The sequence below is a fragment of the Thalassophryne amazonica genome, chromosome 17 (assembly GCF_902500255.1).
Source record: "Thalassophryne amazonica chromosome 17, fThaAma1.1, whole genome shotgun sequence".
NCBI lineage: Eukaryota > Metazoa > Chordata > Actinopteri > Batrachoidiformes > Batrachoididae > Thalassophryne > Thalassophryne amazonica.
Window position 1 is genome coordinate 538,634 of NC_047119.1, and position 60,948 is coordinate 599,581.

Consider the following 60,948-nt stretch of genomic DNA (forward strand, 5'->3'; position numbering starts at 1 on the left):
TATCTACCATTCATATGCAGATTTGTGTTGAAATATGAACATTTTGACAAAAAGTATGGAGTTTATCAACTTGTACTACTTAGACTCAGGAATGTGTGTAAATATACACACAGCATCTAGTGGTAGAACAAGGAAACTGCAACAAGAAAGTTCTGCTGCTTCACAGCATACAACCTCATCTACATACAAGATCTGTCCAAAAAGTATTGGACCTTTTTATTTTTTTCAAAAACCATATGGATTTGAATGACGTGTGATTGCATCAGCCAAGCTTGAACCTTCGTGCGCATGCGTGAGTTTTTTTCACGCCTGTCGGTTGCGTCATTCACCTGTGAGCACGCTTTGTGTGAGCACTGGTCCACCCCTCTCGTCGTTTTTTTATTGCGAATAAATGTCTGAACGATTTGGAGCTTTGCTGCATCGATTTTTTTGAGAAACTGTGAGAGACCTCCAGGTGGACACCGTTCGGAAAATTCAGATGGCTTTCAGCGATGATTTTATGGGGATTACACAGATTAAGGAGTGATCCAGACGGTTTAAAGACCGCCCACAGCGTCAGAGCGCACCGCGCTCCAAGCGCCAATCGACAGGCTGAAACAACCAGATTATTTCCAACGTGAAGGCTTTGTTGATCCGGGACGTCGTCTGACTTACACAAAAATGGCAGGAGACGTGGACATCAGCACTTTTTCGGCACATTCCACTGTTAAAGGAGTTTTTTTTTCCATGGAAAGAGAAGCGGAGGATTGCGCCACCGTGCCGCTCATGGTGCGGCACAAAACCACCTCTGTGTTGGTCTCACAGGATGGCTTTCAGGTGGCTTTCAGACGGCTTTCGGTGGCTTTTCAGTCGTGTGACTATCCGAGAAATTGTGGATTAGCTGGATATGCCCCAACATGTCCTGTGAGGCTTCATCACGGCGTTGCTTTGCGCCATGCTGCTCCGCTGCGACACGCGGAATTCCTCCGCTCCTCTTTCCATGACAAAAACTCCTGTAACAGTGGAATGTGCCGTTCATTTCTAAACTGGACGCTGTGTTTTATCCGGGACGTCCTCTGACTAGCACAGGAATTGCGGAACACTTGGACATCAGCACTTTTTCATCACATTGAGACAGACGTGCGGAGGAATTCCGCGCGTCGCAACGCCATGATGAAGCCTCACAGGACATGTTTTGGCATGTCCAGGCTCATCCACAATTTCTCGGTTAGTCACAAGACTGAAAAACCACCGACAGCTGTCTGAAATCCATCTGAAAGCCATCCTGTGAGACCAACACGGAGGTGGTTTTGTGCCGTGCCATGAACGGCTCTGTGGCGCATCCCTCCACTTCTCTGTCCATGAAAAAAATCTCCTGTAACAGTGGAATGTGCCGAAAAAGTGCTGATGTCCACGCCTTCTGCCATTTTTGTGTAAGTCAGACGACGTCCTGGATCAACAAAGCCTTCACGTTGGAAATGATCTGGTTGTTTCAGCCTGTCGATCGGCGCTCGGAGTAATCCTCATAAAATGGTCGCTGAAAGCCATCTGAATTTTCCGAGTGGTGTCCACCTGGAGGTCTCTCACAGTTTCTGGAAAAAATTGATGCAGCAAAGCTCCAAATCGTTCAGACATTTATTCGCAATAAAAATCCAATGAGAGAGGTGGCCCAGTGCTCACACAAAGCCTGCTCACAGGCGAATGACGCAACCGACAGGCGTGAAAAAACTCAGGCATGCGCACGAAGGTTCAAGCTTGTCTGACGCAATCACACGTGATTCAAATCCATATGGTTTTTGAAAAAAATAAAAAGGTCCGATACTTTTCTAACAGACCTCGTATGTTCACTGAATTAATAACTACACCATCAGTAATTATGTTGAGTTAGAAACAGACATGTAGCCTCATTGGTGTCAAAACCTACAAAAGACACTTGCATGAAATAAACAGCAGTTTTTGACCCCTTCATTTAAATAAAGAGCAAACAACAACCTTGACCTTCAACATGCCCCTCGATCTCCGCCTGTTGCTAAAAAGCATGAATCAAATCAATTCCCTCCTGATATTTTATATTAAAAATGGGCCCACGTTACTTTTGCTACTGAAATTTCATTTAGAGAGATTTTACAAGGTTTGGCAACTCTGAGGCTGACAAGAAGAGACATAAAATCACAGCTCTCTGAGTAATCGAAATTAATTAAAACCCTTTGTTTCGATAAACCAAAGAGAAAGAGAGGAAGGAAACTATAACTAAAATTACAAATGTGTTAAAGTTTGTTTTTTGTTTTCACACCCCCAAATGTAACTGCAACAGTACTCAATGCCAACACTTGATTCACTTCAAAATTCATCTGTATATCTCCAAAGAAAAAACATTGTGGACAACTGCTGACATTTACACAGACCCTGATTTGAGCCAGAAAAAGTAGGCCCAGATCAGCGCACATGGAACCAATGTGAGCGGATCTTGAGCTAAAGTCACATCCCAAATATCTTTGCTCTGAGTGCTTGGTGCTGAGTTACTGCGTGGTTATGAATATGGGTCCATGTGCACACAAACAGGTGCAGCGTGCAGCAGGGCAGCTATAGCACATGCCCAACGTGTCCCCTTTAAGTCAGTGATTCTGAATTTCACTTTAAATGAACATTATGAACAACTTGCCCGTCACTGTGCAGACGTTTGCTACACTTAGGCTTAAAATTACAGTGTATTTCACAAAATCTTACATTTCAAACCTGTGTGCAAACAGGCATCTTTCAGTGTTTTTGACTTTTACCCGGCTGAAACAATCCAATGAAAGGCAAAAGTCTTTGAACAGACTCAGGGTCGGATCAGGCATTTCTCTCCGTCGGTGTAATGTAGTCCAGACCGAGATAAGCAAATATCTCCTCCTCTGACGTCACTCTGAGATACTGATTCTGTGTGAGAGACAAACAGAAGAGAACACACTAAGAATGGAAGGAAAACACCATATTTCATCTTGGATCAAATATCGCTGGACAGCACACGGAAGTTTTCACACATTTCTGCTCTGAGAAAAAAACTGCAGACACGTGTCTGCGTGTACCTTTTTGTTATCATACAGCGCATGGCTGCTCAGAGACATGTTCTTCTCATGCCCTGCCCAACGACGAAGCTCCCTCTCAAACAGCTGCAGACACAGTGGATAATAACGGTTCAAGTTTGGCCAATGAAGGCAACAACTCAGATCAAAGGCTTTGTTCAGACTGACAGTTCAAATCAGATTTATTGTATATCTGATCTCACAAATGTCTGTCCCCATTATACAGCCGGTAAATTAAGTATTTAACACGTTGCCATTTTTCTCAGTAAATATATTTCTAAAGGTGCTACTGAGATGGAATTTTCACCAGATGTCAGAAACAACCAAAATTATCTGCACCTACAAAGAAATCAAATCATAGATGTCCATAAATTAAGTTATGTGTAATAAAATAGAATGACACATGGAAAAAGTATTGAGCACACTTACTGATATTTATTTAATACTTTGTACAAAAGTCTTTGTTGGTAATGAAGTTTCAAGATGCCTCCTGTGTGTAGAAACTAGTCACATGCACTGGTCAGGTGTGATTTTGGTCCATTCTTCCACACAAACAGTCTTCAAATCTTGAAGGATCTGTGAACCTCTTCTGTAAACTCTGATCTTTTAGTTCTTTCCATAGATTTTCTGTTGGATTCCAGATTGCACTATTCTAGCAGCTTTATTTTCATTCTCTGAAACTTATAGTTTCATTGTCTGTGTGTTTGGGATCATTGTCTTGATGAAATGTTCATCCTCGTTTCATCTTCATCATCCTGGAAGATTTTCATCAAGAATGTCTCGGTACATTTTTCCATTCATCCTTCCTTCAATTATATGATGTTTATCAGTGTTGCCTGCTGATAAACAGCCCCACACCGTGATGTTCCACCTCCAAACTTCACTGTTGGTCTGGTGTTTTTGGGCTGATGTGCAGTGATATTTATGGTGTGTATTATGGCATCCAAAGAGTTCAGGTCTGGTCTCATCTGTCCAGACTGTAGTCTTCCAGTATTTCACAGGCTTGTCTAAATGTTGTGCAGCAAACGTTATAACAAGCTTCAACATGCTTTTTCTTCAGTATTTTAGTCTTGTGTGGTGAGCGTGCACACAGGCCGTGGTGGTTGAATGCATTATTCTTTGCTTTTAAGCAATTATATCTGCTAATTCCAGATCTTTCTAAAGTTCTCCACAAGTGGTCCTTGGCTCTTGGACAACTCGTCTGATAACTCTTTTCACTCCTCTGTCAATAATCCTGTGAGGAGCACCTGGGCGTGGCCAGTTTATGGTCAAATGATGTTATTTCCATTTTCAGATTATGGCCCCACAGTGCTCACTGGAACACTCAGAAGTTTAGAAATCCTTCTGTAACTGATGCCATCAGCATGTTTTGCAACAATAAGGTTGCAAAGATATTGAGAGCTCTTTGCTTTTACCCGTCATGAGATATTTCTTGTGTGACACATTGGTAATGAGACACCTTTTAATAGGTCATCAGTTGGGACTAAACCAGACAAGGGGCAGGACTGCTTTCTAATTACTGATAAATTTCAGCGGGTGTCTTGGCTTTCCAAGCCTTTTTGCACCTCCCTTCCATCAGGTGTTCAACTTTTTTTCCCCTGTGTCATTTCACATTATTAACCATAACCAGAAGTGTCAAATCCGGCTTCAGAAAGTAAAAACCCTCCCATGTGTTGCTTCCACCTGTGCACCTAAAACAAGTGATCTGGGCATATTGACCAAAACCAATTTGCAAAAGTCATATGAATGAGGCTTGAAACTGACTGGGGGGATTTCATATGACTTTTGACTGTTCAGACTTGAAAAATAGAATCAGATTCAAAACAGACACGCACATAAACTGGATTTTTACTTGTCATCTGAACCAGGCCTAAGAGGTCACCTTGGATCCTGTCCAGCCCAGCAGAGCAAAAGCAAACTGGCTGATTGGAGACACCACCAGGTCCACTCTCACAGCTCTCCAAGCTTTGTATCCAGCAGCTTGTGTCTCCTCAGCCTCTGCTCCTTCATGTTGACAAGGAACACTTTGGTCACATTTTGTCTCACTGGATGGATGCGGATGTGAGGCTGCACCTGCATGTATGTACTGGTGAGACTCCTGAAGGCTTCCCTTCAGATGTGCATCACATTCAGCACAGCGCGCCTCCTGCACAGTTACAGCTTTGGATGCACACGCCTGCTCTGCTCCGTGATTCTGCTGCTTGGCCAGTTTGAAAATGGAGAGACACCTCTCAGAGCGGTCCATGTTGGAAGCAGGGCGACCAGGGCCGTTAGTTGACTGGAGGTACAAGTTTCTTGTAGTTTTCTGGTACAAAAGAAAGCCCTAGAGAGAGCGAGAGAGAGAAACTATTGAAAAGAGCACTAAGGGTCTAAGCAGATTTGTGACTAACAGTTGTCACTCAAAGACAGATACGCAATCGTGAGCCGTACCCACAAACATATTCAGGATACAAAGGCTTCTTTTCATTACAGTGGTGTGAAAAAGTGTTTGCTCCCTTGAGCTTTTACATGTTGGAAATTTTTTTTTTAGGAAAAGAGCGAGCTTATTATTTACAAGCATAGGGGGGCTGGACCTCCAGATCCTGTCACATTTCTAAATAATAATAATAATAATAAACTTTATTTATAAAGCACCTTACATTTGACAAGCAAATCTCAAGGTGCTACCATAAAAATACAACAAAATAAACTGCTGATTTATGCGACAAGATGTACAATTCAACAGAATACCGGCTGTGCGCTGTTAGCTATTAGCTGAGAGCAAGAGAAAGTCGCGTACTACCACTGCTGCCGAAATGGGTGAATTGAAGCTACCATACAAAAGTACTGATGTGGATTCTGATCCAGAATTACTGTTTCACATTTGATGGATTACTCCGCACCCTGACCGCTGCTGGAGCAATGCTGCCTCACGGTAAGCCTGGCCGACCGAATTACCTACAGAAAAATAAACCGTGCAAACGACAGAATTGGATTAGAATTGCAAATATCCGTTGTACCGGCTCCGCTAAAGCGTCACCAGTAAAGCTCAATTTGCAAACATATAACCAGCATGAACGTCCGCAAATCATCAGACTCAACAGGGTTATTCCCTGATTGATAAGATGTGAAATAGGGATAATGATGTTGTAAGTAAAGTCAGCAATATAGGCCTTTTAGGCTCCCATTCTGTAACTGGTGTTAACAGGAGATACCTTTTGAATAAATTTCAGTGTGATATTTGTAATATTTGTGGCTCTTGGCAGCATCATTTTGACAAAGAGGTTTTCAGAGTTGCACAATAAATTATAGAAACCTGCAATGGGAGGTAACTGTGTGGTAAATCTGCTCAGCGAGCAAGAATGCATGGTTATAATTATACACCTGTGTACTGGGTAAAGGTCTGGTGCTTTTAATATATATAACATTATTTTTTTCTGTGTTTTATTCTATTTGTTGTACAACTTTGTTTTTAAACGTTTGTCAATAAACAAAATACATACATGTAGTTCTGGACTGGATGATTTAGGAAGCACCCCTAAAAATGTGATTGCAGACACGGTTTTTGATGCGGGCGAAGTGGGCAGCCGCCCGGGGCGCATTTTTTTCATGACCCACAGGGGGCGGCACAAACACTTAAGAAAAAATAAATAATCATAATCTACATCGCAAAGCAGTAATTATATCACTGTGTGGGGATTGCAATTAGCAAATTGGCGCCCCCTCCCTGCAGCTGTGGGCGCCCTGCTTGCTAAGCTGCACAGAACAGAACCAGTGTAAAAGGTTCAGCGGTTCTTTTCTGCAGTTGTCCCCTGGGACAGACACTCTGCTCCGCTTTGACTCTGGACGGATCATCCTGCGGTGCTCCCGTTTCTCCGCTGTTCCGCTCAGCAGGATCCTGCTGTCCGGTGGCAAAGTCCACTTAGGACGCAGCACAGAACCAGAACTAACAGGCGTTTGAAAGCGAACAGGCAGAGTGTAAGAACGGGTTCGAATTTCTCCAGATAGGACAAACTGCACACTCGTGGAAAAAAGTTTGCAGAAGGAGAGTCTGCTTGAGGGTTTAGAAATTGAGCTGCGTTCACATTGCGAGCTGAAGTGATTTGAATAATTAATTGTTTTGTATTTTAAAGTATATTCTGCTTAATATTTAAAAAAAACTGAGGCATGTTGGGCCGGTTTACAGAACTAGATTAGGTGAATGAGTGTGAATGTGCCAAATCAAATTATTTGATGTGAGATTTGGGCTCCTTACCGTTTTATGAGCCGTCTGAACACGTCAAGTTTAATTTATGTTTGTCCTGTTACTTTGTGTTTGTGTTCAGAGATCAGATTCAGGTCTGATTTCATTCTGCTTTCTATGTCATCACTGGTCATGTGACGGCTATGAGATCAGATAACGGTCACTTACAAACAGGAAAAAACAAAACAAAAGACTCAGGAACCAAAAACAACAAGGACTCAGAAATGGACGGACTGTCATCAGAAACCGTAACCATGAAACCAGGACCAGAAGGAAAGTCAAAGTCAGCACTGCAGAATCACTGACATCTACAACAGGCGTCTGTCTGCATACGTCACAAATGTCCAACAAAAGACATAAATCTAAGATTGATCCACATAGTCAAACAAGATGATCCTTCTGGTGCTACACCAGAGTCAATATGACTGACGGTTGACAACAGATATAAATAAGTAAGAAAATGGTGAGACCACTTTAAACCTTTAAAAATGCAAAACTGTTTTAGGTGGTTTTACAAATTAATAAAGATTAACAGTGCATCTAATGACAGACATTTAGCATGTGAGGGCGTTTATTCAAACTTGCAATTCGTGGATGTTTTGTATAAGAGTAATATTGTAGCCTGCAGTCTTTTGATGTCAATTGCAATTTCAGGGGCACTTCTAAAATATTAAAAATAATAATAAATAAGAAAAAATGACTGTGCAAAATTTTGACCTTTTTGGGGGGGGGGGGGGGGTCACCTGGGGAGTAATTCAGTGTAGAACTGCCACTGTGTGGTTGCGTCACTTTTTCCAGTCCCACAAGGCACCTCAAAACAAGAAGTAGCTCCTGAACACTCCTGAAAAGGGAGTTTTTCCTTCCCACTGTAGCCAAGTGCTTGCTCACAGGGGGTCGTTTTGACCGTTGGGGTTTTACATAATTATTGTATGGCCTTGCCTTACAATATAAGGCGCCTTGGGGCAACTGTTTGTTGTGATTTGGCACTATATAAAAAAAATGGATTGATTGATTGAACCTGTGAGGACACCTAAGAGCTGCTCATCGTCAGCCACATGTGGTGCCACAAGTTTTAAGGAAAACAAGGTGAGAAGCTTCTAAAATATATATGAACAGGCTTGTCTGAGAGCGTTTTGATGGTGTTGGTGTTACATACATACATACAATGCTCAATGCCTGCATGGAAACCAGCGACTTAGGTGCATTAGTTGGTGTAGACAGTTTACTGACCTTGGCTTTGGACAATGCTGTGATCCTTGTGGAATCAAGAGATATTATGAGTGAGGAATCAGAGTGTTTGGGTTTGTCATTGTCCTAGATCAGGGGTGGGCAACTTGTTCCAGAAAGGGCCAACAGGGTGCAGGTTTTCTTTGCAGCCACTGACTCCACCAGATGATTTCACTGATTAACTGATTCCATCTGCTCAAAGTGATATTAATCACTCTTGGCCCTTTCTGCAACAAGTTGCCCACCCCTGTCCTAGATCAAGACTAAGATTCAGGCTTTTAATGACTTCCTGGACTTGCCATCAGAAATGTATCTGTATGAGGTGAAAAGTGTTGAATCTGTAGAAACATTCACTTAGCGCCGCAATGACATGTCTGTGTCCTCAGTGTTTGAAAATGAGAGATGCCTGGGAAGAACTCATGAAGTCATGTGTTTACTGGACAGACGTGTGATGCTGATATCTTTTCAGGAGACCAAAGGTCCATGTCTTGAAGGTCCTGGTGCTGCCTGTCTTACTGTATGGTTGTGAGACTTTGATGCTCACCAATGACTTTAGGTGACAACTGGATATCTTTGGTACAAGGTGTCTTGGGAGGAATCTTGAGTACCGCTGGAATGACTTCTTGTCAAAGGAGTGGTTACTTACACCTCTATTCCACAGGGCATCATCCTATTACAATCCCCCATGATCTAGAAAAAGTGCTAAAATGGGAAGAAATGGCTAATCCAGCATGCCTCCTATCAGGCTGGCTTATAAGCTGCAGACCTGGCAACCTGCTTGAAAATTAAACTAAAGCTGGTCCGGCTGTGTTCTCAGTCAGAACGGCAACAAACCCTGCTTTTGCTTCAGATTTTTACCTCGATGGAACATAATCAAACACATTTCATGCTGTACTCACTAGGACTACCCCGTTTAAAGATGTCTGAACATGACTGAAGCTGTTAAGACTACAAACACCCAGAAGTGACCACATAATGATGCCAAACTGGCAAACAGAGATGACATTTTTGAACAGCTTGAAAATTTCACGGTTTTGATTTCAAAACTGGTGCAGATGATGGCCATAACTACTCCGTATACCAAGTTTATTTCCTCTATATCTTCCTCCAGTTTATCTGTCTTCCTAGGTGGTGCCATGTTAAGTAAGGTTCAGTACTGACCACTATTAATCATAAAACAGTTCTCTCTCATAGTCTCCCTCACCACAAGTCCGGTCGCCACACACCGACCTGCCCCGATGTTACTTGGATATAGCCGCCGCCAGCCTCGGATGTAGCCATCGCCAGCCCCGGATGTAACAGACGCCGCGGGCCTGGATGGTTCGCCTCCTCCGCCGACGCCACGGGCCTGGATGGTTCGCCTCCTCCGCCGACGCCACGGGCCTGGATGGTTCGCCTCCTCCGCCGACGCCACGGGCCTGGATGGTTCGCCTCCTCCGCCGACGCCACGGGCCTGGATGGTTCGCCTCCTCCGCCGACACCACGGGCCTGGATGGTTCGCCTCTGTTGATGCCGCAGGCCTGGATGGTTCGTCTCCGCCAACGCCGCGGACCTGGATGGTACGCCGCCGGCCTGGGTAGGTCGCCGTTAGCTTCGCGGCTAATCCGATCTTTACTTTCCTTACTTTCTTACTGATTTCTTACTTACTGTTACTGTTTTAAGCAGAAACTCAGCAAAATTCTGTGACACACTTCGGATTGGCCACTTTGCCGGAAATAACGTGACTCCGCCGTTCACTCAGCTCCCAACATTGCCATCTCAAGTTTGAAGTTTGTTCAAGACTGACAAAAGATGAATCAAGGCATGACTGTAATGCTTCAAAATGCACCTCGATTTGCTATTCGGGATGAAATGGAAGGGAACGGCACTCTGTGGAATAGGGACATTAGGGAGAATAAGATAAAGAGCATCACTTATGTCCTAAGGGAATGTCACTTATGACAATTTATCCATATGGCACATCTGTCTGTGCATGATCCAATACGTAGCTGCCTCGGTGTTGAGGACCCTTGTGGCTGAAGAAGGCCTGGGACACACCCACACATCACCTGGCTGTGGCAGATAGATGCTTATTTTGGGGAGGTGTGGCTGGACCAGGACACAAGACCGTTCTGTAGTGTGGTGGATGTGGCAACATGCGGAACCAGTGCATGCTCCTAGACCTGACCCTGACCCAATCTCCAAACACAGAGTAGGGTTTATTTCATTAAACCAGCTGTCTTAAGTGTTTTAATGCTGTTGTTTTGTTGTTGCAGATGTTAAAACGTTTCCTGCTGCACATCACAAGGGGGCATTTATGAAGTTACAGTTGATGCCTTCTTTTTCTGAAAGTGCTTCATAAAAAGGCATTTTGATATTCATTTACTGTTACTGCCCAACACCATGTGGCCCTTAAGGAGTTCTCTCTTTTCCTGCTCTCACCAGCTTTATGAGGAGGTTTTAGTGGAACCTCTTACTGAAGATCTTCTTTGTAAGTTGGGGAAACTCCTAACGGTAAGAAGAGATGTTTTGTGACTATACCCAGACTCATGAATTACAGTGACAACACAGGCAAGAAAAATGTTCTAAGAATCCTTGACAGTGACACAGACTTCACAGAAACCATCCATGAAAGACCAACCAACAGCACCTGAATGTGTCATTTATGTTACTTACCCGTGATTCCAACCAGGAGATCACTTTATGCATTAGCCCCTCCTCTCGGCCCTCCTCCGGGTGAGTTATCAGGAAGTCAACATCGTGGCCGGTCAGCTTCCCTCTGAAAAGTGCCAGAGTTCATCCATGTGATGTCAATCATTTTAGGCTTGCAGAGGACAATCAACTGAGTTTCACTGGTAATACAAAGTACATTTCTAAAAAGTGTTGGCAGCACATGCACCTCGTAAAAAACTGAATATTTAAGGTAAAACAGGACATTCTCCAGATTTTTTGTAAAGAAGCAGCTGAAAGCTGGAAGGCATACACAGTACTACAACCCCAATTCCAATGAAATTGGGACATTATGTGAAATGGAAATAAAAACAGAATACAATGATTTGCAAATCCTCTTCAACCTATATTCAACTAAATACACCACAAAGACAAGATATTTAATGTTCAAACTGATAAACTTTATTGTTTTTGTGAACATATTTTCTCATTTTAAATGGATGCCTGCAACACGTTTCAAAAAAATTGACAGAGTAACAAAAGACTGGGAAAGTTGATGAATGCTCAAAGAACACCTGTTTGTAAACAGGTGAGTGTCATGACTGTGTATAAAAGGAGCATCCCCAAAAGGTTCAGCCATTTACAAGCAAAGATGGGGTGACGATCACCACTTTGTGAACAACTGTGTGAAAATAGTCCAACAGTTTAAGAACAATGTTTCTCAACATTCAATTGCAAGGAATTTAGGGATTCCATCATCTACAGTCCATAATATAATCAGAAGAGTCAGAGAATCTGGAGAACTTTCTACACGTAAGCGACAAGGCCGAAAACCAACATTGAATGGCCGTGACCTTTGATCCCTCAGGCGGCACTGCATTAAAAACTGACACTGTGTAAGGGATCTTACCGTGTGGGCTCAGGAACACTTCAGAACACCATTGTCAGCTAACACAGTTCGCTGCTACATCTACAAGTGCAAGTTAAAACTCTACCATGCAAAGTGAAAGCCAAACATCAACAACATCCAGAAAAGCTGCCGCCTTCTCTGGGCCCGAGCTCATTTGAAATGGACAGACACAAAGTAGAAAAGTGTGCTGTGGTCTGATGAGTCCACATTTCAAATTGTTTTTGTAAATCGTGGATGTCGTGTCCTCCAGACGGCACCATCAATGTTGAAAGGTGCATCCAGGTTTTGGAGCAACACATGCTGCCATCCAAGCAACGTCTTTTTCAGGGACGTCCCTGCTTATTTCAGCAAGACAATGCCAAGCCACATTCTGCACGTGTTACAACAGCGTGGCTTCGTAGTAAAAGAGTGCGGGTACTAGACTGGCCTGCCTGCAGTGCAGACCTGTCGCCCATTGAAAATGTGTGGCGCATTATGAAGCGCAAAATGCGACAACGGAGACCCCGGACTGTTGAACAACTGAAGTCGTACATCAAGCAAGAATGGGAAAGAATTCCACCTACAAAGCTTCAACAATTAGTGTCCTCAGTTCCCAAACGCTTATTGAGTGTTGTCAGAAGGAAAAGTGATGTAACACAGTGGGAAACATACCACTGTCCCAGCTTTTTTGAAATGTGTTGCAGGCATCCATTTCAAAATGAGCAAATAATTGCACAAAAACAAAGTTTATCAGTTTGAACATTAAATATCTTGTCTTTGTGGTGTATTCAATTGAATATAGGTTGAAGAGGATTTGAAAATCATTGGATTCTGTTTTTATTTACATTTCAGACAACATCCCAACTTCACTGGAATTGGTGATGTAGAGCTTAAAGAAAATCAGATGTATTTTCAAAGTTAGGATTCAACCCTGAAGAACTGTTTTGTTATGCTGTAGAGAGCAGGTAGGTTAATGGGATAGGAGCTGTGCTACTGATATGTAGACCTGCGTTTGATTCCTGGTCACGCTACCCGTCTGTGACCTTGGACAACACACTTCATCTACACTGTCCGCCCAGCTGCAAAGGCATATGGTAAATGGCAGAGGTGGAACAAAGTCACCTTCAAGTCACTCTCAGGTCATGAATCAGCAAGTCTCAAGTCATAATGACCACCAAGTGTTTGCTAGCTGACTTGACACTTGACTTGGGGCTTGCTGATTCATGACTTGAGAATGACTTCATCCTACCTCTGGTAAATGGTGCACATTTACCTACCAAAGTCATCAAAGCAATTACTTGGCAGTGGTCCAAAATTTACAGCATCCATGTGATGTTTCTTAGCATGTTCATGATCTGATGTTGCTTATGAGCTGTATAGTATCTACATCTCAGGTGATTTTAGGATGTAAAGGTCTTAGAAATGATTTAGTGCCACTTGATTGCACTAAAGCACCAACAACTCACAACAAAATTGTGGCTTCCCTTTGGCTACTCCAACACCTCCTCCCTCCTCCCAGGCTGCCAGTCTATCACATGACTGACACATCTAGGCAAAGAAAGTCAATCCAGCTCTTACTCACACCTACAGTCAATTTGGGGTCACCGGTTCACCTAAGCTGCATGTCTTTGGAAGTGGGATGAAGCCAGAGCACCCAGAGGGAGCCCACACAAATGCAGGGCAAACACGAAAACTCCACACAGAAAGGTCCAAGTCAGAAGCGAACCTGGGACCATCTCACTGTGAGGCAACAGTTCTCAAATATGATGTATAAAAAAACAACAGCAGCAGCAACAACAACAGTCCAATTATCTCCCCTTAAAGATGACAGACTAGAATTATTTTGCTCCATTCACTTCTTTGTATAATGTGAGAACATTGTGTGATACTTCATTGAAATCTATCAACCCATTTAGGCAAAGTTGTGTTTACAAGTTATGGCCCTACAAGGTGATTCCAGTATTACACCCCCCGCCCCCAAGATTTTCTTTGCAGGGGGTAGAACGCCGGATTTTCCGGACAATACGTTATGTTTTGGGGGTTTTTTTTGTTGTTTGTTTGTTTTTTTATTGTTTTGATGGTCCTTCAAAATATATTTCATGTGACTTATGATTTATAAATAAATTATGCATAAATAATGTGCAAATTAAATTCTTTTTTGCTTCATGAAGCAGGTATAGATTTAAAACATAAATGCAATAAATAAATGCGATTTATAGACCTATAAGACTAGTACATGATGTTTTCCTCTTTATGATGCATTTTTGGAAAGATGCTATGAATGCTCCAGTGTGACATATACAGTGGTGTCCCTTGATCTTTTCTTCTTCTTTGTCTTCTTTCGGCTGCTCCCATTAGTGGGAGCCACAGCAGATCAATGGTTTCCATCTCACCCTGTCGTCTGTGTCTTCCTGCATGTCCTCCCTTAGCATGTCCATAAATCTCCTCTTTGTCCTCCTTCTTCTCCTCCTGCCTGGTGGCTCCATCCTCAGCATCCTTTTCCCTATATACCCTGGGTCCCTCCTCTGCACATGTCCAAACCATCTCAATCTCGCCTCTCTGACTATGTCTCCAAACCGTCCCACCTGAGCTGTCCCTCTGACATGTTCATTCCTAATCCTGTCCATCCTCGTCACTCCCGAAGACAATTACAACATCTTCAGCTCCGCCTCCTGTCTTTTTGTTAGTGTCACCGTCTCTAAGCCGTCCAACATAGCTGGTCTCACTACTGTTTTGTAAACTTTCTCCTTCACTCTTGCTGATATTCTTCAGTCACAAGTCCCTCCTGCCACCTTTCTCCACCCACTCCACCCTGCCTGCACTCTCTTCTTCACCTCTCTACCACACTCTCCATTACTTTGAACAGTTGACCCCAAATATTTAAACTCATCTACTTTCACCACTTCTACTCCTTGTAACTGCACTATTCCACTGGGCTCCCTCTCGTTCACACACATGTACTCAGTCTTGCTTCTACTGACTTTCATTCCCCTTCTCTCCAAAGCATATCTCCACCTCTCCAGACTAGACTCAACTTGCTCTCTACTCTCACTGCAGATCACAATGTCATCTGCAAACATCATAGTCCATGGAGACTCCTGTCTGATCTCATCCGTCAACCTGTCCATCACCACTGCAAACAAGAAAGGACTCAGAGCTGATCCTTGGTGTAATCCCACCTCCACCTTGAATGAGTGTCATTCCGACTGAGCATTTCACTGCTGTCACAATTTTCTTGTACATGTCCTGCACCACCATCATACTTCTCTGCCACTCCAGACTTCCTCATACAATACCACAACTCTTCTCTTGGCACCCTGTCATTAACTTTTTCTAAATCCACAAACACACAATGTAAGGCTGAATCTCAATTCTACCCCTTGGCCCCTCCCTTTACCCCTTCCCCTCCGTTTTGCGCGGGCATGAGAGACAGAGGGGTGTCTCAATTCTCTTTTTGGAGCGAGGCAGAGGGGTAGGCAGAGGGCTTCAAACCCCTTCAAATGGAGTGAATCTGGATGCACACTCCGTTTGGAGGGGTAGGAGGAGCTTACCGCTGTCTCCACAGCAACAAATATGGTGCCGAAAGAGCCGCACAAATGAGGCGGTTTTCATTACAAATTACACTGTTTAGAAAGTTATAACTTGCCAAAAAACTTTACAGGCAGTTGTCTCTGACAGTAACGTGTCTGCTGCTGGATGCATGTTGCGTATATTGTCGTTCTGAAGAATATCGTAACGTCGCTCATGCGCTGAGGCGTTATAATGCACATACCCACGAACGCTACGATAAGACACTTTTATATCTCACAACGGAGAAAATCATGATAAAGGATAAGCAGGTTAATTTGTATGTTCATAAATCTTTGGATAATAGCGCCCCCTGCTGTTGGATTTAAAGGTCTGTAACACGTGTGTGTATTTAGTAAACAAACAGGGAGCCCTGAACACACTCAACTCCTAATAAGAAAATGAGGCGGAAAATGAGAAGTTTCACCAATGGAAGTAAGTTGGAAAATATCTACACACACACGTACATGTGTAACACATAACCTGACGTCCTAACAGACTGTTATTATTTCTCAAGGAAATCTCTAAAGGAAATAGGGCTGGATGCAAAAAATAGGAGAATTTGAAAAAGAAATATCAGGTTAACAGAACTAGATGCAGCCCAGAACATGCATACGGGTGCTGGTCATATAATTAGAATATCAAGAAAAAGTGGATTTATTTCAGTCATTCCATTCAAAACATGAAACTTCATTATTCATTGCACAGACTGATATATTTCAAGTGTTTTATTTTAATTACTAATTAATTAATTACCAATCAATTAATTACTAATCAATCATTTAATTATTAATCAAACAATGTTATCAGTTATCAAGTTGTTCAAAGCCATATTCATTGGTAAAACAACTTGATAACGATTTTATCATATACCTATAAATGATAAATGCACGCAGGCGCGTGCTCTCCCTTCGCTCACTGCCTCCGGGGATACGGATGTGGGACCCAGGCGCTGCGCATCAAAACAGCGAGCGTAGTCTCTGGACCCGTTGCTGCATGCAGCTCGGCAAAGCAGACAGGGGGGCAGTGTGAGTGGCCTGCTGTGATGCTTACCGAGCCCGCAGACTCAGTAAGCGCATCGGAGGCAGTGAGAGCAATCGCCGTGATGCCAACCGGTGTCACGTACAAGTCTTTCCGCCTCGCTTAGGAAACAGCGCTTGGAACTTGAGGTGGATGGATGATGAAAGAAGCAAAACATCTTTGCAATTTATGTTGATATTTTGATGAATTTCTTCATTTACAGCAGCTTCATTAAACAAATGTACTCGAATGATTATCAGCACGACGGCGAGCTTACAGGCTAACCTCCGCTAACACAGAAGACAGTTGCCAGTTATGGCTTCTGAAACAAGGGAGAAAAAAAAAAAAGAAACAGCACAGTTCAGCTGAAGCATTAGTGCACGTACGTGACACCGGTGGGAAATACACACGTGGAAGAAGAGGTGAAGCTCTTAACAGACCGAATATTTTACATCCACTAATGCTTCAGCTGAACTGTGCTGTTTCTTTTTTTCTCCCTTGTTTCAACAAGTTGCACTTCGGTTGCCATGTTAACAAACAGTGAAGACAGCAGTTTGACACGGGCAGTTTTTTTTTCCTCCTAAGGTGGAGGGGTGTCTCAATTCATAGGGCTAGAGGCATACCCCTTCACCTTACCCCTTGTTTTAAAGGGGTAGCCGTAGGGGTAGGGCCAAGGGGAAGGGGGAGGGCTACAAAAGAGAATTGAGATTGAGGTAACTCTTTCTGACCTTCTCTGTACTTCTCCCGCTGTGTGTGGACACGTTCTCCTCCCCTTCTTCTTCGCCCAGCAGTAGCCCAATTTCCACCAGCACCCTGCTGGGCAACAGCACCGTGGCGGATGTTGTTAACCCGGGCCTCGACTGATCCAGTACGGAAATTTGATTCTTAGTCTGCATGGTTGGGGTGGCTTGTTTTATGCTGGATGCCCTTCCTGGCGCAACCCTTCTCATTTATCCAGGCTTGGGACTGGCACTCAGAATGTACTGGCTGCACACCCCATGTGGCCAAGTTGCCCCTCTTGAGCTTTTACATGTTAGAAATTTTTTAGGACATCAAAAACAAAACAAAAGGCTTTTATATTAAAATTTCTAAAATACTGCTTTTTAAACCCACAGTGAAAAGTAATCTTTACCTGAATTGAAAGAAATGAAAAAAATCTCAAAGCCAAAATGATGGTGTAAATAAGTGAGTGCCCCCTTTAGTATGACACATAAAAACAGTCACTTTTACATCCAGTTTTCTTTTCTTTGGACTTTATTTACATCAGTTACGAAGAAATACAAACAGTTTGGCACTCTATGGTAAATCTGTGTGGAGTAGACAGTTCTCAAAAACTGAAGGAGAAGAGTGAGGAAAGCCACCAAGACACCCAGACAACCCATAAGAAGTTATAGGCTTCTGTAGCTGTGATTGGAGAAATTGTGCACAGTGCATGTTTGCATTTTCCATCACCATTCATGCCTTCACAGTGGAGTTGCACAGAAAAGAATTGTCTTTCAATAAAACAGATCAAATCTATGCCTGAATCTTCGATGTGCCTTCTGGCAAATTGTAACTGAACTTTCAAGTGCTTTTTTTATGTTTTAAATAAAAACCTTCTCTATACCACTTCATCATGAATCTGTGTAACTAGTAAAACTCAAAACGTGCACAATCAATCAGCCGTATTACTTTGTCACTGTATGTAGGCCTCCTGGCCCATACTGTAAATTCTTAAATGAATTTGGTGTGTTCATCTCTAACTTGTCAACTAGTGCAGATAACATTCTGATCATTGGTGACTTTAACGTTCATATAAATAAGCCTTCTGATCCCCTCTGCGAATCATTTATGAAACTGTGGCTGCATTAGGATTTCGGCAATGCATTCAGGACTCGATGCACATTAGTGGATTTGGTTCTTGCACATGGTATTGCTGTCACAAATATTGACATCATGCTTCTTACATCAGTGGTCTCTGACCACTAACTTATTAAGTTTACAGTTTCACTGCCGTGTTTAGTGGAACAACAATCTTAAATATCAATATGGAGATGCATCAACTCCTCAACTAAGACTAAACTCGAAGCAAGACTGCCTGATGTCGTAGCGTCACATGTGGCAAATACCCAATCAGTAGACAGACTTGTAGACAGTTTAAACTCAGTGCTCAAAACTACACTTCACGTGATTGCATGATTGCGCCACCTTTGTTAAAACAGCGCCCCCCCAAAACACAGTCACCTTGGTTACCTGCGTGACCTCAAGCATGATGAGGAGGAGGAGGAGAAGAAGAAGAAGGAAGAAGAAAGAAGGAAGAAGAAGAAAAAAAAATCATCTTATTATACCTTCTGAATCCTCCAGTCAGAGTAATCTGTGCATCTGGCAACACAGCACCAACAGCTTTCCTCACAGTCTCACAGATAGCATCAGCCTCTAACTTAGTGACCGGCTGGTTGATATCATTATAGTGCTCTAGACCTGAAAGACAACGAGTTACTTATTCAGTGATAACTTAATCCAGGGAAGGGGAACAGTGTGTCACGAAGGGTCAAGTGCAGGTTTTTCTTGCAACCAATCACTTCAACAGGTGGCTTGACAGATTAATGTAAAGTCCTGATTATCTAGTGACAGGGAAAACCCAAGCAGCAACCTCCCGTGCTGAACAAAGGAAGCCGATGCAAAGTGCCAAAACCTGCAATTCCTTGAGTGGCCACTTGAGTTTTGCTGCAAAAGTAAGTCACTCATGTAAAAAAGTCCAACTTTACAGCAGAAACAAACATATTTACAGCCTACCACAAAAATATTTTCATCTGTGTAGCTAGTTTCCCCATTCATGACAACTGCACAAAGGGTAATTATTTTATATAACTCATCGGTTTATGCTATTTTAAGCCAAGTTCTGAATAGTTGGTCAGTATGAGTGCCAGGTAGTAAATGGTAAATTGACTGCATTTATATCGCGCTTTTCCATCTGCATCAGATGCTCAAAGCACTTTACAATAATACCTCACATTCATCCCATTGTGAGGCTGCTGCCATACAAGGTACTCCCTACACACCGGGAGCAACTGGGGGTTAAGGACCTTGCCCAAGGGCCCTTAGTCATTTTCCGGTCAGGCTGGGATTTGAACCGAGGATCCTCTGATCTCAAGCCCAATGCTTAGGACCCCTTCACACATAATACTTCCATGTCGATCCTGATATGAGGCAGATTCCCACAGCATTCAAAGACCAGCTGCGTAGCTCAGTGGTAAAGTCTCTGACTGGCAACCAGATCTTTTGGATGGCACGGGTCCACATCAAGTGGGTCGTATGATTTTTTTTTTTTTTTTATTATTCCGTATACACGGCGCAATGTGGTCCCACAAGTACAGATTTGTTTTTTGTTTTTTTTATACCACATGAGTGGTGCCATGTGCTGCACCTGACACTGTTCCTGCTCGAAAGACACCAGCGCGTACACGAACTCTCGCACTGGGTTCATGCATGCCTGCCCATCAGCGCGATGTTTCATGCACCAATTCCGAAGTATATCTTGCTGTTTTGCCGTTTTCATCCAATCGCTGTCCAAACTTCACACTATGTGTGAAGGGGACATTAACCACTAGAGCATCATCTCCCCAGGTAGTCGCAGAAGCAGTGGACACAAGTGTGCTTGTCTTTTATGAGCATTTTATTTCAAATATCTGAGATAATATGGCTTCCTGACCAGTTAAATGTACTAATGGACCATCAAAGAAGTCAGTGCTCCAGTAATTCCATTGAGTTAAAGTTTCATATTATAAAGTGTCACCATTGGCATCTATTAGCAAATATCGATAACTTGATGACATGAGTTATAGTGATACTACTGCAGTTATAGACGAGACATGCTAGACATAGATTTTACAAGCCCTACACACACACAGAGAGAGAGAGAGAGAGAGAGAGAGAGAGAGAGAGAGAGAGAGAGAGGAGAGAGAGAGAGAGAGAGAGAGAGAGAGAGAGGAGAGAGAGAGAGAGAGAGGAGAGAGAGAGAGAGAGAGAGAGAGAGAGAGAGAGAGAGAGAGGGTAAAACAAATATTGAACAAGGTAAAACAAATATTGAACAGGTCACCATTAATCTTAGTAAATATATTTCTAAAATTTTCTAAAATCAAGACATTTTTTAACAGATGTTTTTAACAGAATGACACAGATTGCGGTTAGGTGCTAAAGGTGCTACTGACATGGAATTTTCACCAGATGTCAGTAACAACCAAAATAATCTGTACATACAAAGAAATCAAATCATACATGTCCATAAATTAAAGTTAAATTACGTGTAATAAAATGGAATGACACAGGGGAAAAGTATTGAACACACTTACTGAAACTTATTTAATAATTCATACAAACTTTGTTGGTAGTGAAGCTTCAAGATGCCCTCATGTGTGGAGAAACCAGTCACATGCATTGATCAGGTGTGATTTTGGTCCATACTTCCACACAGTCTTCAAATCTGTGACAACTGATTGGAGTTGGAGTTGATTGGAGCCCAAATGTATGCACCTGCATACATTTGGGCTCCCTTGTCATTTTATTGATTTGAATACATTTAGCACTAATTATTGGAACATAAAATTGGTTTGGTAAGCTCACTGACCCTTGACCTCCTTACACAGGTGAATCCAATCATGAGAAAGGATATTTAAGGTGGCCATTTACAAATGTTTCTCTTCTTTGCATCTCTTCTAATGAGTGGCAACATGGGAGCCTCTAAACAACTCTCAAATGACCTGAAAGCAAAGACTGTTCAACATCATGGTTTAGGTGAAGGATACAAAAAGCTATCTCAGAGATTTCAGCTGTCAGTTTCCACTGTGAGGAACAAAGTGAGGAAATGGAAGACCACAGGCACAGTACTAGTTAAGACCCAAAATGGCAGTCCAAGAAAACTCTCAGATAAGCTGAAGCGAAGGATGGTGAGAACAGTGGTCAACACACAGACCTGCTCCAAAGACCTACAACATGATCTTGCTGCAGACAGTGTCTCTGTGCATCATTCAACTATTTAGCGCACTTTGCACAAAGAGATGCTGTATGATGCTGTAATGCAGAGGAAGTCTTTTCTGTGTACATGCCACAGTTGCTTGAGGTATGCTAAAGAACATTTGGACAATCCAGCTAAACTTTGGAATAAGGTGCTGTGGACTGATGAAACTAAAATTGAGTTATTTGGACATAAGGGGTGGTATGCATGGCTGAAAAAGAACACAGCATTCCAAGAAAAACACTTGCTACCTACAGTAAAATTTGGAGGTGGTTCCATCATGCTGTGGGGCTGTGTGGCCAGTGCAGGTACTGGGAATCTTGTTAAAGTTGAGGGTCACATGGATTCCAGTCAATATCAGATTCTTGAGAACAATGTTCATGAATCCGTGACAAAGTTGAAGTTGCGCTGGGGCTGGATCTTTCAACAAGACAACGACCCTAAACACTGCTCAAAATCTACTAAGGCACTCATGCAGAGGAACAAGTACAACATTCTAAAATGGCCATCTCAGTCCCCAGACCTGAATATTATTGAAAATCTGTGGTGTGATTTTAAGCGGGCTGTTCATGCTCAGAAACCAACAAACCTGAGATGTTTAGTAAAGAAGAATGGTCCAAAATACCCGCAACCAGAATCCAGACTCTCACTGGACGCTATAGGAAGCATTTGGAGGCTGTTATTTCTGCAAAAGGAGGATCTACTAAATATTGATGTATTTTTTCTGTTGGGGTGCCCAAATTTATGCACCTGCCTAATTTTGTTTAAAGAATTATTGCACACTTTCTGTAAATCCTATAAACTTCATTTCACTTCTCAAATATCGGTGTGTTTGTCTGCTATGATATATTTAACTGAAATTGCTGATCCAAACAACCAATGATTTATAAAGGAAAATCATGGAAATCATTAGGGGGGCACAAACCTTTACATACAACTGTAACACTCACCTGCCTGTTGTGCTCTGTTGAGTGCATGTCCTGATTGCTGTAACTGTTGGAGGCTGTGTATCCCTTCTCTAAACCACCGGTCTGCTGTCTTCGGTCCAACTCCAAAAATACCTGTTAAAATCTGACATAGAGAAAAAAGATATCCCAGCAGACTATCTTTTGTTTAAGAACTGAACAAAAGATATCTTGGAACGGAGCTTTAGGCAACTTTATGACCTCAGATGACTGACCTTTACTGCTTTGTAGCGTGCAGACTGCTTTGCAGATTCTACTTCATCTGACGTTCCACTTGCCAAAATGTCCTCCAGGAAGAGAAGAATAATATTAGATCTTTCGTGGGTGCAAGGAAGGGGCTAAAAGAGAGACATCATAAATGAAAGGTGCACAAAGAAATAATTTACATGAATAACTCGCAATGAATGTTCTCCAAGACAGGGCAAGCCTCTGAGCTGTGCCATTCCTCTGACTGGTGCAGGGAGAGCCTTCAAAACAGCTGCAGCACGTCGAAATGCAATACTTCGACCCTCCTCGTTACTGAGCTCTGCATTTTCAGCCAGGACGGATAAAGCATTCTGAGACACACAGCGATAAAAAAACGCCAAAATAATAGTATTCGGTTTGATTTTTAACTTTCAAACAGCCTAGTTTTTAATCATCTTCTTTACCTAAAGGCCATGCTGTAGATCTAACATTATTGTCTAGCAAAGGTTCCAGTAAAATACTCTGATGGGCGCTTCACGGACATGACATTTAGACGTTTAAAGTTCACTGAAAAGCTAAACCTTCTGGAAAGAAATATCACAACACATAGATAGTGGCACAAATAAGGGGAGATTTTGTTTTAAACAGTTTTGATACAACTACTGGTCCATTTTAACAATAAATATTAAAATAAACACACCCTTACAAGTACAGAGCTCTTAAAAAAAAACACCTTAAAGTTATAGACAAAACATTTATGTGTCACATTCCTCCACCAGCATAAAAAAAAAAAAAAAAAAATCAAGTGATGATTTATTATTACAGTTCACCCAGAATCCTTTGTGCTGCTGTTAAGGGCACAAAGCAAACTGTTTCCATCCTGCAATTTTATATATTAAAAAAAGAGCCCACATTATTTTTTGTTAATAAAGTTTTTTTTTTTTGTAAATCAAAGACATAAACTATGCCTTTTCTTTTTCAGCTGCTCCCATTAGGGGGCACCACAGCAATTGTTTCCATCTCATCCTGTCCTCTGTATCTTCCTGTCTCACCAACCACCTGCATGTCCTCCCTCAGCACATCCATAAACCTCCTCTTTGTCCTCCCTCTTCTCCACCTGCCTGGTGGCTCCATCCTCAGCATCCTTCTCCCTATATAACTGACTGACCTTCTCCAAACCTGATATGTTCATTCCTAATCCTGTCCATCCTCGTCACTCTCAAAGAGAATCCCAACATCTTCAGCTCCGCCTCCTGTCTTTTTGTTAGCGCCACTGTCTCTAAGCCGTCCAACATAGCTGGTCTCACTACTGTCTTGTAAACTTTCTCCTTCACTCACAAATCACTTCTGCCACCTTTCTCCACCCACTCCACCCTGTCTGCACTCTCTTCTTCACCTCTCTACCACACTCTCCATTACTTTGAACAGCTGACCCCAAGTATTTAAACTCATCTACTTTCGCCACCTCAACTGCAGCTGGTCTGCTCTGTGTCAGTCTGATCCCATCAGATCTCAGAAGCTAAGCAGAGCAGGATCTGGTTAGTACTTGGATGGGAGGCCTCTTTGGAACACCAGCGGCTGTGTGTGTGTTTCTCCAGGTGAAACTGGAGTTGTGTCAGGAAGGGCATCCGGCATAAAACTTGTGCCAGTTACCAATGTAGACCTGGCTGTATCAGCTGTGGCGACCCAGAGCAAAACTGGGAGCAGCCGAATGAACAACATCTTTTGCCACCTCTACTCATTGTAGCCACACTATTCCACTGGGCTCCCTCTCATTCACACACACATGTACGCAGACTTGCTACTGACTTTTATTCCCCTGCTCTCCAGAGCATATCTCCACATCACCAGGCTAGACTCAGCCTGCTCTCTATTTTCACTACAGACCACAATGTCATCTTATGTCTAGTTATATGAAACCAGTAATTAGTGGGTACATACAGTATTGGAGATCCATGTCAGATCTGCTGTGGTGACTCTGAGCAAAAAGGGAGAAGTTGAATGTAAGGGGCGCCAGATACAAATTTTGCTGATGGCACCTAATTGGTGAGGATTTCATTATTTTCTCAGGTAGTATGTGAATCTCCGGGAATACTTTCAGAATATTTGTAGCGATAATAGGCCTCATTCAGGAACAGTGTGGATGTAGAATTCTAAACAATGCATACAAATGTTGGACGCACAAATCTGCAAAGCATGCGTACACACAAATGATGAAGGCCCACTTGGTGGAAAAAAAATATTAAAAACACACCCTTTTAAATACATAGCATATTACCATTCTATGGTTTTTTAAAAAGGCTTCATTAATTTAATATTAAATAATTCACAATGTAGTGACCAAATTATTACATAACCATGAACTTGATGTCTTCTCTTTCTCATCATTTATTGTAATCATTAAAATCTTCAACTGCACCAGATGAGTTAGTTTACCTAGTTTACAATAAGGTATATGGGAAGTTTCATCTTGCAATGTAGCAGCTGATCTTTCCTCATTTACTGGCATAGAACTGATTGATCACTCCCAACAATTTCTACTGCCATTACATAGCACATCTGTTGTTGATTTTAATGTCTTAATTGGCATATTAAAGGGAATGCAGGGTATGTAAGTATATTGTTTAGCCTAATTCATTTATTTTTGCAAGCAGCAAAGTAACCTCCCCGTGCCAAACCCACCCCCTTACTTACACCATGTCACTGCTGGGAAAGGCTCCAGCATTCCTCTGTGGAGAGAGGAGAACTTTCCAGAAGGACAACCATCTCTGCAGCAATCCATCAACCAGGACTGTATAGTGTCCAGACAGAAGCCACTCCTTAGTAAAAGGCACATGGCAGCCCACCTGGAGTTTGACAAAAGGCAGCTGAAGGACTCTCAGACCAGGAGAAACAAAATTCTCTGGCATGATGAGACAAAGATTGAACTCTTTGGCATCATGTTTGGAGGAAACCAGGCACCATCCCTACAGTGAAACATGGTGGTGGCAGCATCATGCTGTGGGGATGTTTTTCAGCAGCAGGAACTGGGAGACTAGTCAGGATTGAGGGAAAGATGAATGCAGCAATGTACATAGACATCCTGGATGAAAACCTGCTCCAGAGCGCTCTTGACCTCAGACTGGGGCGACGGTTCATCTTTCAGCAGTACAATGACCCTAAACACACAGCCAAGATATCAAAGGAGTGGCTTCAGGACAACTCTGTGAATGTCCTTGAGTGGCCCAGCCAGAGTCCAGACCTGAATCTGACTGAACATCTCTGGAGAGATCTGAAAATGTCTGTGCATCGACGCTCCCCATCCAACCTGATGGAGCTTGAGAGGTGCTGCAAAGAGGAATGAACCAAACTGCCCAAAGATAGGTGCACCAAGCTTGTGACATCATATTCAAGAAGACTTGAGGCTGGAATTGCTGCCAAAGGAGCGTCAACAAAGTATTGAGGAAAAGGCTGTGAATACTTATGTACATGTGATTTCTTAGTTTTTTTTTTTTTTATTTTGAATAATTTTGCAAAAATTAAAAAAAAAAAAAACAACAACCTTTTTTCATGTTGTTATTATGGGGTGTTGCGAGTAGAATTTTCAGGGGAAAAATTCATTTACTCCATTTTGGAATAAGGCTATAACATAATAAAATGTGCAAAACGTGAGGAGCTGTGAATACTTCCTGGATGCACTGGTGGTGAGAACACAATTGTCTAGTATGCACGTGCCATGAATCCAGCAGTGACTTTGCACAAAAACGTAGTTTATGCGGACAGCAAGAACATTTCTGCATAGATATTAATAGATGATCCAGAAAAAAGTTCAGATCCAGTGGAACCATATAGGTTTTGCACAGGAGTCACTTAATTCGATCACTGTACAGCAACAGTCATATAATACAAAAGACAGGACTAATGTCTTTGATCTGCACTCTCAAAGTGCTAATTCAGTTGCTGGTTCATTTGGAGCTTTTCTCGGTGTATAGAAGTGAATAAAGTAATTACTGTTACAGTGAAAATGGTGTTATGGTCCTGCAGCGTGGTCCTTCTCTGACAGGCGTAGCTGGGAACCGAGAACACCACATCCTCTGCTTGATTTGCCGGCTGATCCTGTAAGAGTCATAGCGTTACACTTCCTTGAACTAATCCTGACCATCAAACTTTGCAAAACCAGGAGCAACCCAGTCCAGTCGAAGATTCAAGCTTTTCTACCAAAACCAGGAGACATTTTCATACAACCCAAATTCCAAAGAAGTTGGGACGTTGTGTAAAATATAAATAAAAACAGAATACAATGATTTGCAAATCCTCTTGAACCTATATTCAATTGAATACACCACAAAGACAAGCTAATGTTCAAACTGATAAACTTTATTGTTTTTGTACAAATATTTGCTCATTTTGAAATGGATGCCTGCAACACGTTTCAAAAAAGCTGGGACAGGGGCAACAAAAGACTGGAAAAGCTGATAATACTCAAAGAACACCTGTTTAGAACATTCCACGGGTGAACAGGTTAACTGGAAACAGGTGAGTGTCATGATTGGGCAAAAAAGTGTCAGGTTTTGGCCCGGATCCAGGTTTCAATTACATTTTTCTTCCTTTCTTTTCATCACCATCTCCTCCTGCTTTGATTTCTTAGTTGTTTATTTTCATCATGTGTTTATTCTATGCTCTATTGTGCTTTGCCACTTTGTTTCTTTGTCACTTTTATACTTTGGTCATGGTTCAGTTCCGGTCTAGTTTTGTTCTGTCAGTTGTGTTTTCATTTATAGTTCATTCATTTCTCACTTGTTTATTTTGCTGTTCTCATTTGTGTTATTAGTTGTGCTTAAGTATTGGGTTTTGTTTTCTGTTAATTATTAGCCTTTGCTGGGTTTGTCATCTATTGGTATACTTCAGTCATTAGTCAGGTCCAGCCTTGTTTTGTCTTTTGTTCATTTTATTTTTATTCTCTGATTAATTCTCATGTTCATGCTCTGGTCTAGTTCCTGTTCATTGTAGTATTATATTCTGTTTTAGCTTTCTTCTCAGTTTGTCCTCATTCCCTTTTGATTAGGTTCACTCCACGCCTGCACCTGCCATTAGGCCTTTGTCCTTCACTTTTATCTGATTATGTTCCCACTTCACATCCCTGCACCTGCCAATATGTCTTCGTCCCTCTCGCATCTCTGTTTGTGTTGTCACGTCATGCCACTTCACCAGCTCTGTGCCCTCTTCTCACACTTTGATTCAGTCTGCTTTGTTTCCATTCACTCACATTCTTTGCACCTGCTCACACATCTTTGCGTATTACATCACTCCACTTTGTGCACTTCCCTCATCACCATCTTGCCCATGTATAATCTTTGTCCACTAGCCACAACCCTTTCTAGATTGTTCCTCACATGCACCAAATTTACACCTCTCTTATTTAAACACCTCCCAGCCACCACTCCCCTGCCAGTTTGTTGTCTTTGTACACATTCCAGCTCTCGTTTTTTAGTCCTGACTTTTGCCTTGCCGTGTACCGTATTTTTACTCTGTTCTCCTCTCGTCCGTGCCTCTTGCCTCATCCCAGATGTCTGTGTTTGCTCATGCCTCTGACCCCTGCTCAACCATGACTGCATTTTTGCCTGATCCTGATTGTACCTCTGCTCTGCTGATTGACCACATGTGTACCAAACCAGAGCCTGTAATAAAGACCATGTTTTCTCTTACACCTAAGCCTAGTCTGGGAGTTTGCATTTCGGGTCCAGCCACTCTGGGTGCCGGGCAGCCGCCCGACCTGACAAAAAGGAGCATCCCCAAAAGGCTCAGCCGTTCACAAGAAAAGATGGGGTGAGGATCACCACTTTGTGGTTTCTTTGTGAAGTTTCTTTGTGAACAACTCAGAAAACTGTTGTCAGTTAACACAGTTCGTCGCTACATCTACAAGTGCAAGTTAAAACTCTACCATGCAAAGTGAAAGCCAGACATCAACAACATCCAGAAACACCGCCACCTTCTCTGGGCCCGAGCTCATTTGAAATGGACAGACGCAAAGTGGAAAAGTGTGCTGTGGTCTGATGAGTCCATGTTTCATATTGTTTTTGGAAATCATGGACGTCGTGTCCTCCAGACGGCACCATCAATGCTGAAAGGTACATCAGGTTTTGGAGCAAAACATGCTGCCATCCAAGCAACGTCTTTTTCAGGGACGTCCCTGCTTATTTCAGCAAGACAATGCCAAGCCACATTCTGCACGTGTTACAACAGCATGGCTTCGTAGTAAAAGAGTGCGGGTACTAGACTGGCCTGCCTGCAGTCCAGACCTGTCGCCCATTGAAAATGTGTGGCGCATTATGAAGCGCAAAATATGACAACAGAGACCCCGGACTGCTGAACAACTGAAGTTGTACATCAAGAAAGAATGGGAAAGAATTCTACCTACAAAGCTTCAACAATTAGTGTCCTCAGTTCCCAAAGTGTTGTTAGAAGGAAAGGTGATGTAACACAGTGATAAACATACCACTGTCCCAGCTTTTTTGAAACGTGTTGCAGACATCCATTTCAAAATGAGCAAATATTTGCACAAAAACAAAGTTTATCAGTTTGAACATTAAATATCTTGTCTTTGTGATGTATTCAATTGAATATAGGTTGAAGAGGATTTGAAAATCATTGTATTCTATTTTTATTTATATTTTACACAACGTCCCAACTTCATTGGAACTGGGGTAGTACGATAAACTCTACCTGAAGTCTGTGCCGGTCCAGAATCTCCGTGGGACGGCCTGCACGCATGTTCTCTGTGTACCAGCTGATGTCCAGAAGCTGAACAGGTTTGCGGTGACGTTGGTACTGTGAGTCCAGCCATGTCCTCACCTCATGACCAGTGTTGTTTTCAGAAATGACATGCGTGACTTTTTCACTGTTAAAAACAAAGAAACAAAAAAGATCACAGCACTTCCTGATGAACAGAACAGGAAAATTGCAAAGTAAAAACCTCACCCTGATAGAGGGGCAACCGTTACCTTTGCCACGCACAAGACCTTCAGAGAACTCTGCAAGTGAGCTTCATACCCAGTAAGGCTGCCTTCTGAGTCCTCTACTGTACACCCTGTACGCCTATGACTGCTCTCCAACATACCCAACCAACCACATTATGAAATATGTGGATGATACCACAATGGTTGTACTCATCTGCAATGGGGACAAGACAGTGTACAGGGGAGAGGTGGAAGAACTCTCGCCCTGGTGGCCAGAGGACAACTGTTAGATAAAATGTACTGTACAAACATGATTATCAATTATTACATCTGCTCTATTTATCTTGTTTCTTTTTTGTATCTTAAATTCTGCAAACTGTTCCTCTCAGATATTCCCAGATAGATAGCACAGTTGCTCAAAGTACAAACAGGAGCCAGGTCAGCCTGTTTACAGTTTGACATTTAGCAAGCTTCAGCAAAACCACTCACTCTGTACCTAAGATCGGAATGATTCAGTTGATTACAAATGTATCTGCACATAGCACATGCTCCAAATGAATAGCACATGTTGTAACCGTAGACTCATGTAGCCCCCCACCCTTATCTTTGTTTTTTACACGCAATAAAAGAGCCTCGCGGAGGATGTCACAGTTGGAGAACTGCACAAGCTGCCAGCCTCTGCTGTGTCTCCCCTTTGCAAAGCTCACTAAAGACATCTCAACTCTTTGTCTGAGTTCTTTCTTGTATGTCTAGGCGAGGTCAAACCTGACATATTTCCTGGTGCCGTGACCCGGATGTCAACATACCCAGTCGCTGCGGAAGGAGGGAGACACACCGAAGCCCGTCAACGGCCGGCTCCACAGGGAGGCCGAAAGAAAGTCCCGGGGAGTGAATTCTCCGCCAGGCCGGTGATTTAGAAGTCAACCTCCGACTGCAACGCTGGACTGACGACATCCGAACAGGAAAAAATCAACGAACCGGACAGAGGAGTAAGTAAATTCTTTTATGGTCTGACAGGGTCAGGACTAAGGTCAAAATTTGACGGGGTCAAATTAGTAAATTCTTTTATGGTCTGACAGGGTTAGGACTAAGGTCAAATTTGACGGGGTCAAATTAGAAAACAGTTACAGGGTGACTGTTAAAGACGTGACGGGGTCACGTCAGAACAAAAACGTCCACTATATGATCAAAGTACTATCAAAGTGGTCTTTTTTTTATAATATATGTTTTATTGATTTTTTCCATAAACAATTGAATAAGAACGTGAACAACATACAAAAAAGATAACAGTGGGGGAAAATAAAATACAGACATTAAATGAAATCAGGTCTCACTTGACGTATAAAGTCCAGCCATTTTGTCCAGCACTCTTCAAAAATGTCCATCTGTGATCTAAGCCTAAAGGTTATTCTTTCCATTACAAAAATATTATATACCAGATCGGTCCATTCATTAACTGTAGGAGAGTCCTTTACAAGCCACTTACAAGTTATTGTCTTTTTAGAAGCCACCAACAACACTCTAAACAAATATTTATCAGGTTTTTGCAAATTAAGACACTTTATACTTCCCAGGTACATCAGTGCAAAATTAAACTGTATCCTCCTCTTAAGTATTGTTTCCAGGACCTTATGTATTTCTTTCCAAAAGTTGGTCATGTGAGGGCAGTCCCAAAAAATGTGGAAGTGATTTCCTGGTGAATGTCCACATCCTCTCCAACAGGCGGTCTGATGTGAATATTTGGACTTTTGTGCTGGGACACAAAAGAAACGGACCAGATTCTTCCAATTGAATTCCCTCCAGGAGGGAGCATTCGTTGCAGACCACTGTTCAATACAAATACCCTCCCACTCCTCCAATGTTAGAGTTAGGTTTCCCTCCATTTCCCATCTAGTTTTTATATGGAACGTGTCATTCCAAATTACCCAGTGCCCGATATAATTTAGAAATTATTTTTTGAAATGGTACGTCCCTGTATGCATTCTTAAAAATATCCATAATTTCTTCATTTGGGCTGAGTGACTGTTTTATTCGTTTTTTGTTTAAAAAGTCTCTAATTTGTAGGTACCTAAAAAAATCCCCATTTTGTATTCCAAATTTATCCTTAAGGTCCTGGAAACTCATCACTTTCCCCTCTTTTACTAGAGTAAAGTATGTTGTAAGACCTTTGTTAGGCCATGTCCTAAATGTGGAGTCGGTGGTACTTGGTAAAAACTGTGAGTCATAAGAAAACCACTTGAACAGTTCAGCCCTGTGTTTTAATTGGTATTTTTTAAGTATATCACTCCATATTTTCAGTGAGCTTCTTATCCAGGGGTTATCAGAGTCTCTCAAATCTTTCGCCACTAGGGGGTCTCCTATCAATGTTTCGACTGGGAAGTTTTCTGCGAGGGAACAATCAATTTCCTTCCATCTTGATTTAAAACTCGGTGTACACCAGCCTACCACAGGTCTTATCTGAGATGCTTTGTAATAATCATATAAACATGAGAGGCCTAGTCCTCCTTTTGCTTTAGGAAGCTGAAGTGACTTAAACCTAACCCTCAGCTTTTTACCTGCCCATATAAATCTTGAGATAATTTTCTCCCATTCTGCAAAATACTGATCTGGTTTCTCAATAGGAACAGATTGAAATAAGTGCAGCAACCTTGGCAGTATGTTGATTTTTATAGTCTCCACTCTAGAGGAAATATTTAAATAGGGGATTATATTCCATCTGTTAATATCTGATATAATTTCTTTTTTAAGTGGGGAATAATTCATTTCTTCTAGTCTAGATAAGTCCTTTGGTATATAAACGCCCAGATATTTTATAGATGTTTTGTCCCAGTCTATCCTGTATTCACTACGTAAGTGCTGTGGAGGACTGTAATGAATTCTAAGAACCTGTGTTTTCTGTTTATTCAATTTATATCCCGAGAACAACCCATACTCCCTTATAACTGATATAAGCTCCGGTAATGATTCTGTTGGTTCTGAGAGATATACTAAAACATCGTCCACGAACAAGGCTAGTTTCTGCTCCCCTGCTGCCATATTGATTCCTTTTATCTTTTTATTCTGTCTAATCCACTGGGCTAACGGTTCTATAAAAATAGCGAATAAAAGTGGACTTAACGAGCAACCTTGTCTTGTTGACCTTTCAAGCCCGAAAACATCCGATAATTCTCCATTGATCTTTAATCTGGCTGTGGGTCTTTCATATAACGCCTTTAGTATAGCAATAATTGGTTCTTTAAATCCAAATTTGAGCATAACTTTAAATAAAAATTCTTCCAATTGCGGAGTGGAACTCCTCTCTTGTAATTTGTGCCACTAATTTATCATTGTCAGTATCTGTGAGAGCTGGCAAGTTTAATCTATTAAGCAAATTTTCCATTCCTTCATCATTGTCAATATTTGGTTGTGAATACAGGTTTTCATAGTATCCTTTAAAACAACACCTTATTTCTTCAATTTCATGCATTACTAATTTAGTATTGGGATCTCTTATCTTATATACTGTGTTGTCCGCTTGTTGTTTTTTTAGTCTATAAGCCAATTGTTTCATGTGTTTAGTACCCCCTTCGTAGTAATTCTGTTTAGTAAACATTAACTTTTTCTGAATTTCTTGGTCATATATCTCATTAATCTGATTTCTCGTTAGCAATTTCTAGTTTTGTTTTGGTATCAATATAATTTATGTGTTTTGTCTCCAAGGTTAATAATTCTGATTGTAGGGTTTGGAGTCTCGCCTCTTTGGATTTTTTCAGGATTGAAGTGACAGCAATCACTCTACCTCTCATCACTGAAACAGCAATGGGGATTAAGTTTCATCACTTTTTACAGGCATCCCACAGTATGGGCGGGGCTATTTCATCTTTATCATTAAACTCTAAGTAGTCCTCAATGTCCCTATCAAAGTGGTCTTTGATAGTACCTGGTCTTGTTAGGAGAGACGGCATCCATCCCACTTTGGATGGAGCAGCTCTCATTTCTAGAAATCTGGCCAATTTTATTAAACCCTCCAAACCGTGACTAACCAGGGTTGGGACCAGGAAGCAGAGTTGTAGTCTTACACACCTCTCTACAGCTTCTCTCCCCCTGCCATCCCCTCATTACCCCATCCCCGTAGAGACGGTGCCTGCTCCCAGACCACCAATAACCAGCAAAAATCTATTTAAGCATAAAAATTCAAAAAGAAAAAATAATATAGCACCTTCAACTCCACCACAGACTAAAACAGTTAAATGTGGTCTATTAAACATTAGATCTCTCTCTTCTAAGTCCCTGTTAGTAAACGATATAATAATTGATCAACATATTGATTTATTCTGCCTTACAGAAACCTGGTTACAGCAGGATGAATATGTTAGTTTAAATGAGTCAACACCCCCGAGTCACACTAACTGTCAGAATGCTCGTAGCACGGGCCGAGGGGGAGGATTAGCAGCAATCTTCCACTCCAGATTATTAATTAATCAAAGACCCAGACAGAGCTTTAATTCATTTGAAAGCTTGACTCTTAGTCTTGTCCATCCAAATTGGAAGTCCCAAAAACCAGTTTTATTTGTTATTATCTATCATCCACCTGGTCGTTACTGTGAGTTTCTCCGTGAATTTTCAGACCTTTTGTCTGACTTGGTGCTTAGCTCAGATAAGATAATTATAGTGGGCGATTTTAACATCCACATAGATGCTGAGAATGACAGCCTCAACACTGCATTTAATCTATTGTTAGACTCAATTGGCTTTGCTCAAAATGTAAATGAGTCCACCCACCACTTTAATCATATCTTAGATCTTGTTCTGACTTATGGTATGGAAATTGAAGACTTAACAGTATTCCCTGAAAACCCCCTTCTGTCTGATCATTTCTTAATAACATTTACATTTACTTTAATGGACTACCCAACAGTGGGGAATAAGTTTCATTACAGTAGAAGTCTTTCAGAAAGCGCTGTAACTAGGTTTAAGGATATGATTCCTTCTTTGTTATGTTCTCCAATGCCATATACCAACACAGTGCAGAGTAGCTACCTAAACTCTGTGAGTGAGATAGATTATCTCGTCAATAGTTTTACATCCTCATTGAGGACAACTTTGGATGCTGTAGCTCCTCTGAAAAAGAGAGCCTTAAATCAGAAGTGCCTGACTCCGTGGTATAACTCACAAACTCACAGCTTAAAGCAGATAACCCGTAAGTTGGAGAGGAAATGGCGTCTCACTAATTTAGAAGATCTTCACTTAGCCTGGAAAAAGAGTCTGTTGCTCTATAAAAAAGCCCTCCGTAAAGCTAGGACATCTTACTACTCATCACTAATTGAAGAAAAGAAGAACAACCCCAGGTTTCTTTTCAGCACTGTAGCCAGGCTGACAAAGAGTCAGAGCTCTATTGAGCTGAGTATTCCTTTAACTTTAACTAGTAATGACTTCATGACTTTCTTTGCTAATAAAATTTTAACTATTAGAGAAAAAATTACTCATAACCATCCCAAAGACATATCATTATCTTTGGCTGCTTTCAGTAATGCCGGTATTTGGTTAGACGCTTTCTCTCCGATTGTTCTGTCTGAGTTATTTTCATTAGTTACTTCCTCCAAACCATCAACATGTCTATTAGACCCCATTCCTACCAGGCTGCTCAAGGAAGCCCTACCATTAATTAATGCTTCGATCTTAAATATGATCAATCTATCTTTATTAGTTGGCTATGTACCACAGGCTTTTAAGGTGGCAGTAATTAAACCATTACTTAAAAAGCCATCACTTGACCCAGCTATCTTAGCTAATTATAGGCCAATCTCCAACCTTCCTTTTCTCTCAAAAATTCTTGAAAGGGTAGTTGTAAAACAGCTAACTGATCATCTGCAGAGGAATGATCTATTTGAAGAGTTTCAGTCAGGTTTTAGAATTCATCATAGTACAGAAACAGCATTAGTGAAGGTTATAAATGATCTTATGGCCTCAGACAGTGGACTCATCTCTGTGCTTGTTCTGTTAGACCTCAGTGCTGCTTTTGATACTGTTGACCATAAAATTTTATTACACAGATTAGAGCATGCCATAGGTATTAAAGGCACTGCACTGCAGTGGTTTGAATCATATTTATCTAATAGATTACAATTTGTTCGTGTAAATGGGGAGTCTTCTTCACAGACTAAGGTTAATTATGGAGTTCCACAAGGTTCTGTGCTAGGACCAATTTTATTCACTTTATACATTCTTCCCTTAGGCAGTATTATTAGACAGCATTGCTTAAATTTTCATTGTTACGCGGATGATAGCCAGCTTTATCTATCCATGAAGCCAGAGGACACACACCAATTAGTTAAACTGCAGGATTGTCTTACAGACATAAAGACATGGATGACCTCTAATTTCCTGCTTTTAAATTCAGATAAAACTGAAGTTATTGTACTTGGCCCCACAAATCTTAGAAACATGGTGTCTAACCAGATCCTTACTCTGGATGGCATTACCCTGACTTCTAGTAATACTGTGAGAAATCTTGGAGTCATTTTTGATCAGGATATGTCCTTCAATGCGCATATTAAGCAAATATGTAGGACTGCTTTTTTGCATTTGCGCAATATCTGTAAAATTAGAAAGGTCTTGTCTCAGAGTGATGCTGAAAAACTAATTCATGCATTCATTTCCTCTAGGCTGGACAACTGTAATTCATTATTATCAAGTTGTCCTAAAAGTTACCTGAAAAGCCTTCAGTTAATTCAAAATGCTGCAGCTAGAGTACTGACGGGGACTAGAAGGAGAGAGCATATCTCACCCATACTGGCCTCTCTTCTTTGGCTTCCTGTTAATTCTAGAACAGAATTTAAAATTCTTCTTCTTACTTATAATATTTTGAATATTCAGGTCCCATCTTATCTTAGGGACCTCTTAGTACCATATCACCAGAATTGAGCACTTTGCTCTCAGACTGCAGGCTTACTTGTAGTTCCTAGGGTTTGTAAGAGTAGAATGGGAGGCAGAGCCTTCAGCTTTCAGGCTCCTCTCCTGTGGAACCAGCTCCCAATTCAGATCAGGGAGACAGACACCCTCTCTACTTTTAAGATTAGGCTTAAAACTTTCCTTTTTGCTAAAGCTTATAGTTAGGGCTGGATCAGGTGACCCTGAACCATCCCTTAGTTATGCTGCTATAGACTTAGACTGCTGGGGGTTCCCATGATGCACTGAGTGTTTCTTTCTCTTTTTGCTCTGTATGCACCACTCTGCATTTAATCATTAGTGATTGATCTCTGCTCCCCTCCACAGCATGTCTTTTTCCTGGTTCTCTCCCCTCAGCCCCAACCAGTCCCAGCAGAAGACTACCCCTCCCTGAGCCTGGTTCTGCTGGAGGTTTCTTCCTGTTAAAAGGGAGTTTTTCCTTCCCACTGTCGCCAAGTGCTTGCTCACAGGGGGTCGTTTTGACCGTTGGGGTTTTTCTGTAATTATTGTATGGCTTTTGCCTTACAATATAAAGCGCCTTGGGGCAACTGTTTGTTGTGATTTGGCGCTATATAAATAAAACTGATTGATTGATTGATCAAAATAACATCAAAGCAAAATCAGAAGATGTCTAACAATGTGAAAGTGATTTGTATGAATGCGACTTGTAAACATGGAATAATAAACAATTGAAGCACGGGACTCCTGACATCCTCCACTCCAGGGGACAAAAATGAAGAGTCCGTCTGTGAAGTAAATTGTGAAATCATTCATTCGCACCACACCTGTTTGTGTTGAACGACGTAACAGTGAAGACGGCAGTTTGACACCGGCAGTTTTTTTTTTTTCTCCTAAGGGTGTCTCAATTCATAGGGCTAGAGGCATACCCCTTCACCTTACACCTTGTTTTAAAGGGGTAGGCGTAGGGGTAGGGCCAAGGGGAAGGGGAACAAAAGAGAACTGAGATTGGGGGCTACTGTATTCTCCAGCAAGGACGATATGTCCCTCAAATCAACAGTAACAGTGAGATCTAATTCCAAGGTGGTTTTCCCACCGGACATGGACGTGGCTGTTTTCGTGGTCGCCACCAAATGCGAGGCCGGGGCAGATCAGTACCACCCCCGGACACTTCAAGGGCATACAAACCAAATGATGTATGTTATAATTGTGGAGAACCAGGACATTGGGCACGGGATTGCCCCAAACCATCAAGACTGGACAAACATGGTCCCACACGCCCGTCAGCGCCGCCATTTCCACAATAACTAGGACGACCCGTTGAGGCTCCAGTAGTTTACCAAAGTGGTGCATATACAAACACGCATGACCCTCCGAACTGTGTGAATATATGTGGTGCCTTTTCACTCCTGGGCCTGAGATTTAAACCGATGATTACTCTCTAATTTAATTTAATTTAACTTTAAATGGCAAATACGTGGAATTCCTTTGTGACACAGAGGCATGCCGCACAGTTGTCAATTCAATGCCTCATAAAGGAACATATTCGGACAAAACCATCTGGGTAAAATCTGCTGATGGGTTAGTGAATGAAGAAAAAAATTCTAAAACCTGTGCACATCGTGGACCCAATAACACATCTGGAGCTGTTCAAACCAGTAGTTTATGCTCCCACATGCCCAACCAATTTGTTAGGAAGAGATTTGATGCAAAGTTTGAAAATTGGAGTCCTAGCCACGACAAATGGCATGAAGGTGGTCCATGTGGCCCCTCCTCATGTTCTAGCAACCTCACCTGTTACTTTGCGATATTCTCTGGATCTTGCTGATCCAGAACAACAGGAATGGTTAATTGACAAGGCAGAGGCCCATGTGACAGAAGAAACACCACATAATTCCATGCTAGCACCTGATTTGCACATCACAATGAATTACACTTACTCTGATGATCCCAGATATAATTCTGATTTTGTAAACATGACACCAGGACCACAGAACATTCATCGATTCTACACTGATCGGTCTGCTACTGCTGTGTATGCAGTTGATTTGTCACCAACTGCCTTTAAAATGTTTAGGGGTCATTATCCCCCACACATCTCGTTGTGCAAACCACCTGGGGCTGAGTGGCAGGACTTGGGAATGATTGTCCTGAATCTGCAATTGGCCACAGATTGGGAAACTGTGTGTCCACAATGGGATTTCAGTCCATCTACAGGCTTTTACAGACAGCTGTTAAACACTGCAGTATCAATCCATCCAGTTGTGCATGAAACTGGTTCTGAAAAGACTTGACTAAATCCTTCTCCTCTTTTCCTCTCGGAAACTGAGGAAAAAGCATTGCTCTCCAAAGTATCACAACTTTGGGTACACTCACCCACAGATGTGGGGCTACTTGATTATATAGATCCTGTTCAAATCACACCAAAATCTCAGTGGAGACCCTGTATTAAACAGTATCCACTGAAACCAGGAGCAGAAGCAGCAATTACGCCTGTTATTGAAGAACTGTTGCAAGTTGGAGTAATTGTGGAGTGTCCCGACTCTCCATGCAACACTCCTATTTTCCCAGTCAAAAAGGCTGATGGGAAAAATTGGCGAATGGTGCAGGATCTAAGGGCAGTGAATGCAGCTGTGGAAAACCGAGACCCTCTAGTGCCGGACCCCCACACACTTTCAAGTAGAGACCCATCCAAACTCACTGAAAGGACCAAACTCACACCAGACCACATCTGCCAGCTCTTGGAGATCTGTCTTAACACCACGTATTTCCTGTTTAGGGGGAATTACTACAGGCAGATTCATGGCTGTGCAATGGGGTCTCCGGTATCCCCCATTGTGGCCAATCTGTACATGGCGCGAGTGGAGAAGACAGCCTTGATGTCTTTCACGGGCATCTCTTCCAGTCACTGGTTCAGATATGTTGATGACACATGGGTTAAAATCAAGCAACAGGAAGTTGAGGACTTTACAGAACACATCAAATCGGTGGACGCCAATATCAAGTTCACACATGAGGATGCCAGAAACAACCATTTAGCCTTCTTGGACTGTGATGTTACGATTGGAGAGAACAGGCAGCTCCAGACAGGGGTTTACAGAAAACCAACTCACATTGACCAATATCTGCTCTTTGGCTCAAACCACCCCCTTGAACACAAGCTCGGGGTGATCAGGACACTTCAACACAGAGCCGTACAGGTGCCCACAACTGCAGAGGGAAGGGCTAAAGAACAACAACTTGTCCGGAAAGCCCTCACAGTATGTGGGTACCCACGATGGTCCCTGGACAAAGTGCAGAAGTCCCAGAGAACAAAGAGACCAGATAGACAGGAGACGGAGACAAGAAGAACAGGAGTGTCTCTCCCTTATTTAGCAGGAGTAGGGGAAAAACTACAGAGGATCTTCAGACAGCACAAAATCCCAGTGTACTTTAAACCGGTTAACACCTTGAGACAGAAATTAGTTCACCCTAAGGACAGGATCCCTAGTTACAAACAGAGCAATGTAGTGTATTCTATCAGATGTCAGGAAAACTGTAACGAACACTACATAGGTGAGACTAAGCAACCTTTACACAAAAGGCTATACCAGCACCGCAGAGAGGGTGCCAGTGGACCTCAGTCTGCAATTCATCTCCACCTTAAAGACACTAACCACACGTTTGAGGACAAGGAAGTTAAAATATTAGCCAGAGAGAAGAAATGGTTTGAGAGAGGGGTCAAGGAGGCATTCTTTCTGAAACGTTTGAAACCTAGCCTTAACCGGGGAGGGGGTCTGAGACACGCTTTATCCCCTGTTTACAATGGGGTACTCAGGTCAAAGCAGTTTCAGTCTTTTGTTCATGGTAATGAGTCATTCACGTCATCAGCAGAGTTGTCAAGGGAGCCATCAGGAGAGGGACAGCTGCCCTGTCATTAGGAGGGTGTTAACTAGAGAACAATAGGTGCTAATTAGAGCTATTGTTTAGTCACCAGCCTATAGCAGTCTGCCTCTCGGTAGGAGGGGTCTGGTTAGGTTTAAAACTCCAGCTTTTGTGACTTCTTGATTATTCTTCTCTACAAGAGTCAAGACAGAAGTCAGACCACCAGAGCAAGAATTTTAGCTGAGGAAGCTTCTGCGATTTGAAGCGAAACGTCCTCGCGTCAAGCAACCCAGTCCAGTCGAAGATTCAAGCTTCTCTACTATGGAAACCACCTGGACAACTGAGAGCCTACACAGAAAGCCTCCTTGTTATTGTCCTGCCTTAAGACGAGAGCCAGGCTGCAGCACAATGATGTCAGATTCTGAGTCGTTTTATACTTTGTGGATAAAATAAATAATTCACGGTAATCGCGAATATGAAAAATAATCGTGATTGACAAATATTGTAATAATTGTGACAGCCCTAGCAACCGCCGAAGAAATTAGGGCCCCGCGACTGATGGTACTACAAAACCGTATGGATCTTGATCAGCTGACCGCTCCCTCTGGTGGAGTGTGTGCTTTGGTGGGCACAGCATGCTGCACCTTTATCCCGGACAACACAGCTGACGGAGGTGCCATCACCCGAGCCCTACAAGAGATGACAGAGGTCCGTGACTCTGTCCAAGCAACAATGTCATCGCCTAGCTGGAGTTTCTGGTCATAATTCTGGTGGCAACTTCTACTACAAGCTTTGACCCCTCTACTGATCATTGTTGCAGTTTTTGCACTCTTACATTGCTGCATAGTGCCTTGCCTCCGTTCCATGATTGTAAAATTAGTCTCCAACGCCTTTGTCCAATGTAATGTCATACAGCGAGACCTCCATCGAGAAACTACCCATTTCTAACCATTGTCAACCGATGATTTTGAGCAGGAACCAGAATATGATGTCCACCAATCGCCATATGCCGATGCCCGGCCATATTAACCACCTGATTACGAGGTCGATATTCCTGAGGTTCTGACACCACCCTGTAAACAATAAAAGACACCATATAATGATTTTAAAGCTTTATCATTGGTTCACTGTCATTTTGTCTTCCTGATTTTGGTTACTATATTCATCTCTGCATTCGTCTATGATGTTACAGCTGAAAATGTTCTTAAGTGGTTTTTGATTAATGTATTGGATGTAATAAGCGATAAACAGGAGGGATAAATATGTTAGATAAAATGTACTGTACAAACATGATTCATTTATTATCTTATTATTACATCTGCTCTTTTAAATTCTGCAAACTGTTTCTCTCAGATATTCCCAGATAGATAGCACAGCTGCAGGAGCCAAGTCAGCCTGTTTACAGTTTGACATTTAGCAAGCTTCAGCAAAACCGCTCACTCTGTACCTAAGATTGGAATGATTCAGTTGTTTGCAAACGTATCTGCACATGACTAATAGCACATGTTGTAACCGTGGACTCATGTAGCCACCCTTATCTTTGTTTTTTTACACGCAATAAAAGAGCCTCGCGGAGGATGTCACATTTGGAGAACTGCACAAGCTGCCAGCCTCTGCTGTGTCTCCCCTTTGCAAAGTTCACTAAAGACATCTCAACTCTCTGTCTGAGATCTTTCTTATATGTCTAGGCGAGGTCAAACCTGACACACTGTAATGCCCAAAGTGAACCTGAACTACACTACCCACAATGCTCCCTGCGTCAACCGGCCAATCACGTCTTGCGCTTAATGATGACGCCATCAGCAAGCGACAGGCAACCAGTCTGCTCCGTGGCTGTAAACACACAACAAACGGACTAAAATGTTTGATTTTAGGGTTTACAAAAAACGTTTTGATCGTTAAACTTTACCAGCAAAGAAAATGTTAGCAGACTGAAAGTTATCGGAACTAAATTTATCGTAAGATAATTGGTCCAACGATGGATTTAAAACTTATCTGAAAAGCTATTCCGATAGCAAAAACATTAGCTTCGATAATTATCTGTTATCAGATTAGCTGAACTGTGCCCACCACTGCAGAGGTGTGATATTTTCTCGGTAAAAATGAAAGCGGCACCATTAATATCAATAAACTGTCCAGAATTAGTTGTTTATGAGTAAAAGTGTAAGTGAAAAGTGTGTTGTGCTTCATGTCTCCTCCACACTGACCATCTTTCTGCATGTTGAAAGTAAATTACTTTTTTTCTCTTTCTTCCTTTGGAGCAACAGCAGCCAGCTCACTCCGCTCTCTTCTGCTGAGGAAAGACTGAGTTCACAGTCGTCTGACTAAGTAAGACAGAAGCTCTGGCTCATTTGTTTTGGGTTTGTGATCGCTTTTGATTTTACTCAGAAGCCTCGGTAGTGCTTAAGCTTGAAACTGGCTTATCAGTAGCTGACAGTGTATATACGAGGTCTGTTAGGAAAGTATCGCACCTTTTTATTTTTTTCAAAACTACCGTATTTTCCGGACTATAAGTCGCACCGGAGTATAAGTCGCACCAGCCACTTTATCCATTATAAAGAAAAATAAACCATAAATAAGTCGCACCGGAGTATAAGTCGCACCAGCCACTTTATCCATTATAAAGAAAAATAAACCATAAATAAGTTGCACTGGACTATAAGTCCCATGGACATACAGGTATGTTAACATGAAAAGTTCAGATGATAATATTGTGACGGCTACCGTTTTCGGATGCATATTTAACCAGTCTTAACTTGTAATCTGCAGAGTATGATTTTCTTTTTGGTGGCATTTTTTCAGGCCTTCTCCGTTGTCTTGTTATCAGTAACGTTGAAATTTTTATTTTCTATGGTAGTCAGAAGTCGCAGGAACAGTCACACAAGCCTCGAGTGCCCTCTCGTGAGTTGCATTTTACCTGTTTGTATTTTGCGGACCACATTGCGAGCCGAACCATGCAGCACCTACCTGCGCAGCTCATGACCACCCAGCGGTGTCGATCCAGCTCCTTCCAAGTGCAGACGCTAATCCTCCGCCGTCGCTCAGTGCTCCTATGCAGCTCTCGGCGTCAACTCTGCTCACACTGATATCCAAGGGTTGAAGCTGTTTTGTTAGCTGTCCCGGAATAAATACCATGTTCGTCTGCTTCAAACGCTTTTCACAATCATCAACGCCAGCTCCTTCCAAGTGCACACGCTAATCCTCCACCGTCGCTCACCCAGTGCTCCCACGCAGCTCTCAGCGTCAACTTAAACACTCTGCTCACACTGATATCCAAGGGTTGAAGCTGTTTTTTTTGCCATGCTGGAATAACAGCAAGTACCGTGTTCGTCAGCTTCACACGCTGTGGGTGAGGTGAGGAACACGCGTCCAACGTTCTGTTCTCTGATTGGTTATCGCGACCAGCGTGAACTATAGGATGGCCGTCATACTACAGTGCCCATGATGCATTGCATTTCCTTTTCCGGTGGCCATTTTAAAACATAGATTGACTCTGTCACGTAAAATTGTTTTGTTACAGTAAATTAATTGAGATCCTACCGGTATATTTTTCATTTATAAGTCGCACCGGAGTATAGGTCGCACCCCCGGCCAAAACATGTAAAAAAGTGCGACTTATAGTCCGGAAAATACGGTATATGGATTTTATTCATATGTTTTTACGTCAGCCAAGCTTGAACCTTCGTGCGCATGCGTGAGTTTTTCCACGCCTGTTGGTTGCGTCATTCGCCTGTGGGCAGGCTTTGAGTGAGCACTGTGTTAAGGATTTTATATATATATATATATATGTTATCACTGTTAAACATTTGTACCTTCGTCTTCTTTCTTATGAAAACGGTGTTGTGCTGTTTGCACTAACCCTGAGAATGTACGTGTTATTCAACCTTGTTTTAGCATGCTGGGGTCAATCTGAACTGGGAATAAGGAGCTGGATGTACTTATTATTATTATACAACTTGTTTTTGTAGCCGCTAACGACTGGGAGTGAAGCATGACGGGGTCAGTCATGAACTGGGAGTAATAGACCTGAAGGTTGTTTTTGACTGTTGTGACGTGATGCTTAGTGTGAAGACCAGGACACTCCAGGCAGATGCACAACAGCTGATAACTGCAACAGACGAACGAGATGTGCTGACCTCCGACGATAAGAGTAAAAGAAAGAAACTGTTTGTCCTTACAGCTGCGCTTATTGACGTATGTGTTTATGTTACGGGAAGAAACTTGTCTCGCGTTGTCCCCCCCCCCCCCTTAGGACAAGTTTTATGATGTAATGAGGGCATCTCTAATAAAAAGAGCGGGAGCACAGGCCAGACTTTAGTGTAGCCTTGGTGTACAGCCTGGCCGCACTCTGCGCGTGATTAATTTGACTTTCTGTCTCACTGGTGTTTCTTGACTCTGTTTGTCTTATCAAAGGTTTTAAGAATGTTTGGAGGAGAAAATACCCAACACACTGGTCCACCCCTCTCGTCGTCGTTTCATTGCGAGGAAATGGTGGAATGATTTGGGCTTTTTTTCCATCAGAATTTTTTCAGAAACTGTCAGAGACAGGCAGCTGGAAACCCTTCGAAAAATTTATCTGGCTTTTGGTGAAAATTTTACGGGCTTCACAGAGAATAAGGAGTGTTACTACAGCTTTAAGGACGGCCCACAATGGCGCACGGCACGCCGCGCTCCGAGCCACCATCGAGAGGCAGAAACCACCACATCATTTCTAAACGGATGGCTATGTGGAGCCGGGACCGTCGTGTGCAATTTCTCTGGTTATCACAAGAGCTGGACATCAGCCATTTTCCGGCAGATTTCACTTTAACAAGAGATTTTGTCATGGAAAGCCGCGTGGAGGCTTCGCGTGTCACGACCGATTCGCTGATGAAGCGAGACAAAGGAACACCTCCGTTTCGGAGTGTTAGAGGACAAGTTGGGACAAGCCTATCTCAGCTTTCAGTGCTTACCAGTCGAGTGAGTATAAGAGAAATTGTGGAGAGCTGGACATGTCCCAACTTGTCCTCTAACACTCCAAACAGATAAGCTATTAGGTGTCTATTTAGAAGATAAAATCTGTGCAAAATGGTCACCTTATGTTAAACCATCTTCAAAATGTAGTTTAAACAAACAGACACATAACCTCTTTTTTTCCAAACCCTTAACTTACAGTATTTAACAGCGTCATGTAATTGTAACTTTTTAATGCTCGCTGCACAACTTCACAACCACCTCAAGCACAATAATCTTTTTGAGAAGTTCCAGTCTGGCTTTTGCCCTGGCCACAGCACAGAAACAGCCTTGGTCAGGGTCACCAAAGTCCTTTTGATGGCATCATATTCTGGTTCCCCATCTCTTCTCATCCTCCTTGATCGAACAACTGCTTTTGACACAATTGACCACAAAATCCTCCTTCATCGTTTGCAACATACCATAAGACTCTCAGAAAATGTTTTAAACTGGTTGACTTCCTATTTGACCGACAGAACTGAGCATGTCACCTTGGGCAAAGCAAGATCACACACCTACAAGGTCATCTGTGGTGTCCCCCAGGGTTCTGTGCCGGGGGCCTTTTCACTCTCTACCTGCTGTTTCTGAATTTAGTACACCTTCTGTTTTTATTAATTTTGCCTGTGTTTCTTTTTAATTAAGTCTGCACTGTAGCACGTTGAGATTGCTTAAATGTAAAATGCATTATAAATAACATTTATTATTATTAACTGTATTGCATAGTTTTTTGTATTACGTTTTTTTCTGTGTTTAAACCACAGTTGTTTGTAAATTCTACAACTGATTATTGTAATATGTTTGTACCGTTAAATTTTCATTACACATTTTACAAATTATTGCTGTCAAATACTACCCGATTGTTTCTCTTTTTGCAGTTTTTATGTCGTAATTTTACAGGATTTCCCTGTTAATTTCATTGACGTTTTTAATTTTTTTCGCTGGTTAGATCAGATTTTTACTTATATTCGTCATTGCTGACACCCTGGAATAGTCCTGTATTCACTTGTTATGAACGAACGATTTTGAAGGCACCTTTTAATACTTGTATTTTAATTTTTTCATCTCTGGTCTATGTTTTTACATGTACACGTCTGAAATAAATACATCAACGGAAAACACAAGCGCCTGCTGCAGCACAAGTGCTGAGACAACATGCCGCTGCTACAAAATGCACGTGCCCTTGCTGAGGGCATCTGTACATCTTGAAGCCCTTGTTGTGTGTATTTGTGCATCCAAATGCACAACAACCCGGCATGTTCAGCGAATAAGTAAATAAAAAAAGCTGGGTTTACATGCAGACAGCGAACGCTATTTTGGAACCAAAATGGCACCATGCGACAACCCCCCCCCCATGTCGCCGCTCTCGGCACTTCAAATACCTGAAGACGTCCTCCACTTGAAATCCTTTACTTCGACCGAGCTGAGAGAGAAAAGCTCTTCGACTGGCTCCCATTTTTCGTTCCAGCAGGAATAAAACAACCTGAGGGTAACTTCGTCCTTGAGTCCCCGCTGGTCCTCCTGGTGTCCACTTTTTTGCGTTTCAGAGGCACCATGACTCACTTTAACCAGTCAAACTGCAGCGAACAGAGACAGCTTTCGCTAACATTCAAAAAAACAAACAAAAAACAGGTCAGTAAACCGCTAAACATAACGGTCGTCCTGTTCTGAGGTAGAAGAAAGAAAAACCACTTCCAGCAAACTTACAGCTGCAAACGACGAAGTGCAGAGAGCCGCAGTGTTCCCCAGCAAAATAAATCCGGGTGGAAACGACCACCCGCGTCAAAACAAGTCCTGCTCCTGCGTCCATCCCCTAACGTGTCGAAATCAAATGGGCTGGAAAAGTGATGATTTGTATGAAAAATAGTCTGACAAATGACTTATGCGGGGTCTCTCTCTCTCTCGCTCTATATATATATATACTCAACAAAAATATATGCTAATATATGCTCTGGCCCCCGGAAGACAATTGACTATGGTTGCTGGTGTCGGTAACTTCACATTTCTCAAAACAGAGTCACCAATAACCAGAGTTTGATCCTCGGTAGGTGTGTCGCCGAGTGGGGAAATGTGAACGGGTTGGCGGTGTACATGGGGCTTCTGTTTAGGGCTACACTTCCTCCTCACAGTCACCCAGTCGGCCTGCTTTCCCGGCTGCTCGGGATCTGCCAGAGGGAAACTACGGCGGCTAAGCTACCTTGGTCCGCACCGACTACAGGGGCCTGGCTAGCTGTAGAATTTCCACGGTGCGGAGCCGAGTCTCCAATTCGCCCAGCCTGGCCTCCAAAGCTACGAATAAGCTACACTTATACAAGTACCATTACTGCTAAAGGAGGCTGAGGAATAACTAAACATTTCACACCCAGAGCAGAAAGTGCAGGAGAGACAGGAGAAGCCGCCATGCTAAACCGACTAAGAGCTAGTAGCTGCGCTAAGCTAGCGGATTCCTAAAAACACACAAGTGAATAATGTGTAAATAATTTAGAGGTGATTCAGCAGAGGGGAGTGCTTTAGTTAAGGCACATGAAGATTACACTGTGAAACAAATCGTATCTAGTTAACTAGATCAATCTATGCGCAGATTAAACAGCTAACAGATACAGCAAAACCCGCTGTGCTCCGGAACAGGAAGTGATACAATACCGCAGTGAGAGCCAACCACCAGTTCTCAATGTTACTGAGATCTCGCAGCACGGCGACCTCTCCAAGGTTTTTGGGGGATTTGAAACCTGAAAAGCCTCAATGTGACTAAAAAGATTAGTCCAATTTTTAGTAATAGCCCAATTTCATGGCCTTAAGAGTGTGCATATCATGAATGCTTGGTCTTGTTGGATTTGTGAGAATCTACTGAATCTACTGGTACCTTGTTTCCCATGTAACAATAAGAAATATACTCAAACCTGGATTAATCTTTTTAGTCACATAGCACTACTATTATTCTGAACACTACTGTATATATATATATATATATATATATATATATATATATACGTCTCTCGCAGCAGGTGTCGGACAAATTCCACTGATACACATGAACATCTAACACCGCTCACTTGACACTTATAGCCCAGCAGATAAGTATATATATGGAAAAATCTTTCAGTTGGTGATACAAGCATCAAACTTGGTACATGTATTTTCCAAACATAGTTGAATAAATAAAGCACGTTAGCCACCCCAAACAAATCAATATGGTGGCCATTTTTCAAGATGGCGGTGACCTACACCAAAATATTGCATATCCCTACTCGAATGCTTGTAAAAACTGATCTGCAGTTTATATTGTGGAATTTATGCCTTCTTTGTCTTCCAAACATGATGCGAGATATTTGTGAATAGTTACATTAGAAATCTCGGCCATTTTTTTTTCAAAATGGTGCCCAAAAATATAGTGTAAGTTTTCAGTACCCAATAATTTGTTACGTGCTTTCGTTCTGAATTGATAAAAACACTGCTTATCATTACTGAGGGAGTGTTTGTACTGTTTTAATCTCAAGAGATATTTATTTAAAAGTGTGAGAGTCAAAGCACAACCAGGGCACTCTGGTGACGTCACTGCAGTGAAACTCAGCATGGGGTCCAACATTAGCTCTACTAATTTGTAATGTAAAGGTCCCAAATGCTACCTTATGAGCCCCTACTATTGATTATCCTTTTATATAAGTATTTAAGTAGTATAAGTAAGGTAGCCGCACCGCTGAATAGACAGGATGTGCCAGTGCGGGAGAGCCGAGCCAAGGGTAATGGGGTAATGTTACCGGATGGTGTACAGATCGCACAGGACTTAAATAAGTGTGGATGAACGATCGGGCTAGGTGTAGGGGTAAATTTACCATGAGCCAGAAGCATCCTCAAAAGATCTGAAACTAAAGAATATTAAAGATGACTGTCAGTTGTTTTCTAAATTGTTATTTCATGCCAGTCACGAGAGTGCGATTTAAACGATTTTTTTCAAGCATGAAATCAATATTCACCGGCATCTCTTAGTGACAATGGCAGACTGCATCCAAGTCAAAAATATCACCTAGCACAGATTCTGAGGACAAAGTCACACTTGCAGAGAAACAACCTGGTGCTGAAGTAATATTATCGATGGGTCAGCTTTAGTCAATTCCATCCATCCAAAGATTTCCAAGACCTTTGAAGAGTATGCTACTCTGGAGTTTGTTCCAAAGGTTCAGTCCTACTGCTCAAAATGTTCTAGAATCGATCTGGTGTTTGATGTCTGCAAATCAAAGCAGTTTAAAGGCTGAGACGAGGACAAAACGAGGGTTTTGGAGGAAGGCGAAGGGTATCAGAAAAAGGTAACATTCCAAAAAATTAGCAGAATTTCACGAGAGACAATATGTTGTGAAAGTGTCGTGACATGGACCCACAACAGGGGGCGTTAATGAACGGACAATGGATATAAGCCAAAAAAGTAACAATTTAATGTTGTGAACCGCACAACAACGTACAGACAATAACAATATGGTGGACTGTCAATCATACACCAGGTGACGTGTGGGCAGGCTCGACGATAGAAGACGCCTGGAGAGAGAAGAGCTGGATCCCCACACAGCTTCCAACACCAACGGAGCTGAAGAACACCGGAGCCGCCAAGTCCTGCGCCCCAGGGTGGCCACTGTCTTCAGCAGTCAGACCCGGTACTGCTGGCAGAGAACAGAGACAGTCCAGATGAGTGTGAGTTCGCACACTCAGTAATCCCACAGTCTGTATTAAGTAAAGGAGGGAAAACCTCCACCTCCAATCACACACACTCGTGCAGCTCCTGGTCACCACTTATCTGAGTTGGGGTGTGAGGCGAAGCCGTCGCTGTCCACCAAACGCCAATCCTCCAGATAAGCAAAAACTCCAGGAAAATGGCTGCAAATAGAAGTTCAGGTTAAACACACCACAGTGTCTAGGCCAGCAGAGAAATTACCTGAATGGTGTTGATTTCTCGGCGAGGAGGTGGAGTTGCAGTCCGGTCCTTGTAGTGGTGGTGATGGGTGACAGCTTGTGTTGATTAATGACAGCTGTCACCTCCAGCAAAGCCGACGCCCTCTCGTGCTTGAAGCCCGCACTTCAAGCAGGGCGCCATCTTGTGGTGGTGGGCCAGCAGTACCCCTCCTCTTCAGCGGCCCACACAACAGGACCCCCCCCCTCAACGGGCGCCTCCCTGGCGCCCGACCAGGCTTGTCCGGGTGCCGCCGGTAGAAGTCGGCCAGGAGTGCCGGGTCCAGGATGAAGCTCCTCTTCACCCAGGAGCGTTCTTCGGTCCATACCCCTCCCAGTCCACCAAAACTGGAACCCCCGGCCCTTCCGACGGACGTCCAGGAGCCGGCGCACGGTCCAAGCCGCTCCCCGTCAATGATCCTGGCAGGAGCGGCGCCGGTCCGGGGCACAGAGGGGTGACACGTGGTGAGGTTTGATGTGGGACACATGGAAAACCGGGTGGATCCGCAGTGAAGCGTGCAGCTTCAGCTTCACTGCGGCTGGACTGAGGACCTTGAGGATAGGGAAAGGTCCGATGTACCTGTCCTTCAACTTTTGGGATTCCACTTGCAGGGGAATGTCCTTTGTAGAAAGCCAAACCTCCTGCCCAGGCTGGTACGCAGGGGCCGGGGCACACCGGCGGTCTTGCATGGTTCTTGGCCCTCGTCCGGCTTTGAGCAGGGCAGAGCGGGCGGTATGCCACACCCGATCGGCACCTTCTCAGATGGACCTGGACGAGGGCACCCGACCTCTCCTCCACTAGTGGGAACAATGGGGGCTGGTACCCCAAACACACTTCAAATGGGGAGAGGCCGGTGACAGACGAGACTGGCTATTATGAGCGTACTTGATCCAGGCCAGATGGTCACTCCAGGCCGTCGGGTGCGCGGAGGTCACGCAACGGAGGGCCTGCTCCAGTTCCTGGTTTGTCCGCTCTGCCTGCCCGTTCGTCTGGGGGTGGTACCCAGACGAGAGACTGACGGTGGCCCCCAGTTCCCTACAGAAACTCCGCCAGACCTGGGAGGAGAACTGAGGACCACGATCCGAGATAATGTCTGATGGAATCCCATGCAGACGCACGACGTGGTGGACCAGGAGGTCTGCAGTCTCCTGGGCCGTCGGGAGCTTCGGGAGGGCCACGAAGTGGGCCGCCTTGGAAAACCGGTTCCACTATCGTTAGGATGGTGGTGTTTCCCTGGGACGGCGGGAGGCCCGTGACAAAGTCCAGGCCGATATGAGACCAGGGGCTACGAGGCACTGGCAGAGGCTGGAGGAGGCCTTGGGCCTTGTGATGGTCAGCTTTGCCCCTGGCGCAGGTGGTGCAGGCCTGGACATACTCCCAGATGTCGGCTTCCATAGACGCCCACCAGAAGCGCTGCCGGACCACTGCCATGGTTCTTCGCACCCCTGGGTGACAGGAGAGCTTGGAACCGTGACAGAAGTCAAGGACCGCAGCCCTGGCCTCTGGTGGGACGTACAGTTTGTTCTTCGGACCGGTCCCCGGGTCCGGGCTCCGTGTCAGGGCCTCCCGGACGGTCTTCTCCACGTCCCAGGTAAGGGCGGCCACGACAGTGGACTCGGGGATGATGGTGTCAGGGGGGTTCTGACAGCTCGGTCTTGACCTCATCTTCGTGCACCGGGACAGGGCATCAGATCGTTGGTTCTTTGTCCCGGGGCGGTAGGTGATCCGGAAGTCAAAACGCCCGAAGAACAGCGACCAGCGGGCTTTGCCTGGGGTTCAGACGCTTCGCGGTCCGGATGTACTCCAGGTTCCGATGGTCCGTGAAAACTGTAAAATGGTACCGACGCTCCCTCCAACAGGTGCTCCACTCTTCAAGAGCCTCCTTCACCGCAAGAAGTTCCTGATTGCGACATCATAGTTCCGTTCAGCTGGGGTCAACCTGCCGGAAAAGTAGGCACATGGATGGAGAACCTTGTCGGACTCCCCGCTCTGGGATAGCACGGCTCCTATCCTGAGTCAGAGGCTCCACTTCAACAATAAACTGGCGTTGGGATCGGGCTGCACCGGAACTGGTGCAGTTGAGAACCGGCGTTTCAACTCCTAAACGCGGCTTCGCACCGATCCGACCAGGTGAAGGGGACTTTTGTGGAGGTCAGGGCTGTCAGGGGGCTAACTACCTGACTGTAACCCTTGATGAACCTCGGTAGAAATTTGCAAAACCGAGGAACTGTTGTAGTTTCCTACGGTTCGTTGGTTGGGGCCAATCTCTCACCGCTGCAACCTTGGCCGGATCAGGGGCGACGGAGTTGGAGGAGATGCACCCCAAGAAGGACAAAGAAGAGCGGTGGAACTCACACTTCTCGCCCTTCACAAACAGCCGTTCTCCAACAACCGCTGTAGGACCTGACGTACATGCTTAACATGGGTCTCAGGATCCGGAGAAAATGAGTATATCGTCTAGATATACGAAGACAAACCGATGCAGGAAGTCCCGCAAGACGTCATTAACCAATGCTTGAAACGTCGCGGGCGCATTGGTGAGGCCGAACGGCATGACCAGGTACTCAATGACCTAACGGGGTTTAAATGCCGTCTTCCACTCGTCTCCCTCCCGGATCCGAACCAGGTGATAAGCATTCCTAAGATCCAATTTCGTGAAAATTTGGGCTCCATGCAGGCAGCGTGAGTGCCAGATCCTTGCTGAAGACGTCAGCAAGGTCGTGTACTCGGCTGGCACCGCCGCCAGATTGGGGGGGACTAAAACCCCTCCTTAGCTGTCATACCGGGTGGAACCGAGGATCCTAAACACTCCCGGTGGCAGGTTTCGCTCCACTGAACCACAACCCCAGACGGCCCATCAATCCGGAGATTGTGTTTTAACACCCATGGAAAACCCAATACACTCGGGAGGTAGAAGGCGTTACATAAAACACAATCTCCTCCCTGTGATTCCCAGACACCACCAATGTCACTGGCTGAGTCTGGTGTGTGATTAGTGGAAGAAGGGTGCCATCTAGTGCCCGCACTGACAATGGTGACGGTAAGGCCACTAGAGGGAGCCCAACCTCCTTTGCCCATCAATCAATCAATCAATTCTTCTTTTATATAGCGCCAAATCACAACAAGCAGTTGCCCCAAGGCGCTTTATATTGCAAGGCAAGGCCATACAACAAATCCAGCAGATTTCCCTCCGACCCCGTGTCCACCAGTGCTGGGGCGTGAAGGGTTAAATCCTCACTCAGGATCGTGACTGGGATTCGTGCAGATTTACGGGGTCTCCCCGCGTGGGTATTGTGACCCACCCTTAGCCCAGTCTCTAAGGACGAGTGCTGCTGTTTTGATCGTTTGGGCATTCTCTCTGTGTGTGCTCAGTTGAGCTACAGAGAAAACCTCTCCACGGATCAGCCTCCTTCGTCTCTGATCTGATCGTTTTTGGCCCTGCTCGTTTCCATAGCAACGTCAGCAGGGGAGCTGTTGTCACGTGGAGAGCCCTGGCAGTGGCGTGGGGAAGTCAGCTCCCTTTCAGACCCGGGAGGAAGAGGGACGGCTTGCCTGACCACGCCCTTCGTCTCGCTCCCGTCGGTGTTCTGTTAATCGTGTTTCTAACTGTATAACCAGGTCGATAAGCCCATCTAAATCCCGCGGCTCGTCCTTCGCCACCAGTGCTCCTTGAGGACCAGAGACAGTCCGTTTACAAGGGCGGCGCGAGCGCAACAGCATTCCAGCCGCTCGCGCTGCCGCGATGCGGAAGTCGACTGCATACTTTGCTGCGCTCCGACACCCCTGTCTTATCGACAGCAGCACACTTGAAGCGGTCTCGCCTCTATGAGGTGGTCGAACACCTGTCGGAACTCCCTCACAACTCAGTATAAACCGTTAGGAGCCGTGAATTCTGCTCCCAAAGCGCCGTAGCCAGCGCGTGCTCTCTCTCGAAGCAAGTTTATAACGTAAGCCACCCGGCTGGCGTCTGACGCGTACATGATGGACGCTGTGAAAACGAGCGAGCACTGCATCAAAGTCCGCACGTCTCCACACAGCCTCCGTACGCGCCGGAGGGCTTATGTATGCTTCAGGGGAAGGTGGGGGGGGTCGTTGAACGACCAGCGGAATGTCTGTTTCTGGCACACGGTCAGCAGGAGGAGGTGCTGCAGCAGCGCCCTGATCATGCGCTTCCACCTGGCTGTGAGAGCCATCTCCTGCGATTGAGAACACTGCTCTGCTCGGTAACTAAGTCCACCGAGCGGCAAAGGCGGTTAGATGTGTTGCAGCTCACCCAACACCCTCCTGCCTGTGCACCTCGCTCTCCATTGGCTGTTCAAGCGATGGTTGACGCCCTCGGATCCATGACGCTGGCCGAGAAATCCTGTTGTGAAAGTGTCGTGACACGGACCCACAACAGGGGGCGTTAATGAACGGACAATGGATAAGCCAAAAAGTAACATTTATGTTGTGAATCGCACAACAACGTACAGACATAACAATATGGTGGACTGTCATCATACACCAGGTGACGTGTGGGCAGGCTCGACGATAGAAACGCCTGGAGAGAAGAGCTGGATCCCCACACAGCTTCTAACACCAACGGAGCTGAAGAACACCGGAGCCGCCAAGCCCTGCGCCCCAGGTGCCGCTGTCTTCAGCAGTCAGACCCGTTACTGCTGGCAGAGAACAAAGACAGTCCAGATGAGTGTGAGTTCGAAAAAACTCAGTAATCCCACAGTCTGTATTAAGTAGGAGGGAGAACCTCCACCTCCAATCACACACACTCGTGCAGCTCCTGGGTCAACCCTTATCTGAGTTGGGGTGTGAGGCGAAGCCGTCGCTGTCACACCAAACGCCAATCCTCCAGATAAGGAAAAAACTCCAGGAAAACGGCTGCAAATAGAAGTTCAGGTTAAACACACACAGTGTCAGGCAGCAGAGAATTACCTGAATGGTAGTTGATTTCTCGCGATGAGTGGAGTTTGCAGTCCGGTCCTTGTAGTGTTGATGGGTGACAGCTTGTGTTGATTATGACAGCTGTCACCTCCCGCAAAGCTGGACTGACGACATCCGAACAGGAAAAATCAACGAACCGACAGAGGAGTAAGTAAATTCTTATGGTCTGACAGGGTCAGGACTAAGGTCAAAATTTGACGGGGTCAAATTAGTAAATTCTTTTATGGTCTGACAGGGTTAGGACTAAGGTCAAATTTGACGGGGTCAAATTAGAAAACAGTTACAGGGTGACTGTTAAAGACGTGACGGGGTCACGTCAGAACAAAAACGTCCACTATATGATCAAAGTACTATCAAAGTGGTCTTTTTTTTATAATATGTTTTTTGATTTTTTCCATAAACAATTGAATAAGAACGTGAACAACATACAAAAAAGATAACAGTGGGGGAAAATAAAATACAGACATTAAATGAAATCAGGTCTCACTTGACGTATAAAGTCCAGCCATTTTGTCCAGCACTCTTCAAAAATGTCCATCTGTGATCTAAGCCTAAAGGTTATTCTTTCCATTACAAAAATATTATACCAGATCGGTCCATTCATTAACTGTAGGAGAGTCCTTTACAAGCCACTTACAAGTTATTGTCTTTTTAGAAGCCACCAACAACACTCTAAACAAATATTTATCAGGTTTTTGCAAATTAAGACACTTTATACTTCCCAGGTACATCAGTGCAAAATTAAACTGTATCCTCCTCTTAAGTATTGTTTCCAGGACCTTATGTATTTCTTTCCAAAAGTTGGTCATGTGAGGGCAGTCCCAAAAAATGTGGAAGTGATTTCCTGGTGAATGTCCACATCCTCTCCAACAGGCGGTCTGATGTGAATATTTGGACTTTTGTGCTGGGACACAAAAGAAACGGACCAGATTCTTCCAATTGAATTCCCTCCAGGAGGGAGCATTCGTTGCAGACCACTGTTCAATACAAATACCCCCCACTCCTCCAATGTTAGAGTTAGGTTTCCCTCCATTTCCCATCTAGTTTTTATATGGAACGTGTCATTCCAAATTACCCAGTGCCCGATATAATTTAGAAATTATTTTTTAAATGGTACGTCCCTGTATGCATTCTTAAAAATATCCATAATTTCTTCATTTGGGCTGAGTGACTGTTTTATTCGTTTTTTTTTAAAAAGTCTCTAATTTGTAGGTACCTAAAAAAATCCCCATTTTGTATTCCAAATTTATCCTTAAGGTCCTGGAAACTCATCACTTTCCCCTCTTTTACTAGAGTAAAGTATGTTGTAAGACCTTTGTTAGGCCATGTCCTAAATGTGGAGTCGGTGGTACTTGGTAAAAACTGTGAGTCATAAGAAAACCACTTGAACAGTTCAGCCCTGTGTTTTAATTGGTATTTTTTAAGTATATCACTCCATATTTTCAGTGAGCTTCTTATCCAGGGGTTATCAGAGTCTCTCAAATCTTTCGCCACTAGGGGGTCTCCTATCAATGTTTCGACTGGGAAGTTTTCTGCGAGGGAACAATCAATTTCCTTCCATCTTGATTTAAAACTCGTGTACACCAGCCTACCACAGGTCTTATCTGAGATGCTTTGTAATACATATAAACATGAGAGGCCTAGTCCTCCTTTTGCTTTAGGAAGCTGAAGTGACTTAAACCTAACCCTCAGCTTTTTACCTGCCCATATAAATCTTGAGATAATTTTCTCCCATTCTGCAAAATACTGATCTGGTTTCTCAATAGGAACAGATTGAAATAAGTGCAGCAACCTTGGCAGTATGTTGATTTTTATAGTCTCCACTCTAGAGGAAATATTTAAATAGGGGATTATATTCCATCTGTTAATATCTGATATAATTTCTTTTTTAAGTGGGGAATAATTCATTTCTTCTAGTCTAGATAAGTCCTTTGGTATATAAACGCCCAGATATTTTATAGATGTTTTGTCCCAGTCTATCCTGTATTCACTACGTAAGTGCTGTGGAGGACTGTAATGAATTCTAAGAACCTGTGTTTCTGTTTTTCAATTTATATCCCGAGAACAACCCATACTCCCTTATAACTGATATAAGCTCCGGTAATGATTCTGTTGGTTCTGAGAGATATACTAAAACATCGTCCACGAACAAGGCTAGTTTCTGCTCCCCTGCTGCCATATTGATTCCTTTTATCTTTTTATTCTGTCTAATCCACTGGGCTAACGGTTCTATAAAAATAGCGAATAAAAGTGGACTTAACGAGCAACCTTGTCTTGTTGACCTTTCAAGCCCGAAAACATCCGATAATTCTCCATTGATCTTTAATCTGGCTGTGGGTCTTTCATATAACGCCTTTAGTATAGCAATAATTGGTTCTTTAAATCCAAATTTGAGCATAACTTTAAATAAAAATTCTTCCAATTGCGGAGTGGAACTCCTCTCTTGTAATTTGTGCCACTAATTTATCATTGTCAGTATCTGTGAGAGCTGGCAAGTTTAATCTATTAAGCAAATTTTCCATTCCTTCATCATTGTCAATATTTGGTTGTGAATACAGGTTTTCATAGTATCCTTTAAAACAACACCTTATTTCTTCAATTTCATGCATTACTAATTTAGTATTGGGATCTCTTATCTTATATACTGTGTTGTCCGCTTGTTGTTTTTTTAGTCTATAAGCCAATTGTTTCATGTGTTTAGTACCCCCTTCGTAGTAATTCTGTTTAGTAAACATTAACCTTTTTCTGAATTTCTTGGTCATATATCTCATTAATCTGATTTCTCGTTAGCAATTTCTAGTTTGTTTGGTATCAATATAATTTATGTGTTTTGTCTCCAAGGTTAATAATTCTGATTGTAGGGTTTGGAGTCTCGCCTCTTTGGATTTTTTCAGGATTGAAGTGACAGCATCACTCTACCTCTCATCACTGAAACAGCAATGGGGATTAAGTTTCATCACTTTTTACAGGCATCCCACAGTAGGGGCGGGGCTATTTCATCTTTATCATAAACTCTAAGTAGTCCTCAATGTCCCTATCAAAGTGGTCTTTGATAGTACCTGGTCTTGTTAGGAGAGACGGCATCCATCCCACTTTGGATGGAGCAGCTCTCATTTCTAGAAATCTGGCCAATGTTTATTAAACCCTCCAAACCGTGACTAACCAGGGTTGGGACCAGGAAGCAGAGTTGTAGTCTTACACACCTCTCTACAGCTTCTCTCCCCCTGCCATCCCCTCATTACCCCATCCCCGTAGAGACGGTGCCTGCTCCCAGACCACCAATAACCAGCAAAAATCTATTTAAGCATAAAAATTCAAAAGAAAAAATAATATAGCACCGTCAACTCCACCACAGACTAAAACAGTTAATGTGGTCTATTAACATTAGATCTCTCTCTTCTAAGTCCCTGTTAGTAAACGATATAATAATTGATCAACATATTGATTTATTCTGCCTTACAGAAACCTGGTTACAGCAGGATGAATATGTTAGTTTAAATGAGTCAACACCCCCGAGTCACACTAACTGTCAGAATGCTCGTAGCACGGGCCGAGGGGGAGGATTAGCAGCAATCTTCCACTCCAGATTATTAATTATCAAAGACCCAGACAGAGCTTTAATTCATTTGAAAGCTTGACTCTTAGTCTTGTCCATCCAAATTGGAAGTCCCAAAAACCAGTTTTATTTGTTATTATCTATCATCCCCTGGTCGTTACTGTGAGTTTCTCCGTGAATTTTCAGACCTTTTGTCTGACTTGGTGCTTAGCTCAGATAAGATAATTATAGTGGGCGATTTTAACATCCACATAGATGCTGAGAATGACAGCCTCAACACTGCATTTAATCTATTGTTAGACTCAATTGGCTTTGCTCAAAATGTAAATGAGTCCACCCACCACTTTAAATCATATCTTAGATCTTGTTCTGACTTATGGTATGGAAATTGAAGACTTAACAGTATTCCCTGAAAACCCCCTTCTGTCTGATCATTTCTTAATAACATTTACATTTACTTTAATGGACTACCCAACAGTGGGGAATAAGTTTCATTACAGTAGAAGTCTTTCAGAAAGGCGCTGTAACTAGGTTTAAGGATATGATTCCTTCTTTGTTATGTTCTCCATGCCATATACCAACACAGTGCAGAGTAGCTACCTAAACTCTGTGAGTGAGATAGATTATCTCGTCAATAGTTTTACATCCTCATTGAGGACAACTTTGGATGCTGTAGCTCCTCTGAAAAAGAGAGCCTTAAATCAGAAGTGCCTGACTCCGTGGTATAACTCACAAACTCACAGCTTAAAGCAGATAACCCGTAAGTTGGAGAGGAAATGGCGTCTCACTAATTTAGAAGATCTTCACTTAGCCTGGAAAAAGAGTCTGTTGCTCTATAAAAAAGCCCTCCGTAAAGCTAGGACATCTTACTACTCATCACTAATTGAAGAAAAGAAGAACAACCCCAGGTTTCTTTTCAGCACTGTAGCCAGGCTGACAAAGAGTCAGAGCTCTATTGAGCTGAGTATTCCTTTAACTTTAACTAGTAATGACTTCATGACTTTCTTTGCTAATAAAATTTTAACTATTAGAGAAAAATTACTCATAACCATCCCAAAGACATATCATTATCTTTGGCTGCTTTCAGTAATGCCGGTATTTGGTTAGACGCTTTCTCTCCGATTGTTCTGTCTGAGTTATTTTCATTAGTTCTTCCTCCAAACCATCAACATTGTCTATTAGACCCCATTCCTACCAGGCTGCTCAATGAAGCCCTACCATTAATTAATGCTTCGATCTTAATATGATCAATCTATCTTTATTAGTTGGCTATGTACCACAGGCTTTTAAGGTGGCAGTAATTAAACCATTACTTAAAAAAGCCATCACTTGACCCAGCTATCTTAGCTAATTATAGGCCAATCTCCAACCTTCCTTTTCTCTCAAAAATTCTTGAAAGGGTAGTTGTAAAACAGCTAACTGATCATCTGCAGAGGAATGATCTATTTGAAGAGTTTCAGGTCAGGTTTTAGAATTCATCATAGTACAGAAACAGCATTAGTGAAGGTTATAAATGATCTTATGGCCTCAGACAGTGGACTCATCTCTGTGCTTGTTCTGTTAGACCTCAGTGCTTCTTTGATACTGTTGACCATAAAATTTATTACACAGATTAGAGCATGCCATAGGTATTAAAGGCACTGCACTGCAGTGGTTTGAATCATATTATCTAATAGATTACAATTTGTTCGTGTAATGGGGAGTCTCTTCACAGACTAAGGTTAATTATGGAGTTCCACAAGGTTCTGTGCTAGGACCAATTTTATTCACTTTATACATTCTTCCCTTAGGCAGTATTATTAGACAGCATTGCTTAAATTTTCATTGTTACGCGGATGATAGCCAGCTTTATCTATCCATGAAGCCAGAGGACACACACCAATTAGTTAAACTGCAGGATTGTCTTACAGACATAAGACATGGATGACCTCTAATTTCCTGCTTTTAAATTCAGATAAAACTGAAGTTATTGTACTTGGCCCCACAAATCTTAGAAACATGGTGTCTAACCAGATCCTTACTCTGGATGGCATTACCCTGACTTCTAGTAATACTGTGAGAAATCTTGGAGTCATTTTTG

At 43.0% G+C, this 60,948-nt stretch overlaps 1 protein-coding gene across 2 annotated transcripts; it reads right to left on the reverse strand.

Annotated features, from left to right (window-relative positions):
* Positions 1-1,827: 1,827 nt before the first annotated feature.
* polm (polymerase (DNA directed), mu) lies at positions 1,828-46,963 on the reverse strand. Of its 2 annotated transcripts, XM_034192647.1 has the most exons (11): positions 46,818-46,963; positions 29,465-29,639; positions 26,759-26,857; positions 22,963-23,133; positions 22,792-22,863; positions 22,562-22,682; positions 18,946-19,078; positions 11,149-11,251; positions 4,927-5,367; positions 3,048-3,131; positions 1,828-2,898 (listed from the first exon to the last, which is right to left on the reverse strand). In XM_034192647.1, exons 1-11 carry the CDS (start codon positions 46,889-46,891, stop codon positions 2,812-2,814), a joined length of 1,560 nt encoding a protein of 519 aa, XP_034048538.1. In that variant the 5' UTR covers positions 46,892-46,963; the 3' UTR covers positions 1,828-2,811. The 2 variants fall into 2 exon arrangements, with proteins under 2 accessions (XP_034048538.1, XP_034048539.1); XM_034192648.1 differs by lacking the exon at positions 22,963-23,133.
* Between the last annotated feature and the right edge of the window lie 13,985 nt (positions 46,964-60,948).

What these genes read in the sequence shown, in the direction of transcription:
- polm (XM_034192647.1), bottom strand. Translation starts at nt 46,891, where the DNA reads ATGGGAGCCAGTCGAAGAGCTTTTCTCTCTCAGCTCGGTCGAAGTAAA. An exon ending in CAAGTGGAGGACGTCTTCAG is followed by an intron (nt 29,640 to 46,817) that starts GTATTTGAAGTG and finishes TGTTTTTAACAG; the next exon opens with TGAAAAAGTCACGCATGTCA. An exon ending in CAACAGAGCACAACAGGCAG is followed by an intron (nt 19,079 to 22,561) that starts GTGAGTGTTACA and finishes GTTGTCTTTCAG; the next exon opens with GTCTAGAGCACTATAATGAT.